The sequence below is a fragment of the Bidens hawaiensis genome, unplaced genomic scaffold (assembly GCF_021521415.1).
Source record: "Bidens hawaiensis isolate Kalapana, Puna unplaced genomic scaffold, B.hawaiensis_p1.1 tig00010168_1, whole genome shotgun sequence".
In the NCBI taxonomy this organism is placed as follows: domain Eukaryota; kingdom Viridiplantae; phylum Streptophyta; class Magnoliopsida; order Asterales; family Asteraceae; genus Bidens; species Bidens hawaiensis.
In genome coordinates, this window is record NW_027491771.1 from 141,838 (window position 1) to 213,926 (window position 72,089).

The 72,089-nt window shown below is 35.9% G+C and overlaps 3 protein-coding genes and 3 pseudogenes across 4 annotated transcripts; 5 read left to right on the plus strand and 1 right to left on the minus strand.

The window, feature by feature from the left end:
* Positions 1-250: 250 nt before the first annotated feature.
* Positions 251-5,000, minus strand: LOC143534482 (eukaryotic translation initiation factor-like). Its single transcript, XM_077028957.1, has 9 exons — positions 4,782-5,000; positions 3,433-3,504; positions 3,208-3,303; positions 2,982-3,134; positions 2,767-2,867; positions 2,589-2,676; positions 2,154-2,504; positions 1,829-2,071; positions 251-1,329 (listed from the first exon to the last, which is right to left on the minus strand). Exons 1-9 carry the CDS (start codon positions 4,935-4,937, stop codon positions 400-402), a joined length of 2,190 nt encoding a protein of 729 aa, XP_076885072.1. The 5' UTR covers positions 4,938-5,000; the 3' UTR covers positions 251-399.
* Positions 5,001-10,461: 5,461 nt separating this feature from the next.
* Positions 10,462-14,297, plus strand: LOC143534441 (uncharacterized). The gene is made up of 12 exons (XM_077028931.1): positions 10,462-10,791; positions 11,513-11,575; positions 11,629-12,027; positions 12,120-12,191; positions 12,272-12,397; positions 12,479-12,691; positions 12,770-12,976; positions 13,065-13,226; positions 13,333-13,426; positions 13,732-13,847; positions 13,926-13,970; positions 14,064-14,297. The coding sequence occupies exons 1-12, from the start codon at positions 10,462-10,464 to the stop codon at positions 14,295-14,297; spliced, it is 2,061 nt and encodes a 686-aa protein (XP_076885046.1).
* A 5,402-nt stretch (positions 14,298-19,699) lies between these two features.
* Positions 19,700-21,618, plus strand: LOC143534442 (AUGMIN subunit 8-like; annotated as a pseudogene). Its single transcript, XR_013135552.1, has 6 exons — positions 19,700-20,659; positions 20,753-20,872; positions 20,947-21,063; positions 21,151-21,240; positions 21,337-21,444; positions 21,568-21,618. The product of XR_013135552.1 is annotated as an AUGMIN subunit 8-like (transcript).
* Positions 21,619-24,115: 2,497 nt separating this feature from the next.
* LOC143534443 (F-box/kelch-repeat protein At3g23880-like) lies at positions 24,116-25,619 on the plus strand (annotated as a pseudogene).
* Positions 25,620-26,887: 1,268 nt separating this feature from the next.
* Positions 26,888-27,990, plus strand: LOC143534445 (F-box/kelch-repeat protein At3g23880-like; annotated as a pseudogene).
* Positions 27,991-68,708: 40,718 nt separating this feature from the next.
* On the plus strand, positions 68,709-69,947 carry LOC143534446 (F-box/kelch-repeat protein At3g23880-like). Its single transcript, XM_077028932.1, has one exon. It carries the CDS (start codon positions 68,709-68,711, stop codon positions 69,945-69,947), a length of 1,239 nt encoding a protein of 412 aa, XP_076885047.1.
* Positions 69,948-72,089: the final 2,142 nt, after the last annotated feature.

Here is a 72,089-nt window from a genome sequence, read left to right on the forward strand (position 1 = left end):
TTGTTTGTTACATCAGTGACAATATGACAATAAAATCTTTTCACGTTAGATCACGTCATCTAACGTCAAGAGCGTTAATCCCTTGGACCGATCGAGGCGTCACCCAGACCCTCGATAAGCGAGCTTAGCTAGCAACGCTTTTATAAAGTAGACGTCTCAATACTGTCTTAAAATTATACTCCAAAAATTACAAAAATAGTTTAAAAAGTCCTTAAAAAAAGTCACCTTTCGACAACCCAAAGATGTCAAAATTCATGGTAATGAGTCCACCATTTTGCTTTCAAACACCACCACATAAACTATGTCTATAATAATAATAATAATAAACCTCAACAAAAACAAGAAATTATACAACGTCGCTAAAACTCACCGTAACACGTTTCAAGACCGAGCACCTTGTCAAAACAAGCTTTCGCACGCACCCACATCGGCTGCTTGCGACTCCAAAATGTCCTCCCCGACGACCTTTTTAGCACCCCCAAAAACCGCCTTCTGATAATAATCATCCTCCATTTTCTTCAAAACATCATGCACAATCTTGAAATCCAAACCACCAGAAACCACCAAATACCCCATAATCTCACCGAAGTTGTTTGGCGCTTTTGGTAAATCGATTGCAATATCATCCAGCAACGAGCCGTATGAGATGCACCCGGTTATCAAATTGGTTCGAGTCAAAACCTTTTTGGTCAGAAGGTGGTCCAGAAGCTTAGCTAGCGGCTCGACACACGGTGGGCTTTTCTCCAAAGCCAGTGAAACCGCTTCCTTCACAAACTCGGAATGGTATTCCGGTGCTTTCAGTTCCTCCAAACATTGCAAAGCCTCGTCTAGTATACGAACACTGAAATACTCCTCGAGTAAAGAAACCGTTTTCCGTTTGAGTTCAGCGGGATTTTTCGCCTTCACAGGAGACGGTGTTGGAACAGGGTTAGGAGCCGCCACAGGCACCGCCTGAGAGGCGGGGATAGAAGCGGCCCCACCGGGTCCACCAACCAAGGCACTTGGCTTACCGCTAACAAACCCGCCGCTACCTTGAGGAAGCAGCCTCTGGCTCGGTGACGGTGTCTTGTTTGGCACCTGGGATTGAACGCCCCGAGGCATCGAGCGAGACCTCTGGACCTCCCAATTATCGTTATCCAATCCCGGTGCACCCGGCATCATGCGGGCCCCAGGCATCCCGGGCATCATGCCACCTGTACCTGGTCGGTTGAAACTCGGGCTTACACTCCCTTGTGTTCTGCTGTTTCTTATGCTAGCAGTGGACCCCACACGCAGCCCCATGTTCTTTTCAGCTTCATTATGAATCTCCGTGATTGTCTTCGCTTTCACCTTTTAGCAAAAAAATAAAGATAGTAAAATCATCATCATCATCATCGTACTCAGTATATCCCACCAATAGCAAAGCTATGGTAGGGTCTGAGGAGGGTAAGATGTAGACAGCCTTACCTCTACCCTATAAGGATAGAGAGGCTGCTTTCGGTGAGACCCCCGGCTCGATAGTAGTTTTGCATCAAGCGTTGGACATAAGGCACATAGCACTCAATCATCGGGACACCGGCTGATCGGTGCATGTACCCTTGTCTTTCGGCTATCAACGCCACTACATGATGCCTGATTAACCGTCCGTCACTTTTAACGTTATTTTCACGAGATTAGTAAAATAACGTCAAAATTAGTGCAATTTCACTTTTGCCCACCCGAGGGTTCACACATATATACATCATATGTGCGCACCACAAGCAGGGCTAAAAATAGTAAAATATAAGAAATTAAAAAAAAGATAAAAAATTAAAATTAACTAAAAGAAAAATAGAAAATAATAAACTACCTCTTGCATCCTTGGAATCCATTTCTTCGATCTGAGATCAATAACATCGCGCACCATAAACCTCATGCGTGTTGCCAGCTGTTGATTTGTTGATAATTCCTTAAGCCGGCTAAAATAAAAATCATTAATCCGCCTCGATTTCGGACTCTCGTCGAGTTGCTTTCCAATCGTGTTAAAAAACTGGCAAATCGCCTCGACATTTTCCTCCTCAGGACAAACCTTGTTGTCAGGTCCCAAAAGTTCCTATATAAATTATCATAACTCAAGTAACAAAAGTTTACATTGTTGTTATTATTATTATTATCCAAACAATCATGAATCAAACCTGAACAATGTGATGAACGATTTTCTCGGGGACCATTTTCTGCTTCAAAAGCTCACCGATTAACCGAATGTTTCCAAGAGTACGAAGTTTAGTTAATCTTTCTTTATCTCTACGTTCGGATTCTTGTTCGGGTGTGGTCATCTGCCTTATTTCTGCCCGTAAGTTGTCGGCACCTTCAAACGCCTCTTGACAGTTATTTAATAACACACCCTTAAAAGTAATCTCCTTCCCATCGGGTTCATCAGATGGGAATGGAGGAAGCTTTGTGTTGAGATCAGAGCACAGTTGAGCATACATCGGGCAAAACGTCGGCTCAACAACAGCTTTGTCAAATATTAACGAGATGACACCCTAATTTCATAACAAATAAACATATTATTAATAAACTTTTATTTAAAATAACATTTTGATGAATAAAAATGGATGATTTATAACCTTAAGAATATCAGCTGTGTTGATCCCTGAGTCAATGAGTTGACCCTTGAGAAGGTCAAACTTTTCTGGAGTCAACTTGTTCAAGATACTGAAAATAAAAAAATAAAAACACTCGTTATTTATTACAATATTCCAATAATCTTAAGTATGTAACTATTTTAGCAAATTACTAATTTACCCTTTTACTGTCTTCAAGACACGGTCTTTTTCAGAAAGAGCACCTCTTTGAACAGACCATGGCACCTCGGCTTTGACCAGCGCAGGAACAGGGCCACCCGTCTGTCCAAAATATTTAAAAAAAATTATTTACATTATAATCAAAAGTTCGATAAAATAATAAAGTAGCCCCTTTTGGCATTGTCAAATATATATAAATTATTAAAAAAAACTGACCCCTTGGTTAGAGAAGCCTTGTGGTCTACCAAATTGTGAATTCGGGTCTTGTCGGCCCGCATCCCAAGACCGCTCATCCGCTGATGGTGGAGCTCTTCCACGCCAGTCCCGATTGTCAGGCTCAGAGTAGCGTGTCTGGGACTGATTTGGCAACTGCAATTAATAATATCATTGTATATGAGTATAAACTATGAGATGTGGTAAAGATAAAGTAAAGAATACTTACACTTCCTTCAGATCTGGTCCAGTTTTGCGACTCACCGAAAAACTCAGTTTCAACTTCTTGTTTGACTTTAAGTATCACCTCAGGGATGTCTACAACCTACAAAAAAATTACTTTTTAATCTTTGGATAAAATAACTAACAAGCCAACATAAAAACTCTTGGGCGAATCAAGGTTAGCACAATCAGGTGAAATACGAAAGCGCAAACGCGTACATAAAACTATCACCTCCCTAAGTTGCAGCAGTTGGTCTCTGGTGTAGCGAACATGCTCGCCAAGCTCAAAGCGAGAATCATTGCTCTGAAAAAAGATTAAAATTTTGCTAAAATTATTCACGCGGACAAGTAAGAAAAACTAAAGATAAATCTTTGCATGTACAACAAACATAATGTTCAAAAAGCAACCAATATCATAGAACTACAAATGCTAAACATGTGTGTTCATTGTTCTTTCACCAACTTGCTATGTTACACTATACACGACTAACAACAATATGTACAGAATTACGCTTACATAACTTGAAGAACGTGTTTATTATTTAAAAGCTAAAATAAAACTTCTGAAATAGCTAAACCACACATACTATCAAATTAAAAAATGTACGATGAGTCGATGAGCTAATCTGACTTTATGATACTTTTGAATAAATACAATACTACCAAGCATCTAATCTAAAAATAACATCAATCATACGAATCAAGTGAAAAAAAAACATTACTTTGGTGGATTACACGGAACCTAACTCTACCGAAAACTTGCACGCCACATCTAATAGCATCCATAATTCCATATTCACCTCTAGGAGTGCAAACAAGCCGAGCTGCTCACGAGCTACTCAAGATTGGCTAGTTAAAAAGCTCGGTCGACCCGAGCTTCATCGAGCCCGAGCCCGAGCCTAAAGGTAAGCCCGTTTAATAAATGAGCCCAAGCTTCATTTATCGAGCTCGAGCTAGCTCGCGAGCCTAAACAAGCCTTTCATTTATATAATTTTTAAAAAAATATATTACATAAGTATTAATTAATATATATATATATATAATGTTGTGAAAAAATAAATAAAAACTAAATACTATATATTATTTTAAAAATAAAATTATAATAGAAAAAATATATAAAAATAATAATTATAATTATATAAAAAGAAATTGAGAAATTGTAAATGAGCCGAGCCCAAGCCGAGCTCGAGCTTGAAAATCTACTCACGAACCGAGCTCAAGCTTTGAAAATAAAGCTCAAAACGAGCTGAGCTCTGTGCTAGTTTGCACATCATCAAATCTCCTCCATAATTCCCATCCAACATTATCTTTTTCAAAAACCTCAAATCCTATAATATTATTGTTTTGCAACTGAATAAAGCTCACTAATTCTAAAGTAACAGCAAATACAGAAAATACATCTTCAATCTTGTGCATCAGAATCATAATAACAATTATAATAGCATACAGAAACTTAAACATCATCACATAACTTAACAACCCAAATAAATACAAAAAAATTAGCAACAGCTAAATTACTCACAATCATCAAAAACCAACACAAACCCAGATCCAAGATTAGGGTTTACACCCACCACCCACCTTAAACACGGCGGCGGCGCCGCCGCCGGAGTTCGGCCGGAGCACCGGAATATCCGAAGACCCAAAAGCTAAGGAATCAAAACGTGGGCCAGTAGTAGTTCTTCCTCGATTACCACCACCAGGTCTTAAGCTCAACACTGTCTGATCAGCCTGCATACCTTAATTGATTAAACTTTGAATTGAATTGAATTGAATTGAATCGAATGAAACGAAACCCTAATCGGCGATTGAACAAGAATCAGAGAAAGATAGGGTTTTGATTCTCTCTCTAGTAGGGTTAGAGAGAGAAACTTATACTGCGGGTTGTGGGTTTTGTGTTTTGTTTTATAGGTGGAAGTTTGGGGTGGGTTTTGGAGTTTGGTGGTTCTTCAGGGGGGGTATTTGTACTTTTGTGTTTGATGGTCTAAACTAGAAATCGGTTTATAATTCAAAACCAGTTTGGGTTTTTTTAAATTGGTTTGGTTTGATCAACAAAAATCAAAACCAGTTTATGGTTAGTTTTGGTTTGGGTTAAAACTAGTTTTTTATCGGGTTACGATTGGTTTCAGTTCGGGTCTTATCCGGTTTTTGCCCGGTTTGGGTTCGGTTAGCCGGGTTTGAAGTGGTTTTGGTGAAGAATATTGCCTAACTTACGGTTTCAATTGGTTTCTCATAATCAATTTCAAATCAGTTTGGTTTTGGTTTGATTTTCGTGCCAGTTCAATTAGCTGGTTTTTTGTTTCCAAACTCTAGTTTTAAGTGTGCTTGGGGTTTTATTTAAGTGGAGTATGGGATAGTCCTTTGAGTTTGGAAAAGTGTTAGTTTTGACCCTAACTTTTTATGTGCTGGTTGTTTTTTATATTTGGGTTTTTTTTTGTTTTTGTTTTTGTTTTTGTTTTTTTGGGTGAAAGAGATAGGCTGTGCATGTATTACATAATACATGCTTTTATTATTTGCTTTAATATGTTTTTTTTATTGTTTTAATGTGTTTGAATAAATGATTCATATATTTAAGCAATGTATTTTCATATAATAATATTATTATCCTAAAGAATAAATATTATTATATGAGACGTGATTTGGAACACAAAATTGTTATTGTTATTCATGTATAAAAAACAACATACTCAAGTTAAAAAGAATAAAATACATGTTTTTTTTGTAATTTAATATAAAAAGTTATTAACATAGACAATTTATAAATCTTGAGAACATATTGGTTTAAAAGTCAATAATGTGTTTAAAAATTTTGTATGGTATGTTATTAAAGTTGTAATTGTTTAAACTCTTAAAAATTTATGTAAGATTATATTATTGTTCTTCTCGTATATATTATAAGATTATACTACGACTTGCAGAATATGATACAACTGAAATATTCATAAAACCAATAGTACAATCGTGTTTTATTCTTTTATCTTTTCTAACGGCAATAACGTTTTATTTATATTATACGCCCGTCTATAACGATGTTAGAATAAAGTAATCCTTAATAGTTATGCAATTTGTGACATTAAATTGAGTATCCATTTTATTGTCATGTCTTAAATTTCATTAATGGTGACTTAAAGTCACTTGAAACCCAAACTTTACATTGACATAACATCATGAAACATATATTGGTGGCATACTTGCACTAATATGAGATAAATGAGTCATAAAACCATGATGTGCGCGAATGAATATGCTAAACTTTTTTGTTTCTCTCATCATATCACTTTAATGTCATGTGTAATGAGGTGTTATAGAAGCATTATATGAGTGGATAAAGCCCTACACATCCCCTGAGGCATTATGAAGCGTTATAAGGGCATGAACTTTTTACAATAAAACTTATATGTGTCTTGATATGATAATAATTGAATGAACATTATGGGTCATTAACCATTACGCATGGCCTGACGATACAACTTTTCATAGCGTTACACATGTTTAAGAAGTGAGACAATTTGAGTAAATACTCCAACTTGGTGGTATTCTATACATGGAAACCATATAAGAGTTTTTCAAGAACCACAACGTTATTCATTGTTAATGATTGCCTTGCATTAGTTGTGATTTACTATTTATGGAAGCGGATATATCACAAGTTAAAATTTGTTACTAGACATATTACACTTCTTGATAGTCATCAAATAATCATTGTAGCCTTGTAGGTGTGGGACTAGTAAAAATTTGTTGTTCTACTGGCTGCATTATATCTTTGACGGATGTTATTCATGTTCAAGTATTCTTATATGATGTAAATACTAGAGTAAGTTAGTTGAGGCGTGTAGATTATAAATTCAAATGCACGCTCATGATTATGGTCAATGAATGCCATACCCAATAGTCAGTCATATGACTGTCGTTAGCAACACACGTAGCCGTCAAAAGATTTGCCTAGATAGTTATACACGAAACCTTTGGGCTTTAGGCTTTGAAAGACTGGGGCCTCTTTTACCTATAAGAAAACAGATAATATTATTTGTAGCCAAAAGGAAATTAGCATGAGAAAAGAGAATGGGACAATTTGCGACTAAACTCAAGAAGAGATTAATAGCGATAAATCAAAGCGATTGTTCCGACTTATGAGAACCTAATCGATGATTCCCTTTCTTAATATCAAATCAATGAACCAATACTCACATCACCAAAAGATTTGGTAATTTGATTTTTCTACATCGGCATTGCTTTTATGGACAAGTTGCTCATATCACCAAAAACTTAATGACATTGTCAAACATCAATTTTAAATTAAGAATATCATATGTATATTGATAATCTTTTGGTTTATAAGGAACACCCTATATCTATTTACTGTATTTTTTTGTGAGTGAAAAATTGGAAAAAAAATAGTAATTTAATAAATTAATATTAAAGAAGTTTTGTTTAATTGAGTAAAGATACATATTATGAATCGTATGTGAATAATATCTGAAATGCAAAGTGACTAAAGTAAAATGTGTTTTTAGCTGAATTACTTTTAGACCGAATTTATATCAAAAATGTCATTGTAAACAAGAGCCATTATTTTGGGTGACTCAAAATGTTTGTTATGTGGTCTTAATGATGAAACTTTACAACATCTATTCGTAAATTGTAAGGTTGCCAAATGGGTATGGTCGATTATAAATGACTTGGTTAAATTACCAAATCTTGTTTATTTCGATTCGGTGAAAGATATCCTCGATTTTCCAAGAATGCATGAAAACAATGAGGAATGTCTATCTATTTAATATATATCGGTGATCACGTGTTGGATGATTTGGAAATTGAGAAATGATTTTAGTTTTAATGATGTTCCCCTTTCGGTGTTGAAGGTGGTAAATGACATAAAATTAACATCATTTATGGGTGCAGAGCAAAAGTAAACACCCAAGATTTGAATGAGAGAAATTGTGCAAGTTTAGAGCATGTTTGGGATTGAGTTTGAAAAATGTTTATTGGCTTATTGGTGTTTTCAAAAAGTCAATAAATGTCCCATAGGTTTGATCCCTTAGAATTAGACTCATTTTCTCATTGAGCGAAGGGTACGAAATAAATCAGATTGATTAAAAGCACTATGTGAAATATTCGGTTTTGGGATTGAGTTTGAAAAATGCTTATTGGCTTATTGGTTTTTTCAAAAAGCCATTTTGAAAAGCCAGGATTTGGGGCTTTTGGAAAAATGCTTTTCAACCTTTTGAAAAATCAAAAATAAGAAAGTTTTTTGTAATTGCCAAAAACATTTTAATTTTTTAGCCTTTTATAAATACCAATAAGCCAATATGCATTTTTCAAACTCAATCCCAAACATGCTCGTTTTGTGAATTTTCCATTATAGTTTGGTTTATGTTTCCGCCTTGTAATTCTTGCGTCTTGTAAGTTGCCCCTTTCTAATACCTTTAACCTTTCAAAAAAAGAAGCAAAATTACATGTATTAGAATGAGGATTTTAATGTAATCGCTTTCACAGCTAAGCCTAATTTAAACAAGTAAACTAAAGACCATGCTTCGTGTGAGGAACATGGGCACAACTTAGTTAGGGCCAGTGGTGGCCCCATCCCCCTTCATTTGTTTTTGTATATTATTCTTTTTCGGTCGAAAATTTTTACACAGTGTAAATTTACACGTTTTGATTGAAATTGTGAGCCTTGCCCCCTCTCATTTATGAACTTTTGTATACATATTGACTCAGCCCCCTCAGCTTATATACCCGAGCTTTGCCACTGGTAAGGAAAAATGTTACTCCCAATGGCACTGAGAGTTCAAGTCTCAACGTCTCATAATCGACACATGTTTAGCTTTAAGAGTAGAATTAAAAAAGGAGTGTACTAACTAGGGGTGCAAACGAGTTGAGTTGAGCCCGAGCTCGATTAGGATTTAGCTTGGCCCGTTTAACTTACAAAGAGCTCGGCTCGTTTAGAGCTCTATTTTCAAAACACGAGCTCAGCTCGTAAATAGATTTTGAAGCTCGAGTTCGGCTCGTTTACTATTTATCAGTTACTTTTTATATAATTAATAATTATTTTTATATATTTTTTCTATTATAATTTTATGTACAAAATAGGATATATTATATGGTTAATTTTATTTATTTGTCATAACATTATATCAAGTAATAATTATTAAATATAAATTTTAAAAAATTATATAAATGACAGGTTCGTTGTTCGTTTAGGTTCGCGAGCCAGCCTGAGCTCTACAAGTGAAGCTCATGCCCGAGCTCGTTTATTAAACAAGCTTACTTTTAGGCTCGAGTTCGGGCTCGATTAAACTCGACTCGATCGAGCCTTTTATCGAGCTGATCTCGAGTAGCTCGCAAGCAGCTTGGCTCGTTTACACCCCTAGCAATAACCATAGAAATAAAAACAAAAAAATTAAACGAGTCAAACAAAGGGGGTGTTTGGGATTTCTTATTTTTGCCTTCTTATGACTTATGAAAAAGTCATAAGTTACAACCTTGACTTTTCCTCTCACGTATTAAGCAAACCCAAACACTTTTTTAACTTTTTAATAAGTTATAAGTCTACGAAAGCAAAAATAAGGAATCCCAAACACCCTCAAAGAAGTCAAAATTAGGCGTTGTTCGTTTTTTTAGAGGTAAAATGTTTGCACTCTGCGAACCACATTTGCAAACATCTGTTGAAAAAGAGGCGAACCAAACCTCTGCAGTATGCAAGAAGAAGATTGTTTGTTTTTTAACGTCTGTAGATGGTGATAGTCGTAGTGGTGGGTGGTGGCGGCAGACGGTGGGTGGTGGATGGTGGTTGTAGAAGGTGGTGGTGGTGGTGGTGGAGGATGGTGGTGGACAGAGGTGGTGGCGGACGATGGGTGGTGGTGGATGATGGTGGTGGCGGATGGTGGTGGTGGACGGTGGTGGCAAACAGTGGTGGTGGACGATGGTGGCGGCGAACGGTGGGTGGCGGTGGTGGACGGTGGGTGGATGGTGGTTGGTGGCGAACGTGGGTGGTGGTGGTGGGCAGTGGGTGTGGTGTTTTAACCATAAAAAGAGATTGTGCAGACGTTTTTTTTAATAAAACATTTTAAAAAAACAAATAGTCTGCAGATCACAATGTCTGTGCGTAGTCTGAACGTGGCGCAAAGACACCCAAACCTTTCACCTTAGCCTACTTAGAAACCGAGCCAACTCAACTCAACTCAACTCAACTCAACCTGTCCACAAACAAAAACATCACAAAATCATTAAACCCCTCATTATCCCCTCCATATCCCAAACCATGTTCCTCTACTCTTCCAATTTCCATTTCACAAAAAACCCAAACCCCAAGATCCAATTCTCACCCAAAACTCACTTCTTCAATCACACCCACAAAAAACCCTTAATTCAATGCTCCAAAACAAGGTCCAAAAGAACAGGTAAGTCCAGGTACCCATCAGAGAAACGAAAGCTTAAATCAATCCAACAAACACACACCCAGTTTGACAAATTCAAAGGCTTTTGGAGGCTTTTTAAGCTCTCTGTGTCTGTTGATAAAGACCCGGGTAAAGATTGTCTTGATGTTAATCATGCTTTGCTTGAACAAGTTGCTAAAGTTCTTGAATTCCCGGTAATTGGTTTGTTTCATAGAATTTACATTTAAGTGTATAACCAAATGTTAGTTATTATAAGTTTATAACATGTTTTGTTAGTTAAAAAAATATGGGCTTTTTTTTTTTTAAATGAAAAGATGTTGTTAATGACATGATGTTTTAGGATAAAAAGCTCGAAAAAAACCTGAGCTCGTTTAGTTATTGAGCCTGGGCTCTAGCCTTGTATGGGAAGATTGTGTAGGCTTGTCGAGCGTAAACGAGCCTAGTATATATTTTTAAGTTTTAACTGTTTTGGACTTCTATATATTATTTTTACGATGCACAACTGAGCTCGAGCCGAGCTTAGGCTCGTTCAGGTTTTTATCAAAATATATAAAAACAATTAAAATATGTATAAATCAATTAATAAATAATAAATGAGCCTAAGGTGAGCTTGAGTAAACGACTCATGAGCGGAGCACAAGCTCTCATAAGTCAAAACGAGCCGTGCTCGAGCCACATAAATTACCTAGGTTACACCCCTAGTTATGCATTGAACTTGATTTATAAATTGCGTAGGTTATAAATTCTGCACTATGTGTATGTTAAAAATATTAACTTTAATATATTAATATGTGCAAAAAAATAACATTTTTAAATAGTGGAGCTGGCTTGAGCTCAAAATTTAGCTCGTGAAGATAAATAATTGGCTTGTCTCGGCTCGCATAAAACCTTGATCTATTTTATGTTTTTGTGCAGGTTGCTTCAATGTTACCTCCAGAAGCATTTACTGTTCTAAGGAAATCATTTGATGCAAGAAAGGTCTTCACTTCATTTCAAAACATAATCTTGAAACATGACATGATGTTAAAAAGTTTTCAACTTTCAGAGTCAAAAAGGAGCCTAAATTTGTGTACACAGTGGAGTTGGATGTCGAAAAGATTCTGAATTTAGAACCAAGAACTTTGGACTTCATATCACGTTTAGAGCCCAAAATTGGATTAATAGAGCACACACCTCGTGAACGAGTTGTTGGAGATTTAGTCAACGTAATACACAGTAACAAGAAAGTCAACCATGTTAATAAAAGGCCAAAAATTGCAGTTGTGGGTAGCGGTCCAGCTGGCTTGTTTGCAGCTCTTGTTCTTGCGGAATTTGGTGTTGATGTTACTTTAATAGAAAGGGGGCAGCCCGTGGAGACACGTGGGCGTGATATTGGTGCTTTGGTGGTTAGAAAAATACTCCAATCAGAAAGCAACTTTTGTTTTGGCGAGGTTACAGTTACCGCATTATATTCTTGTTGCATATTATTGTAAAATGAAAAAAATGTTATCTTTGTTATTTATGAAAGACTTATGGTTAACAGGGTGGTGCAGGTACTTGGAGTGATGGGAAGTTGGTTACTAGAATCGGGAGGAACAGCGGAAGTGTTTTGTCGGTTAGTTTATTTTCAAATGATTATTATGATTTTATATCTTTTCATCCTTTACCTGGATTAATTGTATTGTGAAAACTTAGGTTATGAAAACGTTAGTTCGGTTTGGAGCTCCCGAAAGCATCTTGATTGATGGAAAACCACATTTAGGAACCGATAGATTAATCCCACTTCTGCGCAACTTTCGACAGCATTTACAGGATTTAGGGGTGAGTTATATATTTACATGTCCAAATTTTGTTTAAAAGTGATTAACAAAATTGTTAATCTTTTTGGGTGTGTTTTTTAAGGTTAATATTAGATTTGGAACGAGGGTGGATGACTTGATTGTAGAAAACGGTCATGTTGTTGGTGTCAGTGTATCTGATTCAAGTGGAAGATTGCAGTTTAGTAGTGAGAAACTGGGATTTGATGCGGTTGTGCTTGCAGTTGGGCATTCTGCACGCGATGTATATCAAATGCTTCTTTCGCATAATATGGAGTTAATTCCAAAAGATTTTGCCGTAAGTTCGGTTAAAGTCTGTCACATTTTCCATGTATTATCCGTACCTTTTTTCTAATCTTTTGTTTCTGATGAACAGGTTGGCTTACGAGTCGAGCATCCGCAAGAATTGATAAACATTATTCAGTACTCTAAATTGGCCAACGAGGTTCGAAGCGGGAGAGGGAAAATACCGGTTGCAGATTACAAGGTTGTTGAGTATGTTCAACAAGACGATAATAATGATAATGTACCGTTTGCTTCACAAAGGAGTTGCTATTCTTTCTGCATGTGTCCTGGTGGACAGGTAATTTATTATTTTATTTTCTCAATGCTCTACTTTTTAGAAACATGATTTAAAGCATTTATTTGTGTTTCCGTTGCATTTTTTACAGGTCGTTGTGACGAGCATAAATCCATCAGAATTATGTATAAATGGCATGTCGTTTTCTCGAAGAGCATCGAAATGGGCTAATGCTGCACTTGCTGTCACGGTTTCATTAAAGGATTTCAACGCTCTTAATTTTCATGGACCTCTTGCAGGTGTCGAGTTTCAGGTACTTTCTTACAAAAATCAGTTTCTGTCACTCGTTATTTTGTTTCTTACCTTTTCATTCCCAAAATGTATATTTTTTGTGGTTTGTGACTGTTGACTTTTTTAAGAGAGAATTCGAACAAACAGCCGCTACCATGGGAGGTGGAAATTTTGTTGTGCCCGTGCAAACTGTCAAAGATTTCATGAACAATAAATTATCCGGTAAATTCTTGATTCACTTCACATTCTTAACTACTAAATGTTGCAATATCGGCCCGTTTACTTATTAACGGGTCAACTGGGTCGAAGCCCAAAGTGCATTATTAATGCGTAGAACCTTCTAAATCATTTTATTTGTAAAATCAGGACTATTGTTTTGTAATCATATTTGACGTACTAATTATAATAATAATCAAAAACCAAAATTACCATTTTGACCCGTTGTTGCTCAACGAGTCAACGCAACCATTTTTACCCGTTAATCACTGATCAATGATTGTACTCACGGCTCGTTTTTATGTTAGCAGCTACTATACCGTCATCAAGTTATCGATTAGGAGTGAAGGCAGCAAATCTTCATGAGTTATTTCCCGTTCATATAACTGAAGCGTTGCAGCAGTCAATCTCAACGTTTGACCAAGAGGTTTTTTTCTGTTTGACCTCACTTATTTAACTGTAAAAAACATTCTTTTTTTCACTAATTTGCATTTCTTGTCTTCAGTTACCGGGATTTATCTCCAATGACGCCCTTCTGCATGGAGTCGAGGTAACTTCTGTTAATTTATCTTTTCCTTTAAACTAAACGGGACCCACAAAACCGACTTTTTCAGATTTAAACTAATTGTGATTTTTTCTCCAGACAAGAACTAGTTCTCCAGTCCAGATTCCTAGAAATCCCGACACTTATGAGAGCACATCGTTAGGAGGTTTGTATCCGGTAGGTGAAGGCGCAGGCTATGCAGGGGGGATCGTAAGTGCAGCCGTTGATGGCATGTATGCTGGTTTTGCTTTGGCAAAAAGTCTTAATCTTTACGAGGATGACATCGAATCCATTTTCGGAAGGACTCAGAATTCTGGATTTGTGAAATACTAGATGTAGAATATCATTTTTATGATACAAAATTTTGATTCTTAGAAACATATTCTCTTATGTAATATACTAATATGAGGTAGTTGTGATATAATAATTATAAAAATACTGAATTAATATTCCTCACCATAGTACTTCTCATGATGTAATTACCCTAACACAATAATAAGCTAGATGTGATTACGCACGCATCGGATGCCTTGATAAATCACATCCATGGTCCCTTAAACTCTGGCGAGGGTAACATTCGTGGTCCATATAAGGTTGTAATTAAGGAGCAAACATAACGACATGCACCCAAAGGACCACGAATGCTACCTACATCAAAGGTTTTTTTTGGAGACATGAATGTAATTTATCAAATTAAAACGTGAAATACTGAAATCAGTGCAAACTACATGGGGCATTTGCGCAATTCAATAAGTTATTTTTTCAATTGACTATGTGTCAATTTTGTAATCATTTGAACAATAAGTTATTTTTTCAATGGACTGTGTATCACTTTTGTAATTATTTGAGTAATGTTAATTCCATCCATTTATGTAATGTAATACACTAATACCTTAGTTTGGTGTGATGAAGGTCTAATTTTCATTGATATGGGTGTGGGTAAAAATAATTATTGTAGGCATCATGATAAAGATATGGTAGAGGTCAATATTGTAAATTAAGGATGCTAAAGTTGTTAGGCTGAGGGGTGCGGAGCGCTAGTCAGGACGCGAGAGGGAGTTCGCTCGCGCCCCGGGGCGCGAGAGCCACACCACCGGGGCGCTAGAGGGGCGCGAGAGGGGCGCGAGAGCGGAAAACGAGGCTGGCGCCAGGAGGCTCGCGGGACAGGTTGAGCGTGAGGGGTGTCTTGGGATGCAAAATAGAGCCGTTGGGGTTTAAGCTGGGTGTCTTGGGAATGTTTCAGCATATATATATATATATATATATATATATATATATATATATATATATATCGTGCAGAAAAGCTTCAATTCAACCACCGAGTGTAGGTGACGCCGATGGTGGTGGAGGTTACGGTGGTGGTGAGGAGGAGGAGAGAGAGTGAAGGTGCCATGGTTTTGACCGGATTCCGGTGGAGGTTACGGTGGTGGTGAGGAGGAGGAGAGAGAGTGAAGGTGCCATGGTTTTGACCGGATTCCGGTGGAGGTTACGGTGGTGGTGAGGAGGAGGAGGAGAGAGAGTGAAGGTGCCATGGTTTTGACCGGATTCCGGGTTGAGAAATTCCGGTTTTGACCGGATTCCGATTGAGTTTTTGAAGACCGGATTCGTTGAGGTTTTGACCGGATTCCGATTGAGTTTTTGAGAAATTCCGGATTCGTTGGGTAATACATTTATAAAAAAAAAAAAAAAACCGCTCGCGCCCCCTCTCGCGCCCCTCCACACCATGCCCCGGGGCGCTATCACCACTACCAATACCCATCTTATCAAGTTTCTCTCTCTGCCACACGTCACAATATTATTGGATGGCGCCCCCACTCACGCCCCCTCTCGCGCCCCCCACACCCCTCAGCCTTAGGATTACTTTAGTTGCTTTTTAAATACATAATAGACCTTATTATTTGATCCTATAACGTGCTACATGTAATGATGAATTAATATAATATGTTTAGGGCTTTGATATTCAATTATTCATAACCCTTGACTTATCTTCATAACTAAGTTATGATTTAACCTTTTTTCCCCTGTTTTCTATGAGTGTGATATTATTATTAACCAAATTGTGGTTATAATTTAATAGTAAAAAGCAATCATAAAAATAATGCTTATCATAATCTTAAGGGTGTTAGATCTAACCAATAATTTTTTTTTAATTTTACTGTTTAGTTTAAAATATTTTTTTAACAGTGTACACAAAGATGTCATTTAGATGCCATTTACACATGTACACAAAGATGTATATAGAAACGTGTTCAATGCATAACTAATTTAAAATAGAAACCTACGCAAATCGCGTAAGCACTTTTACACATTGCATGAAAGATACTCGTATATAATAAGAGAGAAAAACATGAAGTTATAATAATGTCTAATGTATCGTATCCTAAATATGTATACATGTATATACGATTTCTATAATTGCTTATTTAAAATTGGTTAAGGTGATTGCTTTTTAAAATTTGATTGTATTATTATCTACACATAGAGCTTCTATATAAGCACAACAAACAAATACACATGAATAAAACAATAAAAATCTATTGAAAAAGAAAATTCTAAAAGTGCATGACAAATAATTTGACATATTATTCAACCACAAGAAATTATTTAATTTATGCTTATTTGATATAATTATTCTGTTCTTTTCCACCGAAAAGAGTATACACATATTATATCCCATAAGTTTAAAATTATAATAAGCAGTTAGGCACGAAGCTCGCTAGTAGGACCATCTCAAGTATGTTAAACAATTGTTACTTTTTATATTCATATTTTTAATAATTATATCTTATTTGTGTTTTAGTTGCATTAATCAATAAATTATAGAGAACAATCTCTTAACTTTTTACCCTAGTAATTTAAAGTCTAATGATATCATTTTTTTTTCTAGACTCAAATAAGTGACACAACCTTTTGGTTTACCGAACCCACTCATTTTTTGTTTTTTACTAATGATTCAAATTTTAATATTACCTTTATATTATGAATCCTTTAATAAAAAATTAAAAACCATCCCAATATGTACTTGACTATTTCCATTTAATGAAGAGATAACTGTTTTATAATATATTTACGTATGATAGTTAAAAAAAAATAAATTATCGATTATGTCATTATAGTGTGGCACATACTTTGTATTTAACTAAAGAAAAATATTTTTAACGACATATTTAGCTCTACTCCTAAACTATTACAATTCTTTTTATTACCAAATGCCCTTATAAGCCTAACACATAATATATGTGTACATATGATTTCGCTTGTATATATTTCTATACATTAAGGTTGCTCAACACATAATCAATTTTACGCTTGCAAAGGGAAAGCAAGCTCTAAAATTTAAATTTATTTATAAACTCACATTTTAGGTGTTGTAATACGTTTGATACATTAAAAGTCACGCATACATTACTTTTTAATGATTATTATTCTTAAAAGGATTAAAGTGCATGTCTCGTTGGCGCCAAAACATTCTTCTCTAAGCTCCCTCGATTCTCAACTAACTTCACTCTCTTCATATATTTTTGAACGTGCAGTTTGGATCATTCATGGGACGGCCACTGACGCACCTGTTCATCTTCATAGAAAGTGGATCTATTGTCATCTGCATCTTCACATTGGCACAAACCTTATAATATAAAACTATTAAACCAAGCTAATTAAACAGTGAAACCTTAATCATAATTAGTTAGCATACATCTAACAGCATAACTATAACACATTAATAATTTATTTTCAAAGCTATTCTTAAAAGGATTAAAGTGCATGTCTCGTTGGCGCCAAAACATTCTTCTCTAAGCTCCCTCGATTCTCAACTAACTTCACTCTCTTCATATATTTTTGAACGTGCAGTTTGGATCATTGATGGGACGGCCACTGACGCACCTGTTCATCTCCATAGGTGACGTGCTACTATTAATTATATTGTTATGTGTATGAGCTTTGAAAATAAATTATTAATGTGTTATAGTTATGCTGTTAGATGTATGCTAACTAATTATGATTAAGGTTTCACTGTTTAATTAGCTTGGTTTAATAGTTTTATATTATAAGGTTTGTGCCAATGTGAAGATGCAGATGACAATAGATCCACTTTCTATGAAGATCTTTTATTTATTATTATTTTTTTATTTTCTTATGATATTATTGTAATAATAATAATTGTGAAGAATAATGTATTTACTCCTATTTCTGAGAATTTGTCACTGTTCTGGGAATCAGGGACACCGATCTGCAAAATCCAACATTACATCATGTATTGTTCATGAATATGCTACAACTAGTACATAGTACATAATTAACAAATTATTATATCAGGTTTTTACACTAGTGATGCTATTTTTTTACCGTATAACGGCACCAAACCTAGGGCTGGCAATTTCTGACACGAATCTGTTAATACAACACGGCACATATGTTAACAGGTTTGGGTTTGAGTTTAATAAGTTTCGTGTCATAAACATGTCTGTTTAAATTCGTGTCCTAATAGTTAACATGTTAGTAACTTGTTTTATATTTTTAAATCAAGACTTTTATGGATTTTTGGAAAATGTTGTTTCAGTACATAAATATTATTTATCGTGTCCCTAAACTGGTCATTTTGTATAAACCTGTTTTTAAACTTGTTCGTGTTTGGAAAAAAATGAAACGGTTAGTCATCATGTGGTGTTCGTGTCTAACACAACAGGTAATCAATTGTGTCTTATCGTATCGCGTCTCACATGCTATGCCAGCTCTAACCGAACCGATATCATAGGCATTCGTTTTTCATGTATTTTAACTACTATCATAACTAGTTAATGTCTTATCATGTCGTGATATTGTACTGAGACATGAAATATATGAACTAGTTATGATAGTAGTTATCCATAAATTGCTTAATTAGTTAAAATATTTTCAAATCTGATAGTGAGACATGAAATATATGAATTTGTGACAAAATTCTGACCTTGGTTTGTATGTATTATAAACTTATGTTTCAATCAGATTCAATGCATTGATGGGATGGACAATGATCTTCTTCTGCACATGGTCTTCCATGTTTGTTTCCATAATTCATATTATTATATATATTATTACCTTCAATCAGCTGACTTAGAGTTATTAATTAATTTAATTCAACTACTTGTCTGTTTCTGTATACTTAAACTCACTGTAAAAATATAAAAAAAACATACTTCAGTTTAAAATCTTAAATGTTATATACACTCATATGCTAGTAGACAGTTGTTCATTTAATGTTATATTCTTAACTCTAGCATGAAGTCTGTGAAAGTGACTGCAGGTTAATATATTGAAATATATTCTATATATATATATGATTATATCTTATCTTTGTAGCTCTCTTTCTTTCATTTTCCTCCAAATATTGATCATTCATATTCAGTAATGAGCTGTAAGTGTGGTCTGTAAAGTGCATATTATGATATTAATACTCTTTAAGCTTCAATATATTCTTAGATTTATATATTTTTATTTTTTTTGATAATGCTAGGATTTAGGCATCAAAGTGTTAAATTCTTGAGAATTAATACTTATTTTCAGATCTGTGTGTGACTGTAAAGACTAAAGAGTATGCTTTTGATCAGCTTTATACTTTTTTGATCATAATATTATATCTTTATCTATGTGTAACAGTATCAAGATTTATGATAAAGGAAGCATATAGCATCTGATCCTATAATAAACTGATTTAAAGACTCTGTATTGATCATATTGTCATATGATCTAAGGCATCAATGTGGTCAAATTCAAATCAAAAGATTGAGAAGAATGTCAGTTCTAGATATAGATCACTTACACCGAGGCGTTGTGCTTCGCCAAACACACGAGGTACATTTACCAAAACGTCCTTATCAACGAGAGCGGTGTCCACAGAAAGAAAACGGCCCGTCACACCGCAATCACCATCAATATCGTCGTCGTCGTACTCGTCATCGCACCCGTCCACCCCGGTCCATGACACGCTGGCCAACGTTGACCTGGCGGCCCGGAAGGCTGCAGTTGGTGGTAAATTACCAGAAACGTTATGGCCTTCATGAACGCGTAGTCTAAGTGTTTCTTTCATGTCAAATGCATTTTCTATTTCTACTAGTAAAAGAGAGAAACCGCCACCTCAGGCTCTTACCGACTGCACGCTGAAGCCGTCATCAAACGTGTCACAAAAACGAGTCTCTACACCCGAGAGAAAAAAAAGTCCACTTAAAGGAAAAAACGCCATTGTCCAGACAGAAAACCGGTGGCCTAGCAAAACAAGCTCTAAAGGTTTGACCAAAGGCGTTGACTTTCCCGATAAGCCGACGAAAAGTTTAACTGCACCAAATATAAATGTTAGAACACACTTGGAAAAATCTGCAAATATTTCTTCAAGTTTACCAGCTAATGGATCAGCCCGGTTGCCTTCACCTAGTAAGCAACCGGGCCTTGGCTCAAAATCAAGGCCCATAAGCCCGGTCCATTCTAAACGGGCTAGTGCTAGCCCTTCTCGCATTAGGCCATCTAGCCCGTTGAGACAACCCTGCAGCTCAAACAGAGTTTCTGTACTTACATTTGTTGCTGACATTAAAAAAGGTAAAAAAGTGAATGATCAGATTGAAGATGCTCATTATTTACGGTTACTTTATAACCGACAACTTCAATGGCGATACATTAATGCCAGTGCAGAAGCCGCCTTCAAGTCTCAAAGATCAACAGCTCAGGTTTGTACTTATTTTTCCTATCTACATTTTGAATTTATTAGTGTGTTACATTTTAAGTTTTTAACTATCAAAATATTATATTTCATAATACAGACATCTCTATATAATGTGTGTAGAAGTACTTCAGAACTGCACGCTTCGGTAGCTGCGAAGAAGATCGAGCTAAGTCAGTTGAGAGTGAAGTTAAAGCTTTACTCGTGTTTAAACCAACAAGTAAGCCATTTTATTTTTAAGTTAAAAAAAAATTCTTTTGGCTTAAATATTTAACCGTGACGTCTTTGGTTCAGACGGACTACCTTAACGAATGGGCTAAAATCGAAAAAGATCATAATCTTGCTTTATTGGGTGCTATTGAAGATCTAAAGTCAAGCACTCTTAGACTTCCTGTAACCGGAGGTGCAACGGTATGCATTTGTTGGAAAAATGTTTACATATGTAACAATTTTACGCTAAATTTTATATATTAATAGTTGAAGTTTATAAATTTCCAGGTGGATAGTCAAACTATGAAGTCGTCTCTTTGGTCAGCGCTCGAAGTAATGCAGACAATGGAGTCAACTATGCAGCCTACTCTATTAAGGGTATACAAGTTTGTGTGTGAATATTGCTAATTTGTAGCATAAAATAATAAAATAATATTAAATTATTTATTAACAATGCTTAATATCTGTATACAGTTGGAGGAAAGTAATTGTTTGGCATATGAACTTGCTAATGTAGTGGCACATGAAAGAGCTCTTATTAATGAATGTGAAGCACTCTTGAATTCTGCAGCTTCTTTACAGGTAAAAAATATTCATTGTGTTAAATATGATTATAATTTATAAATAAGGTTAATACTATAAAAAAAAAAAATTTTAAAAAAACAACAAAGTTTATTTTTTTTCTTTAATGTTTGTTATATGCAGGAAAAGGAGTACAGCCTTAGGACACATCTAGTACAAATGAAACAAGAGTAAAGACTCAACAAAGCAACGAGTAATGTTACTTAACGATAAAGAGTTATATTGGTGAACCCCAGATTACCCTTTTGTCATCTCGTGCGTGACGAAAAATATCGACACACGTCGTAGTATAAGACATGCTGAGTGTATAGGTTTCCTAAGAAGCGGAAATTTGTAATATGACCATGAATGTCATAGTTATATACTTATAAAGAGTACATATTAATTACATTAGAAATCAAATGTTTTTAGTTTATCAGTTAAGCTAGCCGAATACCGGAAGCGCACAGATAAATAATGCTTTAAGTTAAGAGAACACATCAGATCAGCAGTCCCATCTACGTGCTTGACCGGTTAAACCAAAAGTCTAAACCCGGATTTATTATAATTAATTTAATTTAAATATTGAAAATATTAAAAGTTACAATAATAACTAATTTATTATAGTAATAATAACAAATGTAACAAAAAGATATTCAAGCACAATAGTACGGTCACATACTCTGGTACTCATATTAGGTCTCATCTTTAATACATCAAAAATCTTCGTTCGGCCTAGATACAGGCTTGCCTAAAAAGTTTAGCCCAGATCCAGGCCCATTTTATAAACCATAAAACTTTGGTTAAAAAACGGTATAACGGATTGTATCAGGTGATTCAACGGGGTTGACTAGTTAATTCTATAATTCCATAAAAACGTTACAATGTCGCCACTAATACTTAACACGATGACGTTCACTGGCGAAGAATGATGAGGGCCAGGGGTGGCCCTGGCCCCTTGTTTTTTTCGTAGTAGTATAAATTTACCCCAACGTCTGAAAATTTGTATACATAGTGTAAAGTTACCTGTTTTCAACTGAAAATTTGAAGCCGACCCCCCTCGTTTATGAAATTTTGTATACATTTTGAGTCCCCCAGCGTCCTCGTCCAAGCTTCACCACTAATGACGTTAGCATTAGACTTTTCGCGACGCTAGTTGATTGCGTGGGCACGTGGCATTAGGTTTTGGGGCGACAATTGATGACGTGTCATGTGAGCTTTAGCGACACCTTTTTTTAGCTTCAATGAAGATTTGTTTGTAATAAAGGCGAAGCTTTACCAACGGCATTTTAGTGGCGACATATCGTCGCTATTGCCTTTAGCGGTGAATCTTATGGTTATTAGCAGCGACAACTATCGCTGCTATTGCTCCTAAACCTTGCAGTGATATACAAGTTCAACTAAAAAATTATCCAAAAGTACATGATTTTATGGTATAGGAAAGGTAGCTAGGTTATAACTAATCAATTGGATAGTATAGGAAATGCCGCTAGGTTAATACTTTTAGTCGGAGGTAAATATGGGCCGCTAAAAGTCTAAGCAAGAAAATTTACCTATTGCTTGAACTGGTATGGTGGTAGAAGCCAGTATTATTGGTAATATCGACGGTTCAAATTACAAACCGTTCTCCCTGGGCTAAAACATACCGACCACTTGCCCGGTATCCGGTATAAACCGGTTTTTAAAACATTGTTTACTTCAATTAAAAATATGCTTAAATTAAAAAGATATTCCAAATTATACTTGTGGATGTCTAAATAAACTATTTGTTGGTAATTCTGGATCGTAGTGAATATTGAAGGACTTAAGTTGACAAACCGATCAAGTTAGTTTAGTGTTTTAATTGTAACTAGGTTAGATCTCGTGTTTCACACGGGTGGAAATTATAATAAAAATAAAAATTATTATATGTAATACGTAAATTCAATTATTTCATATAATAATTTTTATTTATGACCTATATTTTATATTCATTTAAATCAAATTATGACTTAAAGTGTTAAAATTAAAATACATGAATATTAAAAAAATTAAAAATTTTGTCCATGATTTTCACCATTTAATAATTTTCCAATATTTTAGCCACTGTATTGATTTATATAGTCGAACTTTTGTTATTGATTTAAATGATTATAAAATAAAATTAATGAAAAATTTTATATTGAATCGTAAAAGGTTAAAGATTAGTCTTTTCAATATATATAAATAACTTAATATAATTTAAGAATGGTAATTAAATGAAAAATAATGGATAAAGGATTTTATGCATTTAATGAATTGTTATACATTTTAATAAATGCTAATTAGGTGGAAAATGTATTTAAGGGAATTGTGTATGTGGAATCCAATATGAACACTCTATAATGGTGTCATATGGAAAAATTATCTTGCTTTAATAGTATAGTTAGATTAGATTAGATTAGATTAGATTAGATTAGATTAGGTAGTTAGATTTGATTAGATATGGTTTATATGGTAATAATGCCTTGATCATCAAGTAACTTACGGTTAAATATTGAAATACATGGCTTCAACTTAAACATCACAAGTATTCAAAAAAGAAGTCGGTGGATTTTTAAAAGACTATTTAATCAGTCATTCATTCAAGAAACGGTACTTTGTTTTCTTGATCTTGAACCAGCATTCAACTTTTGTTTTGATCAACATCGACACCGTACGTAACACTAACACAATGTCTGCCTATATCTGTGATGATTTGTTGGTTCAAATCTTTGAAAGACTACCACCCAAATCCATCATCCGGTTTCGATCACTCTCCAAATACTGGCACGCTTGACTTCTTAGCCCCGAATTCCTCCACCTTCACCGCCTTCGGTGTTTTAAAAACCCTCCAAAAGTCAGGCTCAAAGAAATCTATACATTACACTCAGGCGACCAGTTGCCGTTAGATAAAGAATCTGGCTACTTTGACATACCAGGAGTCGAGTTCCCTTGTCAATATCGTACTACTGAAGTTGTCGGTTCATGTAACGGCATTCTGTGTCTACATGGTAAAGATATTAGTCTATGGAATTTTTCGATAAGGCGCAATCTAATCGTGCCACGTCATCCTTGTTTAAAATCTAGTGAGGTGGTATTAGGGTTTCGTTTCGACCCGATCACCGATGATTATAAGATTGTTGCAAATATCTTACGACAAATATGGATTAAAAGGAAGTGATGGCGCATTTATATACTCGTTGAAAACAGACTCGTGGAGAGCGACCCCTGCCCCGACTACTTGGTTTTACAATGTACATTCGAAGGCATGTTTTCTCAATGGAATATGGCATTGGTTGGTCCACGGTCATATAAACGAACCATCGCCTGAAGAGCGCATGAACCCAATTCGTTTTATATTGACATTCGACATGAATTGACATGTTTGTGGCCACATTTTGTTGCCTAGGCGTTGGAGAATCAAACATCTAGCAATCACCAATGGTTGTCTAGCTGTGGCTTGTCGGGAAGGTAATGACACTTGGAAGATTTGGGTGATGAAAGAGTATAATAATACTGATCAATCTTGGTCTATGCTGTTTAAATTTAAAGCAGGGTTATAATGGTGCAATGAGAGTTTTTCAAGGTGTAAATAATGGTGATATAGTGGCATACTATGATGGATGGAAAGTTTATAATCCTCAAACAAGGTTGTTGACCAAACTTATGAAATTTGGACCTTGTTGTTGACCAAACTTATGAAATTTGGACCTTCTTGTTTTAACCTTGAGATGGTAACATATGTGGAAAGCTTTGAATTGTTAGACCAACAAAGAGCGACAACTTACGGGAAAACTGTATTCGCTAATTGGACGGAAGAGGATAATCGCAAAAGAATCCGTTTATGCAGGTATAATTAGACGATGAGTTTTTGATTTTGAATCATGCCTTTTAGTATTTTCGTAGTCGTTGAAAATTCGTGTTTTAATCTAAGATGTTGATTAAATTTTAAACCATGTATGCTTTGTTTAATCTTTTCTTCTTATTAATTTGAACCATTTGCTAACCCACAAAGGCTTTGTCTATGTTGATAATATAAGGTTAACATGTGAAATGCTAGTTATCAATGCATTTGTCACATTTGTATCCCATTTAACAATGCTTGCTTTGTAGAAACGGCGTCTACTTTGGATCGTTTGTTGTGTTGTCGGTATGGAATGGTTGTGATTGACGATAATGACATTGAAGAGATTTGAAAGGATTCATGATGATAAATAAAAGAAGCTTGGCGTTGGGGATCTTGAAGCAGGGGATCACGAAACAAACAATAGGAGAAAAAGAACTAACAATTATTATCAAAATATTCTACAAAAATATCATCTTCTCACGTCAAAATAATAATAATAATAATAAATAAATATTTTTTTTTTGTTATAATATAACCAATATTATAACAAAATTGATGTTTTAACCTAACTACAACTTAGAAAGAATATAAAGAGGAGTAGATTTTATCTCTTGTACAAACGGTGTGTACAAAATCCATCAAGAAGCATTCTAGGCATATACGGATGTTTGAAAAAGAGTTCATCCACATAGTCTATGGTAGTGATTCATCACAACTATGGTGGCGATTCATATCACTTATGGTGGTGATTCATATAACCTGTGTACTAACTCATAACACTCCCTCTTGAATGACGTTTTTTCAAAACTTCCGGGTTATGAAATGTTGCTTCACTAAAACAATGCTAAAGAAAACCGCATATGAAGTTGCTAATGTAGTGGCACATGAAAGAGCTCTTCTAAATGAATGTGAAGTTCTCTTGAGTTCTATAGCTTCTTTGCAGGTAAAAAATATTCATTGTGTTAAATATGATTATAAATAAGGTTAATACTATTGAAGTTAAAGGAAAAAAAATACAAGTGAGAAGTATAAGAAGTATTTGTGGCCTCAAATAAAACTCCTAAAAAATATCAAGAAAGAAAAAAATATAAACTCAAAATATAACTAATAAACAAAAAATAAAAAAACTAAGATGTTAGAGCACTCGATCAATTGAAAAGTAAAATATGCTTAAAGAGATGTTCACATTATTGATGCCTAAATTAAACTAGTTAGAGTGTGTGTAGTGGGGCGATAAGTTGGGATTTTTTTTGCGTGATAAAGGCCTACAACACCGCCCCCTAGGCTATAAATGGACGATAGAAACGGGGGTGGGGTTGGGGGGGGGGGATTTTTTGCACTATAACACCACTACACCTCTAAAATGAAAATCGCCCCTCTGCTGATGTGGCGTCACGTGTCAAAAATCTCTCTTATTTTATAGTCCTTCAGTACATATAGCACATTTAATTAATTAGTGGGCTAGTCTCCAAATTCAAGTTGGGCTAGATGAATAATAATTCGGTGGACTTGAGGGTTTTCTAATTAGGAGATGACCTAACGCCATTCATTCAAGAAACGTACTGCCTTTGTTTTCTTGATCTTGAACCATTATTCGATACCTTAACAGTTAACACAATGTCCAATGATGTCTGCAATGATATGTTGGTTCAAATCTTCGAAAGAGTACCACCCAAATCCATCATCCGGTTTCGATCACTCTCCAAATACTGGCATTCTCGTCTTCTCAGCCCCGAATTCCTCCATGATCACTGCCTTTGATGTTCTCAAAACCCTCCAAAAGTCATCATCAAACACCTCACTTATCGCGGTAAACACCGGCCGAAAGAAATCTATACTTACACTCGAGTGACCAGTTACGGCTAGATAAAGAATCTGACTATATTGGCATACCAGGAGTCGAGTTCCCTTATCAAGATAGAACTACTGAATTTGTCGGTTTGTGTAACGGCATTCTGTGTCTACATGATAAAGATATTACTCTATGGAATTTTTCGATAAGGCGCAAGCTAATTGTGCCATGCCATCCTTGTTTCAAATCTCGTGAGGTGGTATTAGGGTTTTGTTTCGACCCAATCACTGATGATTACAATATTGTGGCTATATCATATGTCAAATATGGATTAATAGGAAGTATGCATATATATATATACTAGTTGAAAACAGACTCGTGGAGGGTGGCCCCTTCTTTGTTTACTCGGTTTTATAATGTGCATTCGAAGGCATGTTTTCTCAATGGAATATTGCATTGGTTGGTCGACGGTCATCTAAACATGCCATCACCCGAAGAGCGCTTTATATTGACATTTGATATGAATAGACATGTTTGTGGCCACATTTTGTTGCCTAGGCAATGGAGAATGAGAATCACTAGGCAACTAACAACCATAAATGGTTGGCTGGCTGTGGTTACTAGAGAAGGTGGTGACAGTTGGAATATTTGGGTGATGAAAGAGTACAATAATATTGAATCTTGGTCTATGTTATTTAAAGTTGAAGCAGAGTTATCTTTTAGTGTAATGAGAGTTTTCCAAGGCGTTAATAATGGTGATGTGGTGGCATACCATGATTTTTCAACAATTTATAATCTTCAAACAAAGTTGTTGACAAAGCTTTTGAAATTTGGACCTTATTGTATGAACGTGGAGATGAAAACATATGTAGAAAGCCTTGAATTATTAGACAAACAAAGAGCAACAACTTGCGGAAAACTGCATTAGCTGATAGGGGATAATCGAAAAAGAATCTGTTTATCACTGGTGTTAACGATGAGTATTTGATTTTGAATTATACATTTTTAGTATTTTTCTCGTTGAAAGTTGTGTTTCAATCTAAATGTTCGGTAGCTTTTTAATGATTTCTGCAAGTGAACCTTTTCTTTTTTGGTGATTGTTTTGTGTAACAGCTTTGTTTAAAACCAATGCCAAGGTTATGTTTCTGTCTATATAAGCTTTTTCTCTCCTTATAAAAGGCCAATTGCAAAGAACAAATAACAGAAAGATAGGTTAATTATTCTTATTATTATTTACATTTTATTATTTTGATGTTATTTAAACATTTAATGAAACTATTATTATTTAAATTTGTTATTAATAAAATTATAAGATTTAATGTAATCAACTCAAACTTATGACGGTGATGTGTCTTAACTCTTAAGAAAACATCAACATATATCATATATGTTGTTGTCTTCTAAATTTTAATGCTAAAGTCCTCATCAAACACCCCACTTATTGTGATATATATACGTTAGGCCCTATTTTGTATATTAAGTCTTTTGTATTATCGTGTTTATTTATGTTTATAAGTAATCGTCTTTTGTCATAACTTGTATGTTTGGGCGTAAGGTCACTTGTAAACAAGCCTATTAGGCCCAATAAAATAAAACAAAGTGCATAAGACTTGCACTATGAATATTGCAAGCTTGAAGCCTCACATGCAACTAAAACCTTTGCCATACTTAATATCTTATCCATCCAATAACTTTCCCACTTTCTTTCTTCACTTCCCTTCTCGGTAAATAACGAATCCACAACAAGATCCGAGATCTCGATTACTTAGAGGTGATTTCCGCTAGCCTCTAAGAAGACTGATCCAAGAACTTAGTTGTTTGATCTCGATCATAGGACACAATATATTACACCCATTATACTTGAGGGTAAACGATCAAATCTACCTATTCTAATAAAGTAAAATAAATAGAGACACTTGTCATGTTTTGGTTAATTATCATAATTTTTTTCCCTCCAAAACTAATATACCCTAATATATGTAATAAATCAATAATTATCCACTTTCCTTTTACACTATATTTATATAATATCTATATATTTTTAAAATATAAATATTAATATATTATTTTACTATATATTTCAAAATACTTAGTGAATTCCAAAAATCAGCAACAAATCATGTTTCTTAAATAAAAGTTGTTTTGGCTTTTTTGTGGATGTTAAATTTGATTTTATGGGTCAAAAATTGGTAAATAGATTGTTTGGTACAAGTTAACTAGATTTAGGTCAAATTTTGTTATGGGTTAAAAATGAAAATTTTGAGTATTTTTAAAAGTTTGAGAATCCAAAATAGATTTATCGTCAAATTTGTTATGGGTTCAAAGTGTTGACTTTAAAATGTCAAAAGTAAGAACGTTAGAATTTTAAACATGATTCGGGTTTCAAGTTTATTTTTATGGGCATTTTTTGAAATAATCAAAATGTTCGGGATTTGGCAAATTAACTATTTTTTCCTCAACTATTAACACTTAAGAAAAGATTGCGAACACTTTCGACATGTCACCCCCATGTCTATCAATGCTTTTAACTTTTATCAAATTTCAAATATTTATGTCAACATTAATTTTTCCTTCAATGGTGATCAGAACGGTATATAAAAAGCATGTCATGCAAAACTATACTCAATTGAAACAAAATATTTACAAAATTGAATGGGTTAACATGTTATTTTTTATGTTGTCATTATGACAAAGTCGAGAAGCCCTCTGAAACTTATCAAAATCTTTTTTATGGTGTAGCTCAGAACAACATAGTTCTTGAAGAACATTCAGTGTTACAATTTAATATCCTACTTTCTTTTGATGGGTGGTAAATTGATAAATATATCAATAAAGGTAACGCCTCTTTTGTATTTAGGCTAAGTGGTTAGAACTACTATCGTATGAGAAATCTTATTTTCGAAATTTGTTCATAACCAAAATTCTTTCAACCATACATATATGACCCCGAGAATGAATTTTTTAATACAAAGAAGCATTATCGGATACGATTTTGCACGGACATTTTTTTATTAAGTTCATTTAAAAAAACCATTTTGTAATATAAATAAAATCAATTTATGTACACGTTGTATAGATACAAGCATAGATGTAATGCATTTTTTTTCATATACGTCATTTAATTATTTGTTTTACTTATAATTTTATAATTTGAATTATCCCGTGTGTAATACGGATTCTAAAACTAGTATATATATAGTTAAAAAACCGTGGTTTGATGTCACAAAGCCATTTTTCTAAATATTTTATTAATTAGTGTTTTATATATATCTATATCTATACTATATAAGTAAATGATAAATTAAGACGCCCGTTTTTAAGTATTTTACAACCATTAAAGCATATAGTAATATCTTCATTAAGGGTATAAGGGTCATTTTAACCTTAAATCTCACGTGCATTTTTTGTTTATTTAAATAGTTACAATTTTAATTCTTTAAATTTTGTAAATTTAAATAATAGTTACAACATTGGTCCTTTATCTTTTACCTATATATATTTTTATAATTTCATTTTTAACCCAACTTCTCCCACGATTATTAAACGATCATAACTTTTTCATATGCTAATATTTTTTTAAAAAAATTTACACCATAAAAACGAGAATTTTATTTTCTTTAATTTGATTACCATATTGCTATAGTTTTCGAAGTTAACAAAAATTGCATTGGGGAGTGTTGTGGTCCGATTTTGATGGTTTTAAAGTAAACCATGAGCCAAAACGTTAGTAGCGTTTTTCTCAACAAAAATCAAAATTGAATCGTTGAAAATTGAAACCCGACCAAGGCAAACCATTACCAATAGTTAGGTTCCGATTTGGTTTGTACTTCGATAATAAATTGAGTTTAAAATAAGAATTATTAATACTATCTACACATTCATTTCAAATTAAGCACTAACTAATTAATAAACTATTTAAGAGAATCATAATCTAAACAAAGATAATTTTGGTCACGTAAATGATAAACCTTATTGGAATAGATAGAAGACAAAATCATAACAATAATAAAACCAACAAAAAATCATACCAGAATTTAGGCTAAACTAAAGTTATAATAAACAGGCTTACTCGTATTAAATAAAATTTGCTTAGTTGTATTTTAACTATATATATATATGTATTTATATATAATAGAACATATCTAACACCACATAACTAAATAATTAAAATTTCAAAATGCCTTCAATATTTACAGTTAGCTTCAGTTCAACCGTGAAACCGAACCAGCGAACGGTTTCACAATTTCAAGCGAAACAATGAACACCCATAAATTTGTTACGTGATTACTAAAGTATATGTTTCCCGCTGTATCGCGCGGGCACCCGCCATATATATATATATATTATATATATATATATCTTTGAAAGATGAGATATAAGCAATAGTTTAACGGTAGTCTGGTGTTAAGTATAGCTTGTTGTCATTCTTTTGATCCGGGTTTGATTCTTAAACGCTTCCATATATTTTTGAGTTGCTTATTTTTAGTTATTTTTTTCTTTTTTATTATTTTTTTCAGTTGTTTTATAATTTGACTAAATGATTATTCCAATGCTAAAATTTTAAATTGCTAAAGTAATTTTTAACATCATTTTTTTAAATATGTTGAGTTTTTAGTATTTAGGCCTTTACAAATTTATTTTTTGGGTTAAGTGCCGATATCGTCATGAACCCAACTGATACCGATCGAATCAAATATACGTTGTTTCAAATATGCCTTTTCAAGCCATTAACTGGATAAGTGATATGCCATTTTGTTTTTTTCGTTTATTTTTGTTATGGTCACTTATAGCAATCCGTGACGCAATGTGAAACATAGATACAAAGTTAGCCTTGCACAACGCTCGGGTAAGCTACCTAGTTGAGCTTAATTGTTTTAAACAAGCCTAAACTACAACCATTTTGGCTCTCAAAAATAGCTATGGATCTTAAATTTACATATATAATTTAATTAATAAAAATCAATCAAACCCGTGTTATTAATTTTTTAAAGTTATTAATATTTAATAGTTAAATTAGGTATATCTTTATCCAGCTTAATTAGGAGATGATTCTTCTATATATATATATATACTAGTTTTAGAGTTCGTGTTACACACGGGATAATTCAAATTATAAAATTATAAGTAAAACAAATAATTAAATGACGTATATGAAAAAAAATGCATTACATCTATGCTTGTATTTATACAATGTGTACATAAATTGATTTTATTTATATCACAAAATGGTTTTTTTAAATGAATTTAATAAAAAATGTCCGTGCAAAATCGTATCCGATAATGCTTCTTTGTATTAAAAAATTCATTCTCGGGGTCATATATGTATGGTTGAAAGAATTTTGGTTATGAATCAATTTCGAAAATAAGATTTCTCATACGATAGTAGTTCTAACCACTCAGCCTAAATACAAAAGAGACGTTACCTTTATTGATATATTTATCAATTTACCACCCATCAAAAGAAAGTAGAATAATAAATTGTAACAATGAATGTTCTTCAAGAACTATGTTTTTCTGAGCTACACCATAAAAATTTTTTTGATAAGTTTCAGAGGGCTTCTCGACTTTGTCATAATGACAACATAAAAAATAACATGTTAACTCATTCAATTTTGTGAATATTTTGGTTCAATTGAGCATAGTTTTGCATGACATGCTTCCTATATAACGTTCTGATCACCATTGAAGGAAAAATTAATGTTGACATAAATATTTGAAATTTGATAAAAGTTAGAAGCATTGATAGACAAAGGGGTGGCATGTCGAAAGTGTTCGCAATCTTTTCTTAAGTGTTAATAGTTGAGGAAAAATAGTTAATTTGCCAAATCCCGAACATTTTGATTATTTCAAAAAATGCCCTTAAAAATAAACTTGAAACCCGAACCATGTTTAAAATTCTAACGTTCATACTTTTGACATTTTAAAATCAACACTTTGAACCCATAACAAATTTGACGATAAATCTATTTTGGATTCTCAAACTTTTAAAAATGCTCAAAATTTTCATTTTTGACCCATAACAAAATTTGACCTAAATGTAGTTAACTTGTACCAAACAATCTATTTACCAATTTTTGACCCATAAAATCAAATTTAACATCCACAAAAAACCCAAAACAACTTTTATTTGAGAAACATGATTTGTTGCTAATTTTTGGAATTCACTAAGTATTTTGAAATATATAGTAAAATAATATTTTAATATTTATATTTTAAAAATATATAGATATTATATAAATATAGTGTAAAAGAAAAGTGAATAATTATTGATTTATTACATATATTAGGGTATATTAGTTTTGGAGGGAAAAAATTGTGATAATTAACCAAAACATGACAATAGTCTCTATTTATTTTATTTTATTAATTAGAATAGCTAGATAACATATGCCAATATTCATTCAAGAATCTGTCATTGTTTTCTTGATCTTGAACCATCATTCGATCAACTCACAATGTCCGATGATATATGTAATGATGTGTTGGCTGATATCTTTTCAAGACTACCACCCAAATCCATCATTCGGTTAAGATCACTCTCCAAATACTGGCATTCTCGCATGAGGACTTCATCCGCAATTACCGTCTTCGATATTGTTCTAAAAACCCTAAAAAGTTCTTTATCAAACACCTTATTAACTGCGGAAACCGTGAGTTGAAAAACATCTATACATTACACCCGGTCGGCATAGACCAGTTGCCGTTGGATCCCGACTCCAGGTACTGTGTACCCGGAGTCGAGTCCCCTCATAATACCGACACTGAAGTTGTCGGTTCGTGTAACGGAATTATCTGTTTCCGTTACCACGAAATTAGTATGCTATGGAACTTGACAATTAGGCGGGAATTTATGGTGCCACGTCATCCTTGCTTGAAAAGCACTACAGGATCTTTTGGGGTTGCTTTAGGGTTTGGTTTTGATTCCATCATTGATGATTACAAGCTTGTGGTCTTCTTACTACAAAAGACACAAGTTAGATGAAACTAATGCTTATATATACTCGTTGAAAACCGACTAGTGGAAGGCGACCCCCTCCCCGTCTTCCAGGTTTTATCGTGTGAAGTTGAAGGCGTGTTTTTTTAACGGAATATTGCATTGGGTGGTTGACGGTTGTTTAACCGAACTGTCTGACTAACAACGGATTCGTTACATATTGACATTTGATATGAATACACATGTTTTCGGTCACATGTTGTTGCCTTCACATTCACATTGGAGGATCACACAGCTAACAATCATAAATGGTTGTCTAGCAGTGGTTTGCTGGGAAGAAGAAGAAGATTATAATTGGAGTATTAGGGTAATGAAAGAGTACAATAATGTTGAATCATGGTTTATGCTTTATAACTTTGAGGCAGAGGTATATAGTGATGGAGTAAGAGTTTTTTCAAGGTGTTACTAATGGTGATATAGTGGCATATTATGATGGACCAACAGTTTATAATCTTGAAACAAAGTTGTTGACAAAACTTGTGAATTTTGGGCCTTATTGTTTCAACCTTGAGATGGATACTTATGTGGAAAGCCTTGAGTTACTAGACAAAGAAAGAGTGACACATTGTGGGGAGACTGTGTTCCCTTGGACTAAAGAGGAGAATCACAAAAGAATTTGTTTAGGCTTTCGGCCCACGTTGCGACAGCCCCGAGGTGGTGTTTTCTTCGTTGTTTTCCTTACCAGGCGATGCCCTCCCCGAAGACCTCCCTTCCACATCGGGCGCTGGAAGCCAGCCGCGGCTATATACAGTATACCGGAACTTATAACAGGTATTCAATGGTGAGTGTGAGGTTTTGAATTTTAACTTTTACTATTTTTTCTAGTTAAACGTCTTGTTTGAACTATATATATTTCATATTTGGCACCTTTATGAATTACTTGTTGTGACTCGATCCTTTACTAATGGTGATTTAGTGGCTTACTATGATGCACCTTTATCGAAGAAACACTAATCGACCCCGGGCAGATTACGGATAATCTGGGGGTTAAATAGATGTTTCCCACGAGGGGTTAGACCCGGCAAAGATGGTTCTTCTGATAACCTGCAAAACAGACACCGTGAGCTCGTCACTGAGAAGGGGGGGGGGGGTACCTCCTTGTGACCACCCTCCGGCGTGAGAATCAGACTAGATTGCTCTTGAATATAAGTGTATATTAAGAGAATGACTAGAGCAGATATCAGGTAATATATCAAGATATGAGATAAGATATATGATATAAGATGAGATCATACCATTCCAAGGTGTTGGAGTATTTATAGCCGAAGGTAGGTTTCCAAGAAGGTACAGCCGGCTGAATAGTGTTCCTGTTCTGCCAACTGTGGGCTACGCACATGCCATGCTGGTGGTTGGTGGATAGGCAGCGGCTGATAGTGACCAGGCCGGTTGTGTACTATTCCTGTTCCACCAACTGCAGGCCATGCCATGCACGTCCTCCGACAGGTTGGTGAGTAGGCAGCGGCTAATAGTGACATACAGTACAAGAGCGTGCTGCTCGTCATACTGTTGTCAGTGAGCTGTCGTATCTTTGGTCAGATCTTTTGTCCATACCTCGTCAGGTACAGTACAAAAGATCCTCCAGTATCGTACGGACTGGCTCATCTGGGCGGGAGTTTTCCCGGCTTTGTGCGGGAGTATTCCCTGCTTTGCTCATTCCTTCTTCAGGTGACATTACTAAATTATTATGAGAGTTAAGTGCCTTGTGCGTGTAGCTTTGCTGCGCAGGTAGCCTTCCCTGATGGCTTGTATCCGCAGCTGCGGGAACAGGCAGAGTACTTCACCATTGGGAGGCTTTTCCTGCGGGAACAGCTTGCGTACTGCGCGTAAGGACGTCACGTCTCTGAGCATGGTGGGTCCTGCGGATCCAGTTGGTCTCGGCGCAGACGTCCCTTCAAGTTAAGTCTTGCGGGTTCAACCGCGCAGACGTCCGTTAAGGAGTCTTGCGGGTTCAACTGCGCAGACGTCCCTTTTCAAGGTGAGTCTTGCGGGTCCAACTGGGCTCTGCTGGGACCTACCTCTTCATTTATGATTCAACATTATTGATGGATCAAGGTTTTGAAATTCGGACCTGATTGTTAGAACCTTCAGATGGTAAGGTATGAAGAAAGCTTTGAACTACTAGCTAGATAACTAATGAGTGTTTGGTTTCGAATAATATCTTTTCTAGTAAATAAAGTCCTTTATATGTCATGTTTGAATTAATTGTTCATCTTTTATGGTATTCTGTTGTTTCTTATTTCTTCATTTCTGAATTTCAAAGATTTATTATTATTTGATTTATGATATTGTTTGCATTTTAAGCATCTCATGAATTTTTGGACATTTTCATGAACCCTTGTTTGTATGCAGTGGATTCTCTAGGGAAGATTTCCAAATAGTCATATCGATCAAAGAAATACTGAAAATAGTCATTGTACAGTCATAAGATGGTTGGGCTTTCATTAGGCACCATTTGGCTACGAGTTAGACCCGGCTGCCAATTCAATAGCCGAACGCTCAACAAACCATACATCAGCTGGAAACCCCTGTTCTCCTCTTACGACTTCAGTACATCGTCCGGAAGTTCATGCTCGAGTCGTTCGAGCCTGAGTTTCCGGAGCCACACCAGACGGTGTACGATGCCCCCAAGGGCAAAATAGGGGTGTATGCTGCATTCTTCGTTTATGGGAATCTCAGGTTCCCATTGACGAAGTTTGTATACCGTGTCTTGGAGAGGCACGGTGTGCATTTGACGGAGGTACATCCGATGGCGATCGCCAAGATCCGCCACTTTGAGTGGGTGTGCCTCATTCTGGGCGTGGAGCCCCATGTTGACCGCCTGATGACCTTCTATTCCTGGAGGTGCATCCAGGGGTGGTACACCTTGGTCAATCGGATCAAGGGTTTGAAGATCTGCGCTACCGAGCGCAGTCTTCGGTCGTGGAAGCGGAAGTTTTTCTTTATCTCCGCTCGCGTCGTCCCCCTTGCGATGACGTTTAAGAATGGGAGAGCACTCCCCGCCCTTCACGCCCTCAACCACCAGGAGGCGGAGTGGTTCGCCAAGATCTCCCGGATCCAGACTCCGGTGTACCGCTTTGCGGAGTCTGGGATGGTGATGCTTGGGATGAGACGGGTGTGGAAGGAGGCGTCCCAGATTCCCATCGTCCTCGAATACGGTTTGAACTCTGTCCCTTACGGTATGCTCTTTCTTCTTTATTGATATAGGTTTTTCTTCTAACTGTTTCTTTTTTTATTTCAGAGGGAAACGACTTGCAGTCTCTCCTGCAGCCGCGGGAGAGTGATGGTCCCGCACGGATGGGTACTCGTGCTCTAGATGAGAACGAGTTGCCCATCCTTGAGCAGACGGCGGATCGGTTCGTGGAGGTCTACCCGCCAGGGCACGAGATCCTGAGCGCCAGGCGGCCAGGTAAAGAGCTTTTTGACCCTCGCCCTCTCAATGCTCAAACCTCTGCGGGAATTCCTCTAATTTTGTCATCTTCTGATGAGGAATCCGCAGATGGTCCTTTATTGGCGAGGAAGAAGAAGGCTGCCGGCGGGAAGGGGAAGGCGAAGGTTGCCTCCACTGCCGATCCGGTGAATCGGTCTGATTCAGAGACCGAAAGCGAGGAGGTGGCGGGGAACCCTGGTGGTGATAAGACCACTGCTCCGGAGGCTGAGACGACTGTCACCTCCGAGCAGCCCAGGACGACGACGGTGAGCGGCGTGAAGAGGCCGGCTCCATCGGGTTCGTTCCCGCCTGTTCGCACCTTTAGGCTCAAGAAAACCCGTAAGTACAAACTTCCTTTACTTTTAACTTCATATCTTTCCGCCATTATACTTATATCTTCTTTGTACAGGCGTGGATGCTACCGCATTCCAGGGTGGAGCGGGGAGGAGCACCTCCGGACCCATGACGGTAGGCTTGGTCAACCTACCTGAGGCGATGACCCAGGCGGCTGCGCCTGCTTCAGTTGGTTCAGTTGCTCGCCCAGTTGAGCCAACTGTTCCAACTGTGACGACATCTCCGCCGGCTGTCAGTGCCATATTCACTGATTCTTTCACTGAGCCGGCGGTGAATGTTTCTGTGGATTCTTCCGCAGCCACGGCCGCGGTTGTGAGTTCACCTCTGGTGAGTTCACCTCCGCTGGTTTCTACCGCGGCGGCCTCCGCTATGCCTCCTCCGGCGCCGGCGACTACGGCCGGTCCTTCAGGTATGTCCGGGGTTGGGGCGTCAAGCCAATCTCTGCCTCCTTCCCATCTGCCTGACCTCTTGGATGGATATCCGTTAGGTTCGGGTGATGGGTTTGGCGGCTACAGGCCTGTCGTCGACCCTACAGGTGCGTAGGGTTATTTTGGCCTTTATTTTATATATATATATATATTTTTTTTATCATCTTTTCCTAACTGCTTTTTGCTTTTGCAGTGTCGGATTCCAATGAAGTGTATGTTCCATGATGGAACATCCGCGGAGGAACAACCCTTTGGACGCCTGTAGAATGCGTCGAATGGGCGCGCCACGCCGCCCCCGTCGGTGCGCTGGGGGAAGCCATGTCCAGCTACCAGGAGGGTAGGCTGTCGAATGAATTGCGGATTCTCCTTGCCCGGATGCAGCCGGGCGTCGAGTTACTTTGTCGTGAAAACGACAAGTTAAAGACGGCGCGTAGCCTGGAAGTGGCTCAGGCGCGGGCCATCCGGGAGGAGAACAAGAGGCTTGCCGCAGTGGTTGCGGAAAAGGAGAAGGCCTTCCAGGCCCTTGAAGTTGAAGTTCAGGCCCGTCTCGAGGCCCGTTCCAAGGCTGCCCAAGCTGTTAACGAACAGTTTCGGCTGGCTAAGGAAACTGCACGGAACGCAACTGAGAGGGCCACCAAGGCTGAAGCTGTTGCTGAGTTTCTACGCATTGAGAATGAGGAGCTTAAAGCCAAGCTAGAGAGGCTCCAGCAGGCTCATGATGCCTTGGCTATGGAAGACGCCAAGAAGCTCCAAGAGATCTTGGACCAGAGGGGCGTGCTTGACCATACTGAGCGGAAGCTAAAGGGCGTTGAAGAGGCTGCTGCTAAGGAAGTGTTGCTCGCCAACCTTAACAAGAGTGAAGCCGAACGCGCCCGTAACCAAGCTCAAGCTGCCCTCCAGGAGGCTCTGGTTGCCAAGGAATGGCTTCTTCGAGAAGCGTTGTCTCAGGTATGCGTAATTTCATAATATCTTTACGCTTTTCTTTGTAAATAGAAAAGGTTTTGATACTTGTATTTTTTCTTGTAGGTTGTGCATCGAGTCTTCACGGACACATCATACGACGATGCCATGAGCGCAGCCCTCAACGCTTCTCATGAGGATGGGGAAAAGGCCAGCTTCCTGCTTGGTCTAGGGTTCGTTGAGAAAGGCATCCCGCCTTCCAACTTCCCTTTATATGATGTGGATACTGAAGCTGTATATGACCAAGCAGTGAACCAGTATGCCGCCTTCCCACATCCGGTGGTGGAGAAGGTGAACGAAGTTGCTGCTGCTGATGATGGGCTAGCCATTCTAAAGACCTTCCTTGAACCGCTACAGCCAACTGATGGTGCGGGTAAAAGTGGGTTTGGAGGGAGTGGTCCTGAAGCTTGAACCTTAAGATCCCTTCCCACTGTTAGGATAGGTTTACATTGTATAGATTTGTATTCTTGTAGGCGGGTAGTTACCCGGCTATTCTTGTAATGAATTATTATGAAATATAAATCTTTGTGCGGGTAAGACCGCTATTTTCACTGGATGACTTGCTTTATAAACGTTATATGACTTGCTCATGCATACTTTAGTTTAAATTAGCAACTTTCCAAGTGTTTAGAATAAGTTAACCTTTGAACGTGGTAGATAATAGGTTGAAGTTTTGCTTCCTCCTTCGTGATTGTGCGGGTAAGACCGTCACTTGCACTTAGTAGGATGGCTAAACTTTACCTATATCTGACCTGCGTGGAGGTTTTCCTCATCTTTTCGTTAGAAATTTTCTGAGTGTTTAGAATAAGTTAACCTTTGAACGTGGTAGATAATAGGTTGAAGTTTTGCTTCCTCCTTCGTGATTGTGCGGGTAAAACCGTCACTTGCACTTGGCAGGATGGCTAAACTTCACCTATATCTGACCTGCGTGGAGGTTTTCCTCATCTTTTCGTTAGAAATTTTCTAAGTATTTTGAATAGGTTAACCGTTCGACGCGTGGTTGTCAATAGGTTAGTTCGGTTTCTTCTATCATGATTTGTGCGGTTAGGACCGACACTTTCATTTAGTGGGATCACCAAACTTTACCTATGACTGACCTGCGTGAAGGTTTGCCGTTTGCGGGTTTTGCCGCCGTCCACACGCAACGATTTCTTTACACTTATTTATGCGGTGAAAACCGGCATCAGTGTTTTGAATAAATTAACCGTTCAACGCGCGGTTGTCAATAGGTTAGTTCGGTTTCCTCTATCATGATTTGTGCGGTTAGGACCGGCACTTTCATTTAGTGGGATGACCAAACTTTACCTATGACTGACCTGCGTGAAGGTTTGCCGTTTTTTGTGTTTATGCGGGTTTTGCCGCCTTCCATAAGCAACGACTTCCCCACTTATGTATGCGGTGAAGACCGGCATATCAGTGTGGAAAGTTCATAAGTATAAATGTAAGATCATCAGCATCAATGTTCTAAGGAGAATCATTTCCATTAGAAGTGGCTCTGGGCCTTTTCTTTACAAGTTTGGAATTGATCTATATGCAAACAGTGTAATTGAGCTCCCTTCCATGTTGTTGGGATGGGAGTGCCATCGAGCCGATATGCACCTGGTTCGGGATCTCGTTGTTTACGCAGTATGTAGTCTCCAACATTGAAGCTGCAATTTTATTCGTGTTTTCCCCAGCTGGGGTTCTACACGCATCACCCTGCTCAGCGTTCGTTACGCCACGAGGTGCGCGAGCGTCCCATCTCTGACAAATGCTTCGACGATGTCCTTTACGTCTGTGCATTCTTCAGTGTTGTGGCCTTTTGTCCTGTGAAAGTCACAGTATTTGCTCCGATCAGCATTGTGACGATGTCGGATTATTGGAGCCTTTGGCCATGGGAGCTTCTCAGTGACGAATATCTCGGTGACGCTTTTAGTGAGTGGCGTCAATCTGGAGTTCTGGTTCGACTGTACGTTATCCCCTCCGCCTAACCGATGTTGCAAGCCGGATGAGGTGTCAAAGTTTACCCTTGACTGCCAAATGCCTAGCTTCCGCTTTTTGTTTAGTCGGGCGGTAAGGACGTTGTCTTCTCTTGTTTTCTGGGTGTAGAGGTTTGTGCTCTGGGGGAGATCTCTACCCAGTTGCTTCTCCGTTTCCGCGAAGCGTTTAGCTGCTGTCATGATGGCATCCCATGTGGATGGCATGCCATCTTTACCCGTTAAGGTGCGGATGAGCTCTGGGTCTTTCGCGCCCTGGATGAAAGCAGCGCGAACAAGATCTTCGCTAATATTACCCAGACTTAGCTTCTTTGAGTTGAAGCGAGTGATGAAGTCTGGCAAAGATTCATCTTCCTCTCGAATGCAATTGAGGATTGTCCATTGCTCTTCGGTATACTTTCTTTGTTGGCTGAAGTGTTGGCTAAACTTCTGTTGGAAGTCTGCCCAATCGTAGATGTGGTTGACCGGTAGACGATCGAACCACGCTCTAGCTGGCCCAACAAGCGTCATTTGGAACATGTAACACCACGTAGGTTTCGTCCAATTACTGACGGTTGCCCCCGCTATGAATCTGTTCAAATGATCGTCTGGATCAGATATACCATCGTAAGTGCCGATGTTGGACATCTGTTTGGCACTTTTCGGGGCGATTGCTTCCGCAATGTCCCTTGCAAATTTGGACGTTCCCGCATTTGCCGCAGTTGGTCTAAATGCTTTGGAGAAGTCACGTGGGTTTCCACCCGCGTTTTTTGGTTTGAAGGTTTCTCCAAAATGCCTTCTCGGTTGGGAGTCCGTTTCCTTACGCTTCCCTTTCGCCCTATGACGAGGGTTTGCGTCACTATCGGATTCCTCCGAATCATCGTCCAAGTACTCTACGAATTCATCAGCCTGTTGGAGTGAACGTAAGCGTTCATCCAACTCAGCTTGGAATTCTTTTTGACGTGCTTCCGCCCACGCTTTAACTTCATCGAGTGTTTGGCGGGGGAGCCTCGTTCGTTGTCTCTCTAACTGGGTATCGGTGAATCCCAGTGAGCGATTATTTACTGCACTTGCCCCAACTCGGGTAACTGGGGTAGTGTTCGTAAAATTTACTGCACTTGCCCCGGCTTGGGTAACCGGGGTAGTGTTCGTAAAAACTGTGTAGTCGCCGGTATTCCCCCCAGTAGCTGGGGTTGTGGTTGCCGGGGTTTCTTTAACCATCTTTCCAGAAGTTTTGAGAAAACTGAAAAAGAATTAAGTTCTAGCTTTTATGCACGGATGGCGCCAATGAAGAAACACTAATCGACCCCAGGCAGATTACGGATAATCTGGGGGTTAAATAGATGTTTCCCACTAGGGGTTAGACCCGGCAAAGATGGTTCTTCTGATAACCTGCAAAACAGACACCGTGAGCTCGTCCCTGAGAAGGGGGGGGGGGTACCTCCTTGTGACCACCCTCCGGCGTGAGAATCAGACTATATTGCTCTTGAATATAAGTGTATATTAAGAGAATGACTAGAGCATATATCAGGTAATATATCAAGATATGAGATAAGATATATGATATAAGATGAGATCATACCATTCCAAGGTGTTGGAGTATTTATAGCCGAAGGTAGGTTTCCAAGAAGGTACAGCCGGCTGAATAGTGTTCCTGTTCTGCCAACTGTGGGCTACGCACATGCCATGCTGGTGGTTGGTGGATAGGCAGCGGCTGATAGTGACCAGGCCGGTTGTGTACTATTCCTGTTCCACCAACTGCAGGCCATGCCATGCACGTCCTCCGACAGGTTGGTGAGTAGGCAGCGGCTAATAGTGACATACAGTACAAGAGCGTGCTGCTCGTCATACTATTGTCAGTGAGCTCTCGTATCTTTGGTCAGATCTTTTGTCCATACCTCGTCAGGTACAGTACAAAAGATCCTCCAGTATCGTACGGACTGGCTCATCTGGGCGGGAGTTTTCCCGGCTTTGTGCGGGAGTATTCCCGGCTTTGCTCATTCCTTCTTCAGGTGACATTACTGAATTATTATGAGAGTTAAGTGCCTTGTGCGTGTAGCTTTGCTGCGCAGGTAGCCTTCCCTGATGGCTTGTATCCGCAGCTGCGGGAACAGGCAGAGTACTTCACCATTGGGAGGCTTTTCCTGCGGGAACAGCTTGCGTACTGCGCGTAAGGACGTCACGTCTCTGAGCATGGTGGGTCCTGCGGATCCAGTTGGTCTCGGCGCAGACGTCCCTTCAAGTTAAGTCTTGCGGGTTCAACCGCGCAGACGTCCGTTAAGGAGTCTTGCGGGTTCAACTGCGCAGACGTCCCTTTTCAAGGTGAGTCTTGCGGGTCCAACTGGGCTCTGCTGGGACCTACCTCTTCATTTATGATTCAACATTATTGATGGATCAAGGTTTTGAAATTCGGACCTGATTGTTAGAACCTTCAGATGGTAAGGTATGAAGAAAGCTTTGAACTACTAGCTAGATAACTAATGAGTGTTTGGTTTCGAATAATATCTTTTCTAGTAAATAAAGTCCTTTATATGTCATGTTTGAATTAATTGTTCATCTTTTATGGTATTCTGTTGTTTCTTATTTCTTCATTTCTGAATTTCAAAGATTTATTATTATTTGATTTATGATATTGTTTGCATTTTAAGCATCTCATGAATTTTTGGACATTTTCATGAACCCTTGTTTGTATGCAGTGGATTCTCTAGGGAAGATTTCCAAATAGTCATATCGATCAAAGAAATACTGAAAATAGTCATTGTACAGTCATAAGATGGTTGGGCTTTCATTAGGCACCATTTGGCTACGAGTTAGACCCGGCTGCCAATTCAATAGCCGAACGCTCAACAAACCATACATCAGCTGGAAACCCCTGTTCTCCTCTCACGACTTCAGGTGCAGCGAAGCCATCATGCGAATCTGTTGCCAACACCTGCACCGACGATCTTTTTGCTGTCGATTCCACATCTCAATTCTTACAAAAACAACAACACTTTCCTTTTCAGTTAACCATAAAAAATGTAACCAAATACAAGGGATTTGATATTACTCATCGGCAACAAACGTGTGTATGATTTTGTTCACCAAGCATGCCACCGGTGGCACAATTTTCTACTTCGAGCATGTTTGGGATTGAGTTTAAAAAATGTTTATTGGCTTACTGGCCTTTTTAAAAAGTCATTTTGAAAAGTTAGGATTTGAGACTTTTGAAAAAGTGTTTTTTAACCCTTTTAAAAACCTAAAATAAATATGATTTTTATGATTGCCAAACACATTTTAACTTATTGGCTTTTTAAAAACACCAATAAGCCAATAAACATTTTTAAGCTCAATCGAAACATAATTTTCATCAAGAAAGTTGGAAGGTCCCTTGATTATGTTCAGTTCTTTCTACAATTTAGTGTATTGTGATATAAATGCCAAATATTTATTAATTTGGTCCCTTGTGATATCAATGAGATTTCTTTCAAGAGACTTCAAATGACCAATTAATCCAGCATATATATATTTTGGTTAAGTTATGATTATATTAATTTGGAATACCCGGGCTGGGAGGAGTGTAAATCTAGTTGGTATTGGTTCCTAACAAAGCTGTTATACTAAACGAAGCACCGAAAAGAACGAAAAGACAAGGATCCACGCATCTGCAAGCATATATAAATGATTTTGAAGGTCATGTATAGTGACACTGTGACAGTATAGTCCTTGTTTATTTCAGCCTAATTCACTTAGCAGCCATAATGAATATGCGCACGCATTGGGCAAAACATGTAATCATTAGAGTTCAAAATCAAACGTAAAAATAACAATGCGGAAAAAAAAGAAAGAAAATAATACGGAAATTATGCAGAATACATTTTTGATAAACTTGTTCACAATTTGTGATCGTCCTTTTTCTTCCAAGAGAATACGGTTTTCCCACAAGTTGTTGCGCGTTCTTTGTCAACCAGTTCGAGGCTTTCAACATACGGATCCATGCTAACTTTGAAACAACCAGGTCCAAATTGCAAAAACTTTGTAAACTTTGTTCGAGTATTATAAACTTTTGACCCTTCATTGTATGCCAGTATATCACCATTAATGGTCGGTTGGAAAACTGTCATCCCATAAATCCTTTCCACTTTAAAATGTGCAGAACAAGATTCAATATTACCATACTCTTTCATCACCCCAATCCACCTATAATCATCTTTAAAAGTGCTGTTATCATCCTGACAAACCACTGCTAGACAACCGTTTATGGTGGCTACCTGTACGATTCTCCAAGATTCAAGCAACAAAATGTAGCCAAAAACAAGGCTGCTCAAATTGTCAATATAAAATCTTGGGAGTTTTCGTGTTGGCTCAATGGTTGAATAACCACAACCCACCCAATGCAATATTCCATTGAAAAAACACGCCCTCGGCGATACATAACAGAAAGTAATCCGACTAGGTGGGGAGGGGATTGCACTCCAAGAGTTGGTTTTCAAGGAGTAAATATATGAACTAGTGTCAATTTCATCTGATTCCCGTAAGTTGTAACATACGGCCACAATGTTGTAATCATCAGTGATCGGGTCAAAACCAAATCCTAATGCTACATCGTATAAGTCTGTTGTTTTCGGACGACGTGGCACGATTAGCTTGCGTCTGATTGAAAAGTTCCATAGACTTATAATTTCCTTATCATTATCATACAGACACAGAATTCCGTTATAAGAACCAGTAACCGAAACCATAAGCCAGCCACAGCCACAGCCACAGGGGGGGAACTCAACTCCGGGTATGCAGTCAAACCCAGATCCAGATCCTGGGTCTAGCGGCAACTGGTCTCCCGAGTGCAATGTATAGATGTCTCTATACTCGTGATTTTTACAATTAAACATGTGTCTGACGATGACTTTTGGAGTGTTTTTAGAACATCGAAAGCGGTGACGGTGGAGGAATTTGGGGCTAAAAAGACCAGAATGCCAGTATTTGGAGAGTGATCGGAATCGGATGATGGATTTGGGTTTTCAAAGATTTCAACAATCAAATCATTACAAATATTGCGAGACATTATGTGCTGCAACTAATTCACAAAACTCAAACAAACGTAGATGAACGATGCATGTTATAAACGATTACAATATACGAAACTCCTCATTAGAAGGATAATAATAATCTTCTCCCAATTTAAAAATTGAATAACATAAAATATTAATAAATTTTCAAATTATATAGTCAATCGTTTCTTAAATTAATTTAAAGAATAATTATTTATCTACCCAGAGTTTTATGGGATGTGAAAATTAAGACTGATCTTTAGTGAAAATATTAAAACAATATAGCATGTATTTAAGTAATATAAATAGATGCATAAATATAAAAGGTGAATAGTCCAACTTGAATGATAAATGGTCACGTGGGTGGGTTTAATGACTTTGTCATGAGTGACGTACGTTGTCGCATCATCGTCTTTGTTTAGTATAACACATCATATATGTGACCGTATAATTTAAACAAACACCAACTTATACGACTTGTATAAACATGTCATTCGATGTGTTAGTATAACACGTTACACAACACCTTATGATTAGTTTCGCAAGTCACACAAATCCATATGATCTAGATAACATGTCAGTGATGTATTGTAATGGTTGTCTACTAGTTTATGTAATGCAATGGTTATCTACTAGTTTATGCAGTATAATTGTCAACCACCAATGTTTGCAGTGTAATTGTCGTATTTGTGTTATTTATGCATGTTTGTTTGTTGATGCAATGTGATAATTCGTTACGTGCTGCTATTTTAACGTGCTATTTTTGTATTAATAAGTTAAGTGGTTCATTTGTCAACTACTAGCTAGCAATAATAACAAATAAATGTATTAATTGAACCATAACCAAAATAGCAATAAGAATGTTATCCAATTTTTCCGCATGCAATCCTCCATATACGTCATATTAACTCCAAAACCACACCGGTGGTTTGTTCTTAAACTTTCATGTAGTACACTACTCGATCTGTTATGCTAAAATCAATGTTGATTTTTAAATAATAAAAAAATCAATAAGCAACAACGATGGAACCAGTGTTTTAGTATCATTGCATTTTGTGACATTTATCAATTTACATGTTCGGAAACCCGACCCTTTTAAAATTTCTAAAGTTGAATCTTTATCTAAATGTTGAATTTATGTCAATAATCAGGTTATTATTTTATGATTATTAAATGCGCCTGCATTTCGTTGTTCGTATGGGTTTAGTTCTTGACAAGGTTTTAATGTATAATCCGTCGTCGTCATCATCGTCGTCGTCGTCGTCGTTGTACTCAGTAAATCCCACCAATAGCAAAGCTAAGGTAGAGTTCAAGAAGGGTAAGATGCAAACAACCTGTATGAATAGAGATGCTGCTTCCATTGATACCCTTGGCTCGAAAGTAGTTTTGCATCAAGACTGGGACATAAGGCACATAACACGCAACCGTCAGGACCCCAGCTAATTGATGCATGTACCTTTGTCTTTCGGTTATTAATGCCACAACATGATGCGTGATTAACCTTCCGCCGCTTTTAACGTTATTTTCACAAAATTAATAAATAACGTTAAAATTAGTGCAACTTCACTTTTGTCCACCCGAGGGTCCACTTTTAATGTATAATCCATGTTATAATATTTCTCCTAAACTACAAGACATCTTTTAAACTCATCCCCAACTTTAAAGGCTACCATTTAAACCATTCCAAACTCTAAGGACCAATCATGCCATTCACCCAAACTTTTCAACCATTTATTTTCTTCTTCCCCCTGTTGCGTAGATGGGAACCCCATTTTTTTTTTTAATCTTTTCGAACTTTAAGAGGACGTTTGGGATTTCTTATTTTAGCTCCTTATAGCTTATAACTTATGAGTTATAAGTTATAAGATGTTTGAGAAATTAGATTTTGTGAGTGTATAAGGTATGTGTTACAACTTTATAATTTATAACTTATGCCTTAAATAAGTCAAGAAGGTAAAATAAGGAATGACAAACACCTGGGCTAACCATTATTAACACCAAATTAGTTATTACCAAACATATTCAACCGTTAATCACTCAATAAAATTATACTTGTAACGACTAACAACCTCAATCAAGTTCTATCTCGCATTATTTGGTTATAAAGCAATCAATTCAGCTTTCACTCGGGCATTAGACCTTCTGCATTAGGGTCATCCATGGCTTATATAGATGAGATTTATGAGAAGGATGGAAAAGGCAAGTATTGTACAGGTTGAAGTGGATGTCATACATCCTTGAAGATCCTTTCTCATGGATGTGGAAGAATTGTGGTTGGTGGGTCCCATATATTGATGATGTGGAAATTATGAGACTATTTCTGGAAATAATGAATATGTCATTGTTATAGGTAAAGTGTTTGTAGAAAGAATGGATGGAAAGCTGATATGACACGCTAACTAGATTGTTTGTGAAAAAAATTCGTTATGAACTGATGCAAACAATCTTAGACCCGTTCATAACATCTAAATGAATTAAGACATTTGTTAAATGAATTAAGTTATATAAACCACACAATCCTTCATTCTTGATGAATCATATTCACACACCTTATATTTTATTTTCTGTTTTCGTCTAATCGCTTTTGCAATTGCTCAAGTTCTTCTAGACGAACCGAAAACCAAAACGAGCTTTTCTCCATCGATTCAACATCGTTTATGGTAATTTTTTTATGCATTTAATTCGCTTCATCAATCTCATCAATGACCCTCTATCAATTTCGATTGACAAAGGTATTAATCTAATCAATTTCGTGGGATTAGATCCTAGGGTTTATTAGAATTTGGGGGAATTTAGAACTAGGGATGGCAGCGGGCCGGCTTCGGGCCTGGTATTGCTAATCCCATACCCGTACCGGGTTATAAAATTCAATCCCATACCCAGTCCATTACCCGTCGGGTAAGTGTCAGGTAATTACCCCTTGGGTATTGGGTAAACCCATTAGATTGCTAAAAAAAGTTTCGTTAGGAATTTTAAGTAGATTAATTTACCGTTATAGTTATCATATATATGTATATATTTATATATGAACTATTACAAACTAAAATATGGCACATTACATCTATATAAACACTATCATAAATAAGTAATAATACTATAACTTTTGTATAAACTTGATAACATACAAACATAATAATACTTTTTAATACATATCTTACATACAAAAGGATAAGAAAAAATAAAATTTATAATAAAAAATTTCTGGTTTTTATTTCGGGTATAAAGTTCAGGTAAACGGGTATGTATTTTGGCTTATCAGGTCGGGTATCACCAAATCCCATACTAGGCCCGTACCCGCGAAAAAATTTCAAAAATAATCCCATATCCGGCCCAATACCCATCGGGCTTCGGTATCCCCGTCCCGTATGCTTCGGTTTTCAGGTATACCTGTCGGGTTCGGACTATTTTGCCATCCCTATTTAGGACTATTCATTTTAGGCTTCTAAATCAGAGCATAACCAAGTAACTAGTTCGACCGGTTTGTTAGTGCATGTGTGTTAAGAGTAAGAACCGGCCTTACCCGGGTTTGAGTCTTGTAACACCCGCTTTTATTTTCAGTTTTAACTCTTGAAAGTAGTTTTAACTTCATTATTTTAGATTATGATACTAAAGTGGTTTGTGTTAAGTCATAGATAAATCGGTTCGTTAAGAATAATCGTTTAATTATTTAAATGGTTTAATTAAAAATAATCGTTTAGTTATTTAAACGGTTTAATCTTTTAATTTAGCCATTTTATAAATTTATATCGAAAGCATAACCTAATCCCCAAATTCATGTATGAACCCTAGATCCCAAATTGGTATAATATATCCGTTTTGCTTAGTTGGTATTTGATTTTAGCATATCTATATATTTGTTAGGATTGCTCGTTAAAGTTCACCGAACCGTTCGTTCAACTCACTCAAACTATCATCTATACCATCCTCGCCCCGACATATTCCGCCCCAGCATATTACACCCAAGGGGTGGGTGTTACACATCTAAGGTTTGGACCTTGATACAAAGTTGGTTGGAGGCGTGGATTTTCCTATTAACTTGGGGCCGGAAAAAATTATGAATTGGTTGGATTAGTCAGATGGCAGTTGAAGAAAAAGGATGCGATTGAGTTGATAATTTCACTTGTTGATGACTTATTTGGATAACTCGAAAAGATGCAATTTTTGGTACGAAACTAGATTATAAAGATTTCCTTTTTATAACATTGTTTCTTTTTCTTTCATACAGTTTACTTCTCAAAATTGTAATAAATTGAATCGACTAGCGTGGTTAAAAAAACCTACTACTTAGTATGTAATTTTTTTCCCAATTAGGATTTTCTATCCGGGAGTCGTGTACAACCTAGCTACTATTAAAAAAAAACAAATAAATAAAAAAAGGAGTAATTAAGAGTCACACCTCTTTTATCAAACGTCTTGGTAAAAAAAACCGGTTATGTATACACGTAACCAATTTATAGTGACTTTGTCCTAAGTATTTATATGACCTAATTATAATATTTAAATTTAGCTTAATATTTTGACATCAATCATTAGGTTAATCAGTTTTAAATTTAAAAGCTTGGTAATGGGGTCTTCATCGATGGAGAAACAAAGGTTTCTTTGATTTCCAACTGATCGAGTTCGCATGGCTGCTCTGGAACTTAAAAAGTCATGATGCTATGAGGGTAGCTAGGGAGGAAACAAAGATAATCGGGCTAATAACACCATATAAAACAACTTATTTTCAAACAACCAGTTTTTCTAAGATAAATTTAGGAAACATCAATAGGACACTCTACTCACAACACTGATATGGTATACCGGGCGTATGGTCATATTAGTCATATGGCAAGAAAATGGACATACGAGATTCTAACACATCATACATCCATATTGTTTATAAGTTGGTGTTTGATAAAATCATACGAGTAGTAAGATGCATATTGACACGGAAGTGACTGATCACTGATGTGACGCACACACTATTGACAAAGTCAAACAACTTAAATGACCATTTTTTGTTTGTCACACGACCTGTTTAGTGACATCAGATTGTATAGGTAAGTAGCACCTTTCTTTTATCTCATTGATTGATACATGAGCATTTGTTATATACAAAATGTGAGTTAAAGCGTGCTTCATAACATGAATAAAAGTTTTTGAACACTAATATTCTAGTTGGAATACTTAAAAATACTACTCATGTTTATCTTAAAAATGAGAAGTGTGAGAAGGATTTGTAGCAACACAAAAAACCTTTTAAAAAAAATTCTAAAAAATTAATAAAAAAATCATAACTCAAAATACAAATAAAAAAAAAGTTTAAAAACCAAAAATGTTTCCCTCGTCATTCTTGTTAAAAAAAACCGCCGAAAAGACACAATGGAGAGACAAAAGACAGAATTATCACTAAAAAAAGACACAATAAATCACAAAATATAACACAATGTCGAACAAAATATAACATAATGTTGAGTAATATAACACAATATCAAGAAAAAATGACACAATGTCAAGGAAAAAAGGCACAATCAATGATGAAAATAAACACAAAACAAAATGATAAACAAAAAGACACAATGGTATTTTTCACTCAATATTTTTTTTAGAACAAGGAAGACGATGGAACATTTTTGTGTTTTTATTTTTTTTTGTTTTTTTATTAAATTTAGAGTTATGAATTTTTATTTATTTATTTTTATTTTTTTTGAACGGTTTTTTTTTGTGTGTGTGACTGTAAATCTTTCTCATTTTTTTCTCCTTTTGTAGAATAACTTTACTTCAATATATATCTTAAATCTTAAATATATATAAACGATTAAAAAGCTCCTTGGTTGCTCCTTATATTTTCTTAAGCTGCCAGATTGCTTTATTTGTAAATAGAGGTTTCTCATGCATTTGACCCGAATTCACGGGTATAGTTTCACCAAACCCAGATAGCCATTAAACACGTTATAATTTCATTAAATTAGAAATTAATCTCACCAAATATTTGATATAAAAATCCTATAAAATACGGATATACTAACAATAATATCTGATTTTAAAAAAATATATATTATTTATAATTAAGAAACAATTTTATAGTAAAAAAAATAAGTGGGTTATGGCTCTCACCAGACCCAGATATCTTTTAAACTGGGTTATAACATCTCATTTATTTGTGAAACTCTTTCATCATCAAATTCTATGTATATTATTAATTTACTTACAATAAATAAAATTAGAATAAAAAAATATATAAATATTATAAAGGAATAATGTAAAACAATTCCTTAATAATAATAATAGGAATAAAAACTAGTATATTATATATTTTTTTTAAATTAATTGTAAATAAAGATTAGTATAGCATTTTCCTGTTTTTCACATCCCATAAGACTCTTGATCGGTACGTAATTGCTCTTATTAATTTAGGAAACGATTATACATCTGTATAATTTTAATATTTATTAATATTTTATGTTATTTGGTTTTAAATTAGGAGAGAATATATTATTCCTCTATTTCCTAATATGTAATCGTTTACGTGGCCTATATAAGTATATATGTAACGACTCAATCTACCATGCTTATGTTCTCTTCAGCATTCATTAATTCTGCCAGCTTTCGTTTGTTCTTCAACTTGGTTAGTTTGTGTTTGTGAAAACATAATAATGTCTTCCTATATTTGTGATGATTTAGTCGATCAAATCTTTGTAAGACTACCACCCAAATCCATCTTCCGGTTCCTATCACTCTCCAAATACTGGCATGCTCGTCTTCTTAGCCCCAAATTCCTCCACGATCACCGCCTTCAATGCTCTAAAAACCCTCCAAAAGTACTCATCGGACATCGTCGTGATACCGACTTTAGAGCCATCTATACATTGCACTCGCGGGACCAGTTGCCGTTCGGCCCAAATTCTAAATTCGTTGGCATACCCGGAGTTGAGTTCTCAAATCAAGGATACGCTGTGGGTTCTTCGGTTATTGGCTCTTGTAATGGAATTCTGATAAGGGTAACGGAGTTATGAGTCTATGGAACTTTTCAATCAGGCGCAAACCTAATCATTCCACGTCCTCCTCCTTTGAAATCAGGTACTTATACTGAGGTAGCATTAGGATTTGGTTTTGACCCGATCACTGATGATTACAACATTGTGGCTATATGTTACGATTACGAATCCGCATTAGAAGAAAACCGTACGCTTATTTACTCCTTGAAAACGCGATCCCTTCCCCGCCTAATCAGCTTTCTCGTACTGATGTAGAGCCGAAGGCATGCTTTTTCAATGGAATATTGCATTGGGAGGGTCATGGTTTTTCAACATCAACGCCCGAAGACAGTACTCGTTTTATTCTGACATTCAATTTGAGCAGTCGTGCTTTTGCCTACATTGGGTTGCCTAATTCTTGGAGAGTCGAGCAGGTAACCACCATAAATAGTTGTCTAGCAGTGGTTTCTCCGGAAAATAACAACTTTATGAAAGATGATTATAGCTTGATTCGGGTGATGAAAGAGTATAGTAACATTAAATCTTGGTCTAAACCTTTTAAACGGAAAAGATTAGCATTTTTTGGGATGAAAGTTTTCCAACCTATCATTAATGGTGATATTCTGGCATACAACAACCTTTATGTTTCTGAATGGTCAAAAGTTTATAACAAATTTTACAAAATTTTTGCAATTTGGACCTGGGTTTAGCATAGCTGACATGGATCCATATGTTGAAAGCCTCGAACTCTTGACAAAGAGCTCACAACAGCTTGTGGGAAAACCGTATTCTCTTAGAAGAAAAAAGAAATAACTTCGTTACGACGCATGTTCTGCTTTAAGATATAGGTTTTACTTATTTTCTAGTCTTTTGATAGTTATATTTTAATGTAAGATGATGGTTTGAACTTTATTAGTTACCTGTTAATTTAAGACTTTCCCAAATTTCACACTCTGAAACACGTCAAAATTACAGAAATATTTTAGGAATATTTGAAGCTTGATAAGGTTTGAGAAATTATTACAAGATTACAGGTTAACATAACGATCGTTAATATTTATCGACACTCAGCTTTTAACCATAGTGTGTAACGAATCATATCCGGACCGACTGACGGCCATAGCGTGTTCGGTTCGCGGGTTTGGCGGGCGGTAATTAAGTAACTCATGCATTATGTTCATTTTTTGTGTTATCAGTCTGTTTACCAAATTGACCAAATAGAAATTAATCATTTGACTGATAAAGTAAGCTACTTTCATCATTTGACTTTCGACTGTCAAATACATGCTTACTAAACACATAGTTATCAATTATTTCTTTTGCATTTTTAACACCGATGTTAAATAATCGATAACAAGAACGGGTGGGTACCCGTTCTTGTTCTTTTCATAGCACTTCTTGTGCTTTTTGGATTTCACTAATGGTTTTTCTCAAAATTTGGAAAGCAAACATAGCTTGTTTGACTTTTAAAAGTCAACATACTCAATATTTAATTTAGCTCAATTAAAGATATGTAAATGGACTATGCAAGCGAAATAAAAGTTATTAAAAGAACTTGGTCGGTATCACTTCGGCTCAGTACGACATTGATGTGGAACTAGCACTATGCATATAGCTTACAATACAAAAATGATGCTTATTGCGAATACAACTCCGTTTTAACGGCTTGACAAATGTTAAGGCATACTTAAAAATTTTAAAAATACCGTATGTTAAACGCTACAAAAGAATCAATAACTTAAAGAATCAAGCATACTAGATTATATTCAATACCTTCTTCTGCAGGTTCAATGTCTTAAAAACATGAAAAACAAAGAGAATATAAAGATTTTCTTCATCTGATAACTTAACTTGGTTATTTCCACACTATGAAAATTAGCTGCTGCTACTTGTCCACCGTCAACACATGTAACTTAATGTGATCAATGGTATGATGAAATGCAGGTCTTTAGGCATGTGGCATCCGTTAGATCATGCCGTGCTCCGTGATGAAGCTGGTACTCGATCTTGTGTATCTCAGCTGGAGTCGACCCAAACTCCTGCCTGACTTTCTCCATAAGTTTTTTGAATGTAGGAGAGCTTGGGATGAAAAATAGCCTGCAATCATCTTCGTCTTCGTCACCCGGTCAGCTGAGTTTGACTTTGACCCCTGGTTTCTGATGGGGAGATCTTGAAGGGTGATAAAGGGCTGTCAACATCTGAAACAAGTAACTGATCGCCAAGCTGTGCCCCGGAAGTGTACTTGAAGCTTGGCAAATGATCAGTAAGTGTGAACAACAGAGCCTCCATCTTTGCGATCTAGGGGACTGAAAGGCGTAGTCGAGTTCTCCTCAAGCGCAGGCACATTTGGCTTTGGCAGAGAGTAGGGCCGACATTCCCGTGTTACAACTCAGCTTATAGATGTTTCTGCACAGGTTTGGTTGATAAGTTTGAAGAGTCTTTGCAACAAAACCCAAGACTGCTCTGCAGCAGCAAACACAATCTGGCTAACAGCTGACCACGATGAGTCTCGTAAGGGCCCAAACTTGAGCGAGCATTATGGCATGCTTTTGAATAGCCACTTGTAATGCCTGCCTTTCCAGCTTGTTCTTTGGCAAGTTTGAAAGCATCACCCACACCAGTCACAGGCTGTTTAAGGAAAACTAAGGTACTTAAACAGGGAATGAATCATATATTATTATTATCATTTATTTACCTTGCAAGGCTTGCTAAATTTTGGTGGAACACTGATGTCTGCAAACAAGTAGGCAAGCACCATCTTAATATTATTAAAAAACCAACCAATACAATAATAATCATCATCATCATCATCATCACAAACAAATACCTACCAGTTTATAACTAATTATTAATTAAACAAGGAATGAACGAATGAATTACCGGATTGTGTTTGTGGAGGATCAAGGTTCCACATCGCCGTTCTCTCATGGCTAACATTGGGCCACTGATAGTCACCCATCATCTTCTTCTCATGGCTAACATTGGGCCACTGATAGTCACCCATCATCTTCTTCTCATGGCTAACATTGGGCCACTGATAGTCACCCATCATCTTCTCCTTCTCCTTCTCCTTCTTCGAGTTTGCGTTCTGTTCTGTAGAGTGTAAAATATACCCTAATTTCTTTCACCAGCCTCGCCTCTCTTTATTCATATTCATATTGGGCTCCAAATGGGCCATCAGTTTAATTACTTCCTAAAGTTTTTTGAATTTTTTTTTTCTTTATTTTTTTTACTCTTTGGGCTTTATTTTTTTTTACTCTTTGGGACAGTTGCATATTTCTCTTTTCTCAACTTTGAAATTACATATTTTCTCAAATCATACTTAAAAAGCATTGTATATTTTACATTAAAAACTTGTATTTCCTCCTTTACGTTTACGTGAGTGTTTGTTACTTTGTTCTTTACCATTGTAAACAATAAATGCCTGAAAATAATTGTCATCAGCAAAATCTCATATCGATTTAGTTAGCCAACAAGTACAAACTTGATCCATTTGATTTTATTACCGCTAACTTGCTGCTAGCCTTTTTGTGTCTCAAAACAAACTTGTTCCCGAACAAATTCAAACGAACTTGGAGTCTACGATCCCATTTCAAGTTAATTTTTTTGTTGCTGAGGATGGTTTTTTACTGCCGAAACACTGGGCATATTTCAAAGAAAAAAAATGCTTTTTTAATCTATATAACCGTTGTGGCAACGGTTGTTTTCTAATAAAAAAATCAAATAATTTATTAAATCATATAAATAAACCTCTTCTTTCTCAATTTTTTCCATATCAAGAAATTAAAAATCTCTCTAAACTCAAACCTTTAATTCAGTTTTTTATGGATTTTTCATCCAATGACGAGTCGAGTTCGGTCTTTCCAGTTTTTATTCACACGATTGTGTCTACTACAGCCGCTATAGTAACCGACAAGGGAAAAAATTCGGCGCTGAAAACGAGAAGGGCTGCTTTGGACAGAGACCGTGAAGCGGACCGTAAGCGCCTAGTAGCTGATTACTTTGACGACAATCTAGCTTATGACACTGGGCTCAATAATCTATTTTGAATGTTTATATGCCATATACTTAATATTAATAAATTGGGGTCGAGTCAAGATTTAAACTGTTTTTTTGTCTTTTATTAACACATGTGCCATGTATTTGAAATGAAGTTAGATAAAATGAAATGGGATTATTCGTGATTCAATTTTTTTTTCTACTTTTATGCATTTTCACAAATAACATACCCATAAACCTAATGGTAATCTCTCTTGAATTGTTTGCATGTCATACACTTAATATTCATAAACTAAATGGATTCCCAGCGCGTTGCGCCGGGTTGATGTTATGGACAATCGTACTCGTACAACTTATCAAAAACCGTTCGGTGCGACTGCGATTCGAGGTGAATTCGATCGTTCCCGGTTACGAAACCAAAAACAAAACCCAAAAAAACTGTGTTAATGTCCAAATACAACAAATTAACATAACAAAAATACGCATTACGGTTGCGAACTGGTGAAAGTTCGATTGGTAAACGGTTATGGTGCCGAAAGTAAGGCAAAACATAAATTATTCCTCACCTAAATACAACAATTTAACATATTTAAAATATGGGCAAATACCATTAAAAACCAATATACTCTCTTTTTTCTCTAATTCAAGTCCTTTAATAATTTTATTGCACGGTAAAGCCCATGCACATATTAAATTTGAACAAACATGTGACTTTTAGAAACAATATGTATCATTTTTTTTTCTTATGTGCTTGTGTTAAATTTGTATGAAGACCATTTATAATTTATATTGGTGTATTAAAACTTCATGACTTCATGTGTGTTGACTGTGATCAGTACACCACGACTTGATCATGGCTAACAATTCTGGTAGGATTAATAGAAGTTATATTGCTTCTAAGCATAAGTCATAATATCAAATGAACTAGTGTATGTACATGGGCTTTCTCGTTTTGCTATAACATTTACTACTTATTTTTTTTATCCTTTATCTTATTTATTAGTTATGTAGAAACTTAAAGAATTAAGTGTTCGCATTGCTCGAATCACATTAGAAAAAAAAAATCACTCTCATATTGTTTTTATAAGTTCTTGATGCTCAACATATTTCTTGATTATTTTTTATAGGTAAAAAGGAACGACTTCTTCAAATCTTTGGAGGCTGGTGTGATAATGTGGTGGATTTGTAGCTTGCAACTGACGAAGAAGCAATATTAAGACGGGATATATTTGACCGCACCCCTAAGTTTACATGGGGAAGGGGTCGTGTTACTCGTGTAAGCTTGCTTGGAGACTCGGTTCATGCAATGCAGCCTAATTTGGGTCAAGGAGGTTGCATGGCAATTGAGGTAATATTGTAAGTAACAATGTAAACGTTAAGTGACTCGGGTGTCATTTTCTTTTAACTTTTGTACCAAGTTTGGCGGTTCATGTTTTTACAGAATAGCTATCAACTAGCTCTTGAGCTCGATAAAGCTTGGAAACAAAGCACCGAGTCAGGATCACATGTTGATATCGTATCTTCCCTAAGGAGGTATGTGTAGCAAATACTTCATTTTAAAAATATATATATAGAAAACCGTTTTCCCATCTATAAACAACTACATGGTGTATTTTGCATTTTTCAAAAATAAATCATTTTGTGTTACAAGTTGTTAACTATTGTATCAAGAGGTTTTGGTTCATATGTTGACCATCTAAAACTAGTTATATATCATTGCTTTGACCCTTATGAATTGTGGTCTTATAAGATATGAAGATGCAAGAAGACTACGAGTTGCGGTTATACATGGGTTAGCAAGAATGGTTGCAATAATGGCATCAACTTACAAGGCCTATTTGGGTGTGGGGCTCGGTCCGTTGTCGGTAAGAGTTGCAAAACACACCCTCTAATTAGACAAATTTGACATTTTGAACCATTTATTTTTTCTGTGTGTAACATTTTTGTTTTGGCAGTTTTTAACGAATTTTAGGATACCATATCCTGGACGTGTCAGTGGGAGCACTACAAGAAAAAACACCTTTAATGACACGCATTGCGTGTCATCTAAAAGTGCAGATGACACACAAATGTGTATCAATGATAGACTAGTCATAAATAAAAGATGACACGCGGACGTGTGTCATGTTTTATGACACGCGTTTATGGCATGCATTTATGACACCCTTGCATGACTCACATTTATGACTCCAATATACGACTTACATTTATGCGTGTCATTGTATTATTTTTTTAAATATATATATATATGTATATTTATTTTTTTGCATAATTACTAATTTTTACATTAATGACAATAATTAAATCCCCATGACAAACAATATAAAATACAAATATAGCAAAACTATCCATTTCATTTCATAATTAGAGATCATAAATCAATATTACAAAGATTTCCAAATTAACAAAAATATTCGTTAAATTGTCAATACAAAAGACATCACCAGAAAATAAAGTGTTCATATAAGTCGATCGTTGTTCTCAAATTCCATCAACATCCGCCTTCTCGTATTCATCTTTGTCATCCCCAATCTGAGCAGAAAATTAAACAAACAAAATGCTAACAAAATTGGTCGGGTCAAATAACCCAAAATTCAAAACAAATCCTTATTCGATTCGAGTTTCTAAACCAAACGTGAGTCGAACTCGAACCTAGATATCTCAAACTGATTCGATTCAAATAACCCGAATTAGCATTTTAATATATACTTATTTTTTGTATAACATACTTATGGCTTATAGTGGCCTTAAAATAATATTACTTGTTAAGTTTTTTTATGGGCTAAAAGAATTGACCTCCGCTAAAATCGAAAAATTTGTTGATCAGTTTATTTTTACTTTTATACTAGCCGTTAAATAGCTAATCCTAATTCAGTTTATTCGTAAGCTTATTCGAATCAGGTTGTGTGAATTTAATTTGACTTCAAATTCATTTTTAGAAGTTTTAAATTCAAATAACCCGAATACGATTAAAAGGGTCAGAATACAACATACCCATTTTTAGATCCCGAATTTATTTCAGCCCGAAGAAGATCACCAGCACTGAGATGAGAATACCCGAAGTGCTCAACAATATTTGCACATTGTGTACCCTAGCCACTGCCTGGGCCTCCTGCTCGATGTTGAAGGGTAGTTTAGACATTTCCAGTAAAATGTTGTAAATACATACTTTATTATTCAAATATTAATTTTCTAAACATGATTATTTGGATTCTTAAACATTAAATAGAAGTCCTCACCTAGAGTAAACACAACTTTGGGCTTCTTTACACTAAGAGCACTTTTGGTTCCTTCCTGCAATCAAATAGATATATTAATTTAGCTTCTTATACAAAAACATATATATTATTCTAAAACTAAAACTGATTAAAAAATTATATAGTTACCGAATGTGCAGCATCAACGAAGGTTCCCATGACTCCGAGTTAGCGTGTGTTCAGATTAATATTACCAGAATATCCAAATCAAATTCGAGTAGAGCATATGTTGGCCAGCAGCATGCATTCAAGAATGCAGCCAATGAAAGCGGGAATGGCATGAAGTCAACACTCTTTGTAGTGATCACTTTCCACTGTTAGTATACATAAAAACACATGAATCAGTAAGTAAATGTAACTCCATATGTGACATTAGGGGTGCAAGCGAGCCGGATCGCGCGCAAGCTACTCAACCTTGGATCGATAAAAAACTCAAGTGGAGCCGAGCTTTTTCGAGCTCGAGTGGAGCCTAAGCCTCAAATAAAGCTCATTTAGTTATCAAAACTTGTATGGAGAAGCTAGTTTAGGCTCGCCAATCCTTACCGAGCTTTGCGTTTTTTTTTTCAAGTTTGACCTATTTTGGACTTCTATTTATTTATTTTACATTTCACAGCCGAGTGTTGGAACTGAGCGTTGGCTTGTTTAAGGTACTACTAGAGATGAGCTTAGGTTCGTTAAAGGTTTTTCTCAATATATATAAAAATAATTAAAAAATTGTATATAAACTAATTAACGAATAATAAACGAGCCGAGCTTGAGCTTTAGAAAATGAGCTCGAAACAAGGCGAGCTCGAGCTCGAGCTCTCGTAAGACAAAACGAGCCGAGCTTGAGCTTTAAAAAATGAGCTCGAAACAAGACGAGCTCGAGCTCTTGTAAATAAAACGAGCCGAGCTCGAGCTCTCGTAAACAAAACGAGCCGAGCTCCACACGTCTATATGAAATATATACATAAAGGAAAAGATAGAATAGACACTCGCCATGATAGTTAAAAGGAGACGCGCACATAGCAACACCAAACACGACACAAAACGCGCCCACGAAAGTGGACCGAGCTTTACAAGTGTGGAATAATCCCAAATCAAGACCCGTGACAACTCCAACAAAAGCAACTACTATAACTAATAGTTAGTGATTTCTTCTGCAAATTGAAAGCAATCAGATGTGTAATATTAACTAAAAAACAGATGGAATTTAAGATATTATGAAGAAAGTGCATACCCTGTGTGAATTACTTCTTTATGATATTCTCATATTGTAGGCCTGCAGGTATATAAAGTATGATTTAATATAATCTTAATCATCAAGTTTGTGTGTAATAATAATACAAAAAATGCATTCTCTTAACTTCTTTCCTTTCGGACTTTTTTATATATGATCTGATCTGATGCATCTACTTCTGATCTGAGGACAGCTTGGATCTGCCGTCACTGTCTTAACTTCTTTCCTTCCAGACTTTTTTTCCTTTTTTAACCGTCGACGAATCCTTCAAACGTGCTCGGTGGTTTGGTCGGTCCCGTCATAACTGACAGAATAACCGAAACTTGATTTTATAAAATAAAAATAAAAAATTGTTGGGCCAGGACCTAGAAAATTATGGAGCAGCGCCCGTTGCTACTCAAATATTAATCTATCTAATAAAATTTAATACCATACCAATTAGAAAGCTAGATCATTACTCTAATTCTTTGCACTTGTACATGTATTCTGCTGTAAACTGCAACAATTAGTAAAAACATGTTATAAATTTATAAGATAACTAACATGGAATCAAGTTTCTTTATATTACTCCATTCTTATCTTTTGTGGTTTCAGTTTTCTGATTTTTCTAAAAACAAGTTTGTGTAAGTACATGCCGTGATGCAGACCGTTTAGACCACGGGCCAAGTCTCGGATTCGCTTTGTATAAACCATTATTATTTTATATACGCAAACCGAGCTCGAGCTCTTTTATTAAACGAGCTTACTTTTAGGCTCGAGCTTAGGGTCGTAATTGTTTATTAAACCAGAGAATACACATACATAGACAATCATACACACAAATCATCATCATATCGAGCAAATCCACACAAATCACTTCAAATCAAGCAAATCCACACAATTCAGTTCATATCAAGCAATTAAACACAAATCAGTTTATATTGAGTAGATCGACACAAATCAGTTCATATCAGCAGCATAAATCAAGTATAACTTAACCTAATTAGCAAAATCAAGTGAATCTACCTAATATAAACACACATACTAATTGAATTCCGATGAAAAATAAGGTAGGGTGCTGTGGCGGCTTGGACAGAGACGTTGACGATGTAGTGCTCCGGTGTGGTGCGTCGTGGTGGACTGAACGCTAGATGGCGACGTGGTGTAAATGGGGACTGGTGGAGAAGATCGATGGCCGATGGAGACGAACCCTACATATGCGTTCCATTGGGAGAAGACACACGATGGTTATTTTGGCTAAATGGACCACACATGACACATGGTTTTAATGGAAGGTTTTTAATTTTTTATTTAGACTAAATGATGACACTCATACATGACACACGGTTTTTTTTTTTTTAAGTTATGACACTGATTTAATGACATACAGAAATAGGTGTCATAAATTTTTTAACTTTTTTAAAATATGACTTTTTTTATGACACACACATTTGCGCGTCATAAATCATGGCGTGTTATTATGCGCATGTCATTAAAGCCCTTTTTTCTAGTAGTGGAGATTTTTCATTGATATTGGAATGCTTTTGATAAACCTTTTAAAAGTTTTTTATTTGTTTAATTCTTCATGTTTTCTTTTAAATTTCAAAACTTGAAGGGAGACCCGTAGTTTTGCTGACTCACTGATAAAGTAAGCTACTTTAATCATTTGGCTTTCGACTGTCAAATATGTGTTATGTTTATTTCTTTTGCATTTTTAACACCTGTTCTTGTTCTTTTCATAGCACTTGTTGTGCCTTTTGGATTTTACTAATGGGTTTTCTCAAAATTTGTATACTTTTGAAAGCAAACATAGCTTGTTTGACTTTTAAAAGTCAACATACTAAATGTTTGATGTAGCTCAATTAAAGATATGTAAATGGATTATGTAGGCAAGCGATGAACTAAAAAAGTGGTTTAGAGACGACGATGCTTCAGAACGCGCTCTTAGTGGTGAGTGAGTAATGTTTCACCTGACACATGCCCTTATTTTGAAGAAATTTTCTATATATCATTTTGTTTTTTTTTTCTAAATTACCGTTGTGGTAACCGTTGTTTTTAATAAAAAAATAAAATAATTTATTAAACCATATAAATAAACCCCTTATTTCTCAAACTTTTCCATATCAAAAAATTTAAAATTTCTCATAACTCAAACCTTTAATTCAATTTTGTTATGGATTTTTCATCCGATGACGAGTCGAGTTCGGTCGTTCCAGTTTTTATTCACACGATTGTGTCTGCTACAGCCGTTATAGTAACCGACGAAGGCGAAATTTCGACATCGAAAATGAGAAGAGCTGCTTTCAGAGATCGTGAAGCGGGTCACGAGCCCCTAGTAGCTGATTACTTTGACGACAATCCGGTATATGACAAAAAAATGTTTAAGAGACGTTTTCGTTTGAGCAAAAAGTTAATCATAAAGATAGCTACAGATCTAGAAGCGTACCACCAGTTTTTTTGACAATCAATGGGTGCGAGAGGACGTCGAGGTTTTACAACCTACCAAAAATGCACTTGCACTACGTCAAATGGGGTAGGGGACAACACTCGACGCTTGGGATGAATATATTTGAGAATGCCTGAGAGAACCGCACAAGAAAGCATGTACAAATTTTGTAAGTGTGTCATCAAGATTTATGGGAACCGCACGAGAAAGCATGTACAATTATACGAAGCGTATGAGTCTAAACATAGTTTTCCAGAAATGCTTGATAGCTTGGATTGTATGCAATGAAAGTGGTTTAATTATTCAAATGGACAGCACATGAGAGGTGATCATTGTCACCTTATGTAACAAGTTATATGCTATATATTGTTTTACAATTAATTGTGAATAAAAATCTGTATAGCTTTTTCCTGTTTCACATCCCATAAAACTTTTGGTAGGTAATTCTTCTTATTAATTTAGGAAACGATTGTCCGTATAATTTTAAAATTTTACTAATATATTAAATCAAGATAATTCTCATCACATGTCCTTATTATAGCATATCCACATAGAACTCCATGTAATCACATTTTCATATAAATAATTTTCACATAGTCACAATTATTTTTAATCCACTAAATTAAAATAAGCATTCCAATTTAATTCAATTAATTATACAATTACATCAATTTTTTCAAATTAATTCAATTAACTCAATGATTAAGTATATTTATTCCAATTAATAACCACCTTGTCAATGATTTAATTTACTCTTGAGGAAAGAAGAAGAGCCGGTGAATGGTGATCAAACCGAATGTTCTTTAAGTTTTCTTTATTTATTTATTAAGAAATGACATGAAAAATGCTATAAAAATATAGATATCTCTGAAAATTATTTATAAAAAACACTCTAAAAGAAAAAAGAAAAAAAAGTTCTTTAGAACAATTAGGAACATCTTACTAATATATTAAAACAAAATGATTCTCTCCACATGTCCTTATTCTAGCCTATCCACATAGGATTTTATGTAATCACATTTCCATATCAATAATTTTCACATATTCATAATTATTTTTAATCCATTAAATTAAAATAAGCATTCCAATTTAATTCAATTAATTCTACAATTAAATCTAGTTATTCAAATTAATGCAATTAACTCCATGATTAAGTATATTTATTCTAATTAATAACCATCTTGTCAATGATTTAATTTACTCTAGAGGAAAGAAGAAGAGCCGGTGAATGGTGATCAAACCGAATGTTTTTTTAAGTTTTCTTTATTTATTTATTAAGAAATGACTTGAAAAATGCTATAAAAATATAGATATCTCTGAAAATTATTTATAAAAAAAATTCTAAAAGAAAAAAGAAAAAAACATTCTTTAGAACAATTAGGAACATCTTATCTTATTAATATATTAAAGCAAGATGATTTTCTTCACATGTCCTTATTCTAGCCTATCCACATAGGATTTCATGTAATCACATTTCCATATCAATAATTTCCACATATTCACAATTATTTTTAATCCACTAAATTAAAATAAGCATTCCAATTTAATTCAATTAATTCTACAATTAAATCTATTTATTCAAATTAATGCAATTAACTCCATTATTAATTCTATTTATTCCAATTAATAACCACCTTGTCAATAATTTAATTTACTTTTGAGGAAATATGAAGATCCGATGAATGGTGATCAAACCGAATGTTCTTTAAGTTTTCTTTATTTATTTATTAAGAAATGACATGAAAAATGTTATAAAAATATAGATATCTCTGAAAATTATTTATAGAAAACACTCTAAAAGAAAAAAGAAAAAAAGGTTCTTTAGAACAATTAGGAACATTTAAAAAAATTAAATAAGGCTGTTTAAAAAAAGATTTTCGGAAAATTAATGTGATACATTTTAAAGCTGGTATGTATTTGTAAACTTAGTTTTCAATTAATATTACAAAATCTTTTACTAATATGTGTTTTTTATTTTTTTTAAGTCTAATAGTTCATTTATGTTATATTATTTCTTATTTATTGCATTGTTTATTTATAAAGTATTTTCTTTTATGTTATAGATATAGTTTAACATCTTTTGTAACATCCGAGGGTAAAAAACTTATGTCAAATATTTGTGTTGACTAAATGTGTAGTTTAAATTTTATATTGTTTGTTGATATGTTTCCACCCGTGTGTAACACGGGTTATTATCCTAGTTTATTAATATTTTATGTTATTTGGTTTCCTAATGTTTGATAACCTTTCGACCTTCATTCATTCTGCCATATTCGTGTGCTGGTGAAAACATAATAACATTTAACCGCTCAAATCTTTGTAAGACTACCACCCAAATCCATCATCAGGTTTCTATCACTCTCCAAATACTGGCATGCTCGTCTTCTTAGCCCCAAATTCCTCCACGATCACCGCCTTCAATGCTCTAAAAACCCTCCAAAAGTACTCATCAGATATCGTCGATATGAAGACAATAGGGCCATCTATACACTGCACTCGCGAGACCAGTTTCCGTTCGACCTAGATACTAAATTCGTTGGCATACCCGGAGTTGAGTTCCCAGATCAAGGATATGCGGTGGTGGGTTCGTGTATTGGCTCTTGTAACGGAATTCTGTGTTTGTATGGTAACGGAATTATAAGTCTATAGAACTTTTCAATCAGGCGCAAACTAATCGTCCCACGTTGTCCTCCTTCGAAAACAAACTTTTCCAAGATAGCATTAGGATTTGGTTTTGATCCGATCACTGATGATTACAACATTGTGGCTATATGCTACAACAAATTCACGTTAGAAGAAAACCGTACACTTATTTACTCCTTGAAAACAAACTCGTGGGGTGTGATCCCTTCCCCGCCTAATCAGCTTTCTTTTACTGATGTAGCGCCGAAGGCATGCTTTTTCAATAGAATATTGCATTGGGAGGGTCATGGTTATTCAACATCAATGCCCGAAGGTTGGACTCGTTTTATACTGACATTCAATTTGAGTAGTCGTGTTTTTCGCTACATTTGGGTGTCTGAATCTTGGATGATCGAACAGGTAACCACCGTAAATGGATGTCTGGCAGTGGTTTCTCCGGAAAATAACGACATTTTCGAAGATGATTATAGTTTGATTCGGGTGATGAATGAATATGGTAACATTGAATCTTGGTCTCCACTTTGTAAACTGAAAAGATCTGCATTTATTGGGGCTGACAGTTTTCCAACCCATCATTAATGGTGATATTCTGGCATACAACGTTCATGAAGGGTCAAAAGTTTATAATACTCGAACAAATTTTACAAAATCTTTGCAATTTGGACCTGGTTTTAGCATAGTTGACATGGATCCATATGTTGAAAGCCTCGAACTGGTTGACAAAGAACGCGCAACAACTTGTGGGAAAACCGTATTCTCTTGGAAGAAAAAAGAAATAACTTCATTATTAAGCATGTTCTGCTTTAAGATATAGGTTTTACTTATTTTCTAGTCTTTTGAGAGTCATTTTTAATGTAAGATGATGATTTGAACTTTATTAATTACCTGTTATTTAACCCAGTGTGCGTATTATGGTTGCTAAGTGAAATAAACAAGAATTATATTATTGCTTCTAAGAAAGATTCATTAAGAGACTAGAGCTATACACTTGCAGGTAATTGGGTGTCGGTTCGGGTTTCGGTTGACTTTTCTTTCTTCTTTTGTGCTTCTTTTTGTGGGGTGGCACCTAATAGCATGAAAAGTTGACTTGGCAAAACCGTATTCTGACACGAGTTATTATCAGGATACATAATAGCCTAATGAGGGATGATTCGGCTATGCTTGTGGCCGGCATCTCCCTCGACAAAATTGACGCCCGATTCTAAGCGCTTAGTTAGGAATGGTGTGTGGGTTGGAACTAATCTGCATACTTTGGTTTTCAAAAATTTGGAAAAGCAAACCGGACGGGTTGGTTGGGTTGCCAGAACAACCAAAATGGTTTGGATTGGTGATTGGAATGTCTTTGTTTTTAATAATTCATAACCGCTTTCTTTAAAATATTCATGCATATTCCAAAGATACACAATGGCTCGGTTTACATGGTCGATTCCAAACCAGGAACCGAACTGTCAAACCCAATATTTCAATCTGTGAACCAAACAGTATAAACCTTGAGTGTTGACCCGAACATTGCCCTATTTTAAATATACCAATTACATTTTAAATATAACATATTTTTATCAACTTCTCAACCAATTTAGTTTAATACATAAACACAACTTAAAAATAAAATAAAAAAGTAAATGTGTTAAACTTGTGTACCCATCAAGTTGATCCGAACACGACCCGGTTTATCATTTGTCACACAACCCGTATGATAACATCATATCGTGGGCCATAGTCCATTTATATTTATGCACCGGTTTATATTTAAATACAAGTTATTATATTGTTTTAAAATAAAAATATTCAGTGGCAGATAGTTGTTCTTTTTAGTAATTTGGGAAACCATCATCTATTTAATTTTAAAATTTATTATTTTTATATGTTACGTTATTTAGTTTTAAATTAGGAGATGAATACTTTCCTAGTTGTGATCCTAAGCCATTAAATATTAAATATTTGTATGTTCTTCATCTATGCTTGTTTGCGTTTTGTGAATTAGTTTTAGTTTCAGCACATAATGTCTGGCTATAACATCGGTGATGATTTGTTGGTTGAAATCTTTGAAAGGCTCCCACCCAAATCTATCATCCGGTTCCGATCATTCTCCCAATACTGGCATTCTCGTCTTCTTAGCCCTGAATTCCTCAACAGTCACCGCCTTCGATGCTCTAAAAACCCTCCAAAAGTCATCGTCAGACACGTCACTGGTCGTGAATATTACAAGCGTAGAGAAATCTATACATTGCACTCACCAGACCAGTTGCCATTCGTCGATCCAGTTTCTAGGCTCGCCTGCATACCCGGAGTTGAGTTCCCCTATGTGCGGAAGGTTTCTGTTATTGGTTCTTATAATGGAATTTTGTGTATGTGTCTGTATGATAATGATGAGGAAGTTATAAGTCTATGGAACTTTTCAATCAGGCGCAAACTAATCGTGCCACGTCGTCCTCCTTCAAAAACAAACTTTTCCAAGGTAGCATTAGGATTTGGTTTTGACTCGATCACTGATGATTACAACATTGTGGCTATATGCTACAACGAATACGCATTAGAAGAAAATCGTACACTTATTTACTCCTTGAAAACAGACTCGTGGGGTGCGATCCCTTCCCCGCCTAATCGGCTTTCTCATACTTATGTAATGCCGAAGGCATGCTTTTTCAATGGAATATTGCATTGGGTGGGTCATGGTTATTCAACACTAACACACGAAGGCTGTACTCGTTTTATACTGGCATTCAATTTGAGCAGTCGTGTTTTTGGCTACATTTTGTTGCCTAAATCTTGGAGAGTCGAGCACGTAACCACCATAAATAGTTGTCTAGCAGTGGTTCATCCGGAAAATAACAGCTTTTGGGAAGATGGTTATACTTGGATTCGGGTGATGAAAGAGTATGGTACCATTGAATCTTGGTCTTCACTTTTTAAACTGAAAAATGATGCGTTTAATGGGTTGATGACAGTTTTTCAACCTATCATTAATGGTGATATATTGGCATACATCGATGTGGAATGCTCAAAAGTTTATAATTATAATGCACAAACAAATGTAACAAAACATTTGGAATTTGGAACTGATTGTTGCAAATATGAGATGGATATACGTATGTTGAAAGCCTCGAATTGGTTGACAATAAACGCGCGACAACTTGTGGGAAAACCGTATTCATTTGGACCAAAGAGGATGATCACAAATGAACAAGTTTATCGCGAATGTATTCTTGATGTCGGGTCGCGAGCACGGTTTCATGATTGAGTCCAGACGCAAGCTATGGGTAATGGTGTTTCAATTTGAATTTCGAAAGCCTTGCATAATCCATTTTTATTACTTATGTTTGCATTTTTGTGGTGTTTATCTTTTGATTTGAATTTCGCATTATCCATTTCGAAACATTATATGTACTTCGTTATTTGCGTTATGTTAGGGAGATCGGTTTTTGGTTGAATATTGTTCTTGGAATATATGGTTAGGTTTATCAATCTTTAGTTAACTAAAGTGTCATGAGCCATTTGAATGCTTTCGTTCCTGCATCAATTATGCTTTCCGCGTTGTTTCTTTATTCTTCTTTTTCCGTAGTATGTTCTTTCGTCTTATAAAAGTGCTGCTTGAATATTATAATATGTTGATTTAAACTTTACTAATTACCTCTTTGACCCAATGTGCATGTATTATGGTTGCTAAGACCATCCGCTGTGGGCGTCTTGAGGGGGGGGGAGTGGGGCCCGCATCTTCTCTCTCACACATACACACACATACATATATATGCATATGTATCACAAAGGGGTGACAAACCACAATGGAGTGTGATGGAGAGGGGTTTCGAAGTCCAGTTTCCTACGTAATGATGACGTGGATGAGCTATGTTGCCACAACATAGAGAACAACCCAAGTGAAGAAGCTGAAATAAACAACTATACTTATATTGCTTTACATGTCCTTAAGAATCATTTATACATATGAGGAATTAATAAAATCAATGTTTTCATAACCCGATTGGGCATTGAACCGGGCGGTCTACCAATTGGACTGGTCAAACAAATTCTGTCTCAAAAATTCTGAAAAAAAATGTTAAATGAAAATATATATAAATAACCGGTTCAAACAGTCCGGTTCTCCGGTGAACCGGTTCGGACCCGTCTGGTTTTTTAAGAAGCGAGTGAACCACATAGAACTGGACCGGTCGGGTGACCGAATCCAATAGGCTTAGGATCATCTTTCATTCAGAATTAAAAAAAAGTATCGTAACAAGTTATCTGTTTTAACACATTGCAATACAATAGTAACATCATCATCATCATCATCATCATCATCAATTCTTCTATTATTATTATTTCCTGATTTAGAAGAATTTTCCATTTGAATGCCAGCCAAATCCAATAATTTTTCCAGAATTAAAAAAAAGTATCGTAACAACTGAATCTTGGTCTGAACTTTTTAAACTGAAAAGAGGGCCATTTGATGACATCAAAGTTTTCCAGCCCATCATTAATGGTGATATACTGGCATACTAAGAAGACGGGTCAAAAGTTTATAATACTCGAACAAAGTTTACAAAATCTTTGCAATTTGGACCTGATTGTTGCAAAGTTGAGATGGATACATATGTTGAAAGCCTCGAACTGGTTGACAAAGAGCGCGCGACAGCTTGTGGGAAAACCGTATTCCCTTGGACAGAAGAGGAATATGATTTCCACCCGAATTTTTCTAGTTTTTTGAAAGTCGTGTATTAATATAAGATTATGAGTTATAACTTTATTAGTTACCTGTTTATGTTTAACCAGATGGCTGCTAAGTGAAATAAACAAGAATTATATAGATTTAGGAGATTAGAAGTTAGAACTATGCATGACTTCAAACTCTGTTAAAATTCTAAGAAATAAATAAAAATAAAGTTAGCTTAGCTCATACACTTGCAGATACTTGGGTCTCGAGTTGGTTCCAGTTGACTTCTCTTTCTGTTATTTGTTATAATACTGGAACAAAGTGTTTTTTTTTTTTTTTTTTTTTTTTTTGCAATTTAGACCTGGTTGTTGCAAAGTTCAGATGGATACTTATGTTGAAAGCCTCGAACTGGTAGACGAAGAACGCGTAACTTGTGGGAAACCGTATTCTCCTGGGCATAATTAGCCCATTGCGAATGTGTGGTTTTACTATATTTCTAGTTTTTCGAATGTCCAGTTTTAATATTGTTGAACTAAATATTACACTATTAATTATGGTTGCTAAGCGAAGAAGCTGAAATAAACAAGAATTAAACTCTATTGCTACAAAGAAAGATTTAGGACATTAGAACTATACACGGCTTCAAACATCTGTCAAAACTATGAGAAATATGTAAAAATAAAGCTACCTTAGTGAAGAAACACGAAACGTACCAGGCATAGTTCGGATCGTCTT

What these genes read in the sequence shown, in the direction of transcription:
- LOC143534482 (XM_077028957.1), bottom strand. Translation starts at nt 4,937, where the DNA reads ATGCAGGCTGATCAGACAGTGTTGAGCTTAAGACCTGGTGGTGGTAAT. An exon ending in GGACCAGATCTGAAGGAAGT is followed by an intron (nt 3,135 to 3,207) that starts GTAAGTATTCTT and finishes TATTAATTGCAG; the next exon opens with TTGCCAAATCAGTCCCAGAC. An exon ending in TCGTTCATCACATTGTTCAG is followed by an intron (nt 2,072 to 2,153) that starts GTTTGATTCATG and finishes TAATTTATATAG; the next exon opens with GAACTTTTGGGACCTGACAA.
- LOC143534441 (XM_077028931.1), top strand. Translation starts at nt 10,462, where the DNA reads ATGTTCCTCTACTCTTCCAATTTCCATTTCACAAAAAACCCAAACCCC. An exon ending in CTAAAGTTCTTGAATTCCCG is followed by an intron (nt 10,792 to 11,512) that starts GTAATTGGTTTG and finishes GTTTTTGTGCAG; the next exon opens with GTTGCTTCAATGTTACCTCC. An exon ending in TCTCAACGTTTGACCAAGAG is followed by an intron (nt 13,848 to 13,925) that starts GTTTTTTTCTGT and finishes TCTTGTCTTCAG; the next exon opens with TTACCGGGATTTATCTCCAA.
- LOC143534446 (XM_077028932.1), top strand. Translation starts at nt 68,709, where the DNA reads ATGTCTGGCTATAACATCGGTGATGATTTGTTGGTTGAAATCTTTGAA.